At 42.8% G+C, this 72,089-nt stretch overlaps 2 protein-coding genes across 2 annotated transcripts; one reads left to right on the top strand and one right to left on the bottom strand.

Moving 5' to 3' along the window:
- Nucleotides 1–34,544: 34,544 nt before the first annotated feature.
- Nucleotides 34,545–40,301, top strand: LOC123070801 (28 kDa heat- and acid-stable phosphoprotein). The gene is made up of 8 exons (XM_044494140.1): nucleotides 34,545–34,812; nucleotides 35,555–35,592; nucleotides 35,879–35,959; nucleotides 36,045–36,128; nucleotides 36,395–36,429; nucleotides 36,978–37,063; nucleotides 37,365–37,430; nucleotides 40,004–40,301. The coding sequence occupies exons 1-8, from the start codon at nucleotides 34,746–34,748 to the stop codon at nucleotides 40,036–40,038; spliced, it is 492 nt and encodes a 163-aa protein (XP_044350075.1). The 5' UTR covers nucleotides 34,545–34,745; the 3' UTR covers nucleotides 40,039–40,301.
- A 1,145-nt stretch (nucleotides 40,302–41,446) lies between these two features.
- Nucleotides 41,447–61,851, bottom strand: LOC123070800 (50S ribosomal subunit assembly factor BipA). The gene is made up of 19 exons (XM_044494139.1): nucleotides 61,433–61,851; nucleotides 60,884–60,958; nucleotides 60,642–60,792; nucleotides 59,958–60,026; nucleotides 59,703–59,875; nucleotides 52,082–52,219; nucleotides 51,830–51,955; nucleotides 51,624–51,722; nucleotides 49,731–49,854; nucleotides 49,529–49,592; nucleotides 49,261–49,315; nucleotides 49,050–49,174; nucleotides 48,663–48,736; nucleotides 48,060–48,109; nucleotides 47,755–47,841; nucleotides 47,626–47,676; nucleotides 47,471–47,554; nucleotides 47,113–47,163; nucleotides 41,447–41,959 (listed from the first exon to the last, which is right to left on the bottom strand). Exons 1-19 carry the CDS (start codon nucleotides 61,772–61,774, stop codon nucleotides 41,876–41,878), a joined length of 2,022 nt encoding a protein of 673 aa, XP_044350074.1. The 5' UTR covers nucleotides 61,775–61,851; the 3' UTR covers nucleotides 41,447–41,875.
- Between the last annotated feature and the right edge of the window lie 10,238 nt (nucleotides 61,852–72,089).

The following is a 72,089-nucleotide window of genomic DNA, read 5'->3' as shown; positions in this document are numbered from 1 at the left end:
ACATTTCTATCAAGATTGTGTTAGCCCATGTCGTTAGCTTTCCAACAAACTTGGTTTCATTGAATTCGGGGTCCGTTTGCAAAAGTTGTGGCTGTTTTGGTAAAGGCTGCAGCGGTACTACCACGACTAGAGCGGTTGTAATTTTTTACTACCGCTCTAGAGCGGTACTACCGTGGCTCCTGAGCGGCAGTACCGCTCGAGAGCAGTACTACCGCGGCTCCTAAGCGGTAGTACCGCTCCAGACCAAAATCTTGTGTTTTGCTCAGCGGAAGTAGGCACAGAAATATTTTTTTAGTACCGCTCGCAAGCAGTAGTACCGCTACCCTTAGCAGTAGTACCGCTACCTTTAGCGGTAGTACCGTGAGGTCAAGCGGTACTACCGCTCCGACGGTTCTTCTAGCCTTTTTGCCTCCTCGTTGTTGTGTTTCTAAGGGGTACTACCGCCCTAGCGGTAGTACCGCTCTGTGCGGGCTGTGAGCATAACTGTTGGATTCGGGAGCTCCTATAAAAGGGGGTCTTCTTCCCCATTCAACCTTATCCTTTGAGCTCATGTTCTTCCCCCATTGTTGACCTTCTTCGAGCTTGCTAACTCTCAATCCCTCCAATGATTCTTGCTAGTTCTTGAGGGAAAAGAGAGAGGAGATCTAGATCCACGTTTCCACCAATCACTTTCTCCTCTAAGTGAGGGGAACCCCTTGGATCTAGATCTTGGAGTTCTTCGTGTTCTTCTTTCGTTCTTCCTCTCATTTTCCTCCCTAGCATTAGTTGCTTTGGTGGGATTTGGGAGAGAAGGACTTGGGCACTCCGTGTGCCCTTGCCATTGCATTTGGTGCATCGGTTTGAGTTCTCCATGTGATACGTGGAAGTTACAAGTTGAGAAACTTATTACTCTTGGGTGCTTGGTGCCCTTGAGCTTGTTCCTCTTGGGTGCTTGGGCGCCCTAGACGGTTGGTGGTGTTCGGAGCTCAATCATTGTGGTGTAAAGCTCCGGGCAAGCGTCGGGGTCTCCAATTAGGTTGTGGAGATCGCCCCGAGCAATTTGACGGGTACCGGTGACCGCCCCCAAGGGTTGCCAAAGTGTACGGGTTCGGTGACCGCCCCCAAGGGTTGCCATTTGTACGGGTTCGGTGACCGCCCTCAAGGGTCCCTTAGTGGAATCACGGCATCTTGCATTGTGCGAGGGCGTGAGGAGATTACGGTGGCCCTAGTGGCTTCTTGGGGAGCATTGTGCCTCCACACCGCTCCAAACGGAGATTAGCATCCGCAAGGGTGTGAACTTCGGGATACATCGTCGTCTCCGCGTGCCTCGGTTATCTCTTACCCGAGCCCTTTACTTATGCACTTTACTTTGTGATAGCCATATTGTTTCTTGTCATATATCTTGCTATCACATAGTTGCTTATCTTGCTTAGCATAAGTTGTTGGTGCACATAGGTGAGCCTAGTTGTTGTAGGTTTTGTGCTTGACAAATTAACCGCTAGGTTTATTCCGCATTTGTTCAAGCCTAAACCGTAATTATTTTAAAGCGCCTATTCACCCCCCCTCTAGGCGACATCCACGATCTTTCAATTGGTATCAGAGCCTCGTCTCTCTTTGTTAGGCTTAACCGCCTAGAGAGTAAAGATGTCGACTAGGGGATTAGGATTCTCTGACACTCTTAGTTTCGATGGCACAAATTTTGATGTTTGGGTAATTCGCATGCTTAATCTCTTTAGGGTCATGGACCCAAATTTAGAGCGAATTGTAGATATGGGTTTTTCTCCTCCAAAGGATCCCCAAAGATTATCTTTAGAGGATGAGAAAAACTCTTATCTCAATGCTCAAGCTTCTAATGTGCTTTTCGATGCTTTGAGCAATGTAGTTATATTTCAACTCATGCCGTTCCGAGATGCTCATGAGTTGTGGACGAAGCTTCAAGATAAATATGGTGTGTCCAAGATTTGTGGGGATGATTGTTCTCCCTCCACCTCCGGTCGTATAGTCTTCTCAACTTCTTCTACTTCACCTACATGTGGTTTGCCACAAGGTAATGATATGGTGAGTAGTGTTGGTCATTGCAATGATGATAGTATGCTTATTGTGGATGATCCTTCATCACTATATTATTGCAATGCTCCTTCTTTGGGCTTTAACACTTCGAGCACTCCAAATGTTTCACATGCTTGTGTTGATAGTCCTTGCATATCATGTAGAAATTGCTTGACTAAATCTCATGATGATATGCTTGCTATGTCTTGTTGCCATGATAAAAATGCATCTATTTCCTCGAATTGTTGTGCTAACAATGTAGAGGAAACCCAACACTCCATGGAACAAGATGTGGTGTTTAATGGTGCCTCAAGGGATCCTACACCATCATCTATTGCTTTTTGCCTTATGGCTAAGGCGTCAAAGGTATCTCCTACTTTGTACCCCAATATGTCTCTTGATGATGATGTTGATGCTAATGATGATGAGGATAATGATGAAGAGAATGATAATGTTGCCTCCTTAAAAACTAAGGGGGAAATGATTTTTAAAGCTCTTCATAAAAATAAAATTGCTCGTTCCAACTTCATGGAAATAATGTCCATTGCCATTGATGGCAAGAAATACATTGAGGAGTTGGAATCTCATCTAGAGGAGCATGAGGTCACCATTGAGAAAATGGAAGCTCATGGGCGTGATTACGCAAATGAGATCGCGGAGCTATCTCAAGCTCTTGAACATGAACAAACCACCTCCGAATCTCTTGAGGAGACTTTTGCTCTAGAATTATCTAGAGTGAGGGAATCTCATGATAGAACTCTTGAGGTGGCCAATGATTTCAAAACTAAAAATGCTAAGCTTGAAGTTGCTCATGCTAGACTCCTTGAGGACTTTGAGCACCTCGAAAATGGCTCAAGGGTCATCAAGGGTGAGCTCATCAAACTCACCGAGTCTCATGCTCAACTTGAAGCTTCTTATTTAAAAGAGCTTGCTAAGTTGCCCCCTCCTATTGTTGTTAATGATGATGCTTGTGCTACTAACTCTATTACTTGTGAAGCATCCATTTTGAAGGAGAATGTTGAGCTACGGGCTCAACTTGAGTTGCTATCTAGCAATTATGGGAAATTGGAAGAAAGCCATGAAAAGCTCTCAAGCTCTCATGACGATCTTCTAGTATCCCATAATGTGCTAAAGATAGCTCATGAGGCCATGATTGCTAAGGTAACATCTAGTGAGCCTCATGTGGATACTAGCACCACTTCTAGTCAAAATACTATATTGCCATGTGCTAGTCCTTGTAATTCATCTACTCACAATGTTGGTACATCTTGTGATGAATTGCTTTCCTTGCCTTGTTGCTCTAACAATGAAGCTTATACTTCCTCTAGTACTTGTGTTGAGACTAACCATGTAGAGGAAATCAAAGAGCTCAAGGCCCAAGTCACTTCTTTGAAGAAAGACTTGGAAAAGAGTCATGAAGGGAAATCCACACTCAACAATATCTTGAGTGTGCAAAAATCCCCCAATGACAAAGGTGGACTTGGATTCAACTCCAATAAGAAGAAGAAGAAGTCCAAGAGCAACAAGAAGAAGGGCCAAAAACAAGTCAAGAATTCGGCCAAGATTATTTGCTTCAAGTGCAAAATTGAAGGGCATCATGTTAGATATTGCCCATTGAAGAAGAATGCCATTGGTGACAAGCAACAAGGGAAGAGGCCACAAGTTCAATCTCATGCTCAACCTCAAGTTGAAGAAAGGCCACTTCCCAAGAAGACTCAAGTTAATGCCTCTCTTGTTGAGAAATCAAGTGAGAAGAAAATGAAGAGTAGACGTTGCTACTTATGTCGTGAGAAAGGTCACGTCGCTTCTTCATGCACTAGTGGTAACTTATCCAACCCAATTATTATTGATGATATCTATTCTCTTGGGAAGGATAAGGTTGGCAATGTGTTTGCCAAGTTTGTTGGTACTCAAAGTGGTGTCAAGAAAAGAACCATTTGGGTTGCCAAGCCTATTGTGACTAACCTCTTAGGACCCAACTTGGTTGGGGACCAACAAGCTCAAACTTGATCAATAGGTGTTGTTGGAGGGCATTGGAGACTTGGCTACATTATGAAGAATTAAGGGGACTTCATCATTCTTATTGTCTCAAGCCAAGTCAATTGGATTATCAAGTTTCTATCTTATATCCAATGTGCCTCCTTGCGGTAACTTGTACTTAAATTGTTTACCTTGAAAGTTACTTGCCTCCTTGCATGTTTTGGTTTTGTTCCTTGCATGTGTTTGTATATGTTGTGCTTCCAACTTGCTTATCTTGAGCAATCAAGTATGTGTGTGTTGGTTTGCACATCATGTACGTGTGTGTCGTGCTTTGAGCCTTTTTGCTTCTTGTTTGTATCCTAGTTGGCTCGTGTGAGAGATTAATGGAACATCCCATTTTGGGGGAGTGATGTGCTTTGTGCACCTCACAATCCTATAAATGTGTGTACATGAGGAATACCATCTAGTATTGATATTACAAGATTATCTAGTCGCTAGGTGGTATATCTCTCATGAGAAATTCAAATTCTAAAAATTCCATTGATTATCTCATGTTGGATCCTCTTATTGCCTCTTGTTAAGTTCTTATTGGTATCACATTATGGGTGAGTAATATGCTATGTGCATATTACAAGCCTAGAAAATGTGTACATTTGAGATAGTGTCTCCTAGAATTGATATTGTAAATTATATTGTTCCTAGGTGACATGTTAGCTCTACAAGTGGCAATTTGCTTGTGTTTGTTGTGAAGATGATGTTGGATATCCTTGTTATCTACCACCGGGAATTATTTCCAAATACTTCTTGTCTTTGACAATTGGTAGTCACTTATGTGTGGTAGAATTTGTTGATCATCTTTACTTTGGCTTTTGTTTTTATTTGCCTTTTCTCTTGCCAAGGTTTGTGTCAACTCCCGTTGTCTTCCCTACCACTTGTGGATCTTGTTTATTTCTTGTTCTTGTCTAGTGTTTTCTAGATATAGTGAAAGTGGTGATCCCACCTTGTGCATTTTGTATTCAAATGCAAATCCTATATAATGCACAACTCGTGGGGGAGCTATCCTATTTTCTTTAGAACACTCTTCTTGTGATCCTTATCAAGTGTGTTTTGGTGGAAGGCAAGCCATTTCTTTTTGGTACTTTGTGCCATCATGAAACTTTGTTGAGAGCTTGGTTTGTTTGGAACCATCCTCTCTTTGGGAGTTTGACATCTTTAGTTTAGTGTGTATCAATGGATATCTCATTCCTTGATGTATCTTTAATGATATCTTCCAAGTGATGATTTCTCCATTTGGTATCCTTTTCTCTTGGCATTTCGTTTTCTTTTGGTTTCGGGTTTTGAAAGTCTTGAGCATGCATGTTTACTTCATGTATGTTATTTGGCATGCTTTCTTTCTTTAACTCAATATATAGGGGAAACTCCACCTAGTCTCAATTTGGATGAGATGTGCATGAAATTCATTTTCATATCTATATGCACATATTTATGTGGAGTTTGTCCTATATATTGGTGTTTCTAACTATTTGGTCCCGATGAGTTTGGGTACCATTTTGTTTGTGTTATTGTTCTAGGAACAATTGGAGATGCATTGGATACTCGGCTCATTCAAAAGGAAGGTGTGTCACCATGTGCTTATTGGAGTCAAGCTAGGATGATCAATGAATTACTCTACCTTAAATTGGTTTCTACTACATCCTTCCAATGCTATCTCGGTAACAAGTATCATCATCTACTACATGCACACATTTATTGCATCAACCGTGTGTAGGTTGTATCATGGCATGTTATTCATTCTATCTTGTGATACTTGTTTCCTTTCTCAAAGCATCTCAACGACGATCTCATGTTGCTAGTTGCGATGTCTTTGATGGTTGTGTGGTAGGAATTCATCTATATCCAATAAGACCATATCTAGCCATGTGCTATGCTTCCAAGCAAATATCTTATTGGTATATCTATGACTTCCTTTTGTATATCTTGTTCATTCGTGTTGTAACTATTTCGGGTGTACATCCTTCTTTGTAGACATGTATCATCATGATTTCGTCTACCTAGAACCTTATACACTTGACAGAAATTACATCTCTAGATGATATCCTTTCTTTCACGTCCACCTTGTCTTTCTTTTGTTATTTCTTTGGTGGCTCCGTGAAAGCTTTTGCCTTGAGTGTGTGTCCTATATCGCTGCATCTTGTTGCACTCTTGTGTGGTGAAGATTATTTTCCTCTTGTTTATCTTTACGAGGCTTTTGCCATCTTAATTGGTATCCCTCGTCTTGATGAGGCTTTCATTTTCTATCTTCACCACGGGTTGTCACAAGCATATGTTCTTTATATGCTTATTAGTAAGCTTGTGAACCCATTTGCTAGTTGTGTGTGGGAATGATAGGCCTTGCACCATGTGCCTCATTCTTTCAAGACTTTATTGATGCTTAATGCTCATCCGTACATTAGTCTTCTCAAGTGCATTGCCTTGACTCACACACATCATTTTGGTTGAGCCCATTCTTAAGTTGCCTCTTTTACTTGTTGCTCAACCATGTGTTTGTTGCAAGTACTAGGCTTTGTTTCCTATATGCTCATTTGCACTTGTTGTAAGTTTCTATTGATTTTGGGGGAGCTATGATCATATTTTTTGCACTTTGTATCCAAATACAAATATTCTTATGTGTGCACAAATCACGGGGAGCTTCTCTAGTTTCTTTAGAACACTCCTTTGCCCATATCATAATATCCTTTATTCATGTAGCTCGTAGGATCTTTGGTCTAGTTGTTTCAATTGATATCCTTTGATTGCTTGCTTCAATTGGTATCTTTTGATTTCTTGATTGCTTGTGTCTCTCTTTGTTATGTCCTTGTGGCATATCATTCTTTAGCAATCTTTGTGCCTCGATATAGTTTGTGTTCCTCCAAGTATTTACCGTTGGATATGTGTATTGCATTCCACTTTCTTGTGAAGAAATACACAGTTTATGGAGGACTACAATTTATAGCTTTTCGCCCGGCAATCGATGCCAATGGGGGAGAAGTTTCGGAGAGTTTTGTGGAGAAGTTTAGAGAGTTATCTCTTCTTGCTTTTGTTTTGTTCCTTAGCATTTACATCTCATATGCATGCACTATTGGTTGTTGCATTACATAGTGAAGCATAATTCCTTATATAAACTCTCTTCAAAGTGATTGTCATCAATTACCAAAATGGGGGGGATTGAAAGAACATGCGGTACCCCCATGTTTGGTTTTGGTAATTGATAATGATCTCTATGGACTAATGGTTGTCTTGAGTTATATTTGAAGGATTTGTCCATAGGCTTTTCTTGAAGTCCATGTGTTGGTTTAAAGGAGTTTATGAGTTGACCAAGGTGCTATTAAGGAATTATCCAAAGATTGGTCATGTGAGTGTTGAGCTTATTGCAAGCATGTCTTGAATAAGAAGATTGTGTGATCATTCATGTTTACCTTCAAGACATCATCCAAATGAAGAGAGTTGGAAAGATTCAAGGTTGATCAAGACTAAGTCAAGAGTGAATCAAGTTGATCAACTCACAAAGCGTAGAAGATGTACCGAGAGGGATCAAGTGATCCCATGGTATGGTAAGCATTGTCCATTGCACTTTGTGTACTAACCCATGGTCTATGTGAGAGTTCTATGTGGGGTTAGGTACGTGTCCATGGGCTTGCGTCAAGAGGCAGATATCATACAACCCATGGAAAGGATGACATCAAGTGGTGATCGTCATCAAGATTGCCGTGTGCAAGTTCAAGTGGAGCATCACGAAGAGATCAAGTGCTTGAATCTTGCCATCCATTGTGGTGTCAATGGACTTGTGAAGATGTGCCTAAGAGTGGCTCACCCATAGTGGACTATGGGGGAGCAATCATCTAGTCTTCATCGAGCCAACGCAATCAAGAAAGGTGGTCCAACTTGAGGGAGTCAAGATCGTCTTCATCTAGCTCAAGTGGACCATGTGCAAGGCAAAGGTTTGCCCTTGATAGGTTTTCTATTTTACCGGTCTCGTGGTGGGAGTTGGGAGACCGAGTTATAGGATCGTTTGCCGTACTATCAAGGGGGGCTCTCAAGTTGGTAGCTTGATCGTATCGTTAGTAGAGAGCTCAAACCATTGCATCCTTACATCATGTTTCTTGGTTCTTGTTGGTTATCTTTGTGAGTCTTAGAGCTTATGGTCATCTTGATGACAAGCTTGAGTTCATCGAAAATGGAGTTCGCATGCGTCTTCTATGATGTTTTCGGTGTTGGAGGTTTTACCGGTCTTAGCCGATGAAGGGTTCTCACCATTTTCTTGTGGGACTTTTCTCATTTGCTTATTCTTGACATTTCTATCAAGATTGTGTTAGCCCATGTCGTTAGCTTTCAACAAACTTGGTTTCGTTGAATTCGGAGTCCGTTTGCAAAAGTTGTGTCTGTTTTGGTAAAGGCTGCAGCGGTACTACCGCGACTAGAGCGGATGTAATTTTTTACTATCGCTCCAGAGCGGTACTACCGCGGCTCCTGAGCGGCAGTACCGCTCTAGAGCAGTACTACCGCGGCTCCTAAGCAGTAGTACTGCTCCGGACCAAAATCTCGTGTTTTGCTCAGCAGAAGTAGACACAGAAATATTTTTTTAGTACCACTCGCAAGCAGTAGTACCGCTACCCTTAGCAGTAGTACCGCTACCCCTAGCGGTAGTACCATGAGGTCAAGCGGTACTACCGCTCTGACGGTTCTTCTGGCCTTTTTGCCTCCTCGGTGTTGTGTTTCGAAGGGGTACTACCGCCCTAGCAGTAGTACCGCTCCTTGGAGCGGTAGTGCCGCTCTGTGCGGGCTGTGAGCATAACGGTTGGATTCGGGAGCTCCTATAAAAGGGGGTCTTCTTCCCCATTCGACCTTATCCTTTGAACTCTTGTTCTTCCCCCATTGTTGACCTTCTTCGAGCTTGCTAACTCTCAATCCCTCCAATGATTCTTGCTAGTTCTTGAGGGAAAAGAGAGAGGAGATCTAGATCCACGTTTCCACCAATCACTTTCTCCTCTAAGTGAGGGGAACCCCTTGGATCTAGATCTTGGAGTTCTTCGTGTTCTTCTTTCGTTCTTCCTCTCATTTTCCTCCCTAGCATTAGTTGCTTTGGTGGGATTTGGGAGAGAAGGACTTGGGCACTCCGTGTGCCCTTGCCATTGCATTTGGTGCATCGGTTTGAGTTCTCCACGTGATACGTGGAAGTTACAAGTTGAGAAGCTTATTACTCTTGGGTGCTTGGTGCCCTTGAGCTTGTTCCTCTTGGGTGCTTGGGCGACTTAGACGGTTGGTGGTGTTTGGAGCTCAATCATTGTGGTGTAAAGCTCCGGGCAAGCGTCGGGGTCTCCAATTAGGTTGTGGAGATCGCCCCGAGCAATTTGACGGGTACCGGTGACCGCCCCCAAGGGTTGCCAAAGTGTACGGGTTCGGTGACCGCCCCCAAGGGTTGCCATTTGTACGGGTTTGGTGACCGCCCTCAAGGGTCCCTTAGTGGAATCACGGCATCTTGCATTGTGCGAGGGCGTGAGGAGATCACGGTGGCCCTAGTGGCTTCTTGGGGAGCATTGTGCCTCCACACCGCTCTAAACGGAGATTAGCATCCACAAGGTGTGAACTTTGGGATACATCGCCGTCTCCGCGTGCCTCGGTTATCTCTTACCCGAGCTCTTTACTTATGCACTTTATTTTGTGATAGCAATATTGTTTCTTGTCATATATCTTGCTTTAACCTAGTAGCTTATCTTGCTTAGCATAAGTTGTTGGTGCACATAGGTGAGCCTAGTTGTTGTAGGTTTTGTGCTTGACAAATTAACCGCTAGGTTTATTCCGCATTTCTTTAAGCCTAAACCGTAATTATTTTAAAGCGCCTATTCACCCCCCCTCTAGGCGACATCCATGATCTTTCAGCAGTGCTAGACGTTGCAGACGGAGAGGGAAAACATCCGAAGGGGTTTCCTCGATGTTTGACATTTTCCGGACAGATGAAAAGAGAGGGGACGGTTCCATGTTCAGCATGCTAGGGGCATGTGACAGATGAACGGATCGCGTATCCGGATTCGTTGGATTTTTCTGAGCAACTTTCATGTAGAAAACATTTTCATCCAAGCTACGGTTTATTTTCTATGAATTTTCAAAGATTAAAGCATATTCTGAAATCATTTAAATTAACAGAAAAGGAATTATGACGTCAGCAGAGTGTCAGCATGACATCAGCAGGTCAACAGACCTGTTGACTGGTCAAACTGACCAATAGGTCCCACCAGTCAGCCTCTCTTACGTAACAGAGTTTATTTCAAACTAATCTGGGGTTATTTAGCTATTGGGCCCCACATGTCAGTGACTAGTTAGGTTAACTAATTAGTTTTATTTATAAAAAGGTTTAATTAGCCTAATTAATCGAAAGGGACCACATGTCATACAGAGGGGTGAATAGCAACTGCGTTGACCAGAGTCAACGTGCTCAACTGGGGCGTTGGGGCCCACTGGCAGCCTCACTGGGGTGAGCCCCGCAGGGCCACGTCCACGCCAGGTCAGCATGGTGACCGGAGCAACACCGGAGACCACAAGAGGCGGCGGCGACGCGCAGGATTTGTCCCCCGTCGTCTGTTTAACGTGCGGGGGGTGCGTTCAGTCGAGGGAGATGAGTCGCATTGAACTGGGGTGGTAGCCGGGCCGGGGCCGACCGGAGACGACGGTGGCGAGCGGCGGAGCGGAAGCCGAAGATCGGGAAGCGATGGAAACGGAGCTAGAGGGCGCAGGAAGACGAGCTAGAGGCTCGGGCGGCACCACGGAGACGCCCTGAGCATGTTGCCGAGCTTGCCCGGCCTTGGCAACGACTACAACGACAGCGACTAGCTGCACGGCGGAGCCGAGCTCGGCCATGGCGGACGTGGTGGCTACCAGAGCGCAAGAGGCCAGGAGAGCGAGGGAAGAGGATGAGGGGCTCACCGCGCGGCGCAAGAAAGGCCCTCGACAGGTTAGGAGCGCAGGGGAAGGCCGAATCGACGACGATGGTGTCCGGCGACCCAGAAAGGACGAAGACGGGGATCCGGTGTTGCAGGGCTTGCCAGCTCGCGTTCGTGGCCGTAGTCGACGTAGCGGAGCGCGGCGGAGCGGCTGGTTATGTCGGAGGAGCACGAGGGAGGCGGTCGCCGTGGTGATGCGAGGTGGGATGGCGGTGATGGTGCTCGGGTGAGGCGGGCGAGCGAGAGAGGGGAGGAGCGCGTGGATCTGGGAGGCGAGAGAGGGGAGTGGAGGTAGGTGAGGGGGAGGACTCGAGGCGTCCGGGGCGTGGAGGCCTTATCCTCCCGTCGGAGCCGGCGAGGGGGTCCGGTGGAGACGCGCGCGTGCGGTCGCTAGGACAGGGAAGACGACAGGGGAGGAGTGGGCCGGCCTAGCTGGGCCAGTTGGCCCGGGTGGGCTGAAGCCCAAGGGGAGGCCAGGGGCTCTAGCCCCTTTGCTCCCTTTTTGTTTTTGTTTTAGCTTTTTCTTTTCTTTTCTTTTTTACAGAAAAAAAATGCTATGCAATATTTGAGCTGCCAAAAGGAGTTCTCTAAAATGTGGGACTTGGCCAAATAAATACATTACAATATTTGGCACCTGCCACAAAAAGTTTGGGAGGAGTTTGAATTGACTTGGATTTTTCAGAAATGGAAAAGCATTCAAAAATGCTGATTTGGAACTGCATTAATTCCCAGGGGAAATTACCTATCTCAAATGATGTTGAAACACTCATGAAATTTGGTTAGCAAAAATTTGCAACCCAGCGAACATTTTTGTTTTACTGTTTGGAGAAATAATTTATTTGACTTTATTTTAAAAATTGAATTTGAATTGGTTTTGAATCAAAGTGAGATTAGCAACAGTAACAGTGATGACTTGGCATCATTAGTAGGGGATTACTGTAGCTTGATTATCCGGGCGTTACAAATCTCCTCCACTACAAGAAATCTCGTCCCGAGATTTAAGAGGTGGAGTAAGGGAGAAAGACTCAGGAAGGACGGAGCTCAACACAAGATAGGTACCTAGGGGCTATTTCGGTGAACGTGGCATAGAGGCATCTCTCGAGTTGAAATTCAAGAAAGTCATCGAGAGCAAGGTAAGAAGGTGCAATAAGAAGCTTCAACTGGGTAGGCAATCATTCATTGTCTGGAACAGAGGGTGAAAGGGGTTCAGTGCAATGGGAATAAGTATTGCGTCTGATACCTGAACAGATCGCAATGAAGGTGGCTCCTGAATACATACGAAGGCAAGTGAAAAAGGATACTTCAGAACCAAGGATGTATAGGAGTCAGGTTTCGATCCTATGGAATTGTGGGTGATGGGCCCACCATGTGGTTCAGAAGTAGGAAGGACGTTGACATATTGCACGGTCATGGTAGCAAGGCATGTCAAAGGATAGCCTGTCAGTTATGTTGGCAACAATGTTGGTACCAAGGGCGAGGGACGAAGAGAACCATTTTCCTGCTCATTGAAACAAGGCGGACCAATAGGCAAAGTTCTCGTCCATTAGTGGATACCGGGATGTCATCAACAATAGTAACAAGGTCTTACTGACAGAGTTGTACATTGAGGTGATTACTGCTTAGATCACAAAGATCACAAGAAAGGTTAAACAATACGATGGAAAGGAAAATGTGTATACACAAGTATTAGGTGTATATCTTTCCCAAGGACAAGCAGAGGATGATATCCTTGACAGGATAGTAGGTAGATTACCATTTAGGTAAAGGGGAGAGGAAGATCACGACGTTACCCATACAATAGTGTTTGGATAAGTGATGAAGAAACATTTAGCATTGCACCTCCAATGTTCTTAATGATGTTTGGAGTACCATAGTCATGCTTCAGGATAGTATTGACATGGTTATCAGGTAAAGGCCGAACCTTGGGAACACAAAGGATTCATCAGGAATTTCTAGAACATCTCATGCAATTTTATCAGAAAAAGATGAGGATGTGGCCGATGGATTCACCAGCAATCCATCGACATGTCAATAGGATGTATTTCAAAGATTACATGAACAAGTTTGTGTTGGGGGGAAGGCAAGAATGTTGTCGATGATAACACAAATCATTGAGGGGAAGGATGGTATTTCTCATCATGAATTCGATTGATATCCTAGAAGAGCTTGGAAAGTTGATGACGATCACGACACATTTGTCAAGAGATTTCATGAAGATGTAATCGATCGGCAATGGCATCAAGTCAAAGGAATGATGAAGTGAAAGGTTATTGCAATCACGAGTATGACACAACTCGAAATCAAGCTTGTTGTTCAAGGGGAAATGACATGGCAAGGAAGATAGACATAAGTTTATCTCATCGTCGAAAGTTGTGCTCCGGGAAGAAGGACCATGTACCACAGTCAAAATTTATCACGATAATGATATAGCCGATCAGGCTAGGAATGACTTGAAGGATTATTGAACTTGTAAGCAACGAAAATTACTTAGAGATGTTGAATCGGAGTGCGGGATCGATTCTCTTATCGGTGTTCTCAAGTAACTAATAACTCAGAACCGGGGGGGGGATCTGAAATCGGTGAGAAGTAATACTAGATGAATATTCATGGGAAGCAACTCAGTTATTTGATATACTCGAGATATCGTAGGGTAATACTTGATGGAAGATCAAAATAGAGGTTGCGAAGATGCATTTATCTACAGAAGACAAGTGCTTTAACTTGTCCAAGAAATGGAATCAAAGGGGAACAATTATGGTCAGAACCACGGTTGCAAAGGATCAAATCCTAGATATAAGATGATCTTATACCAAGGGGATAATTAATTTTAAGAGAAGCATCCATGATAAGATCTAGATCGTGTCCATGGGCATGAACACAAAGTTCAAGGTCGACTCCCACTTCTTCAATGCATATCATTTCATTTACTTCTCACTGTCGATGAAGTTGTAGTGTTGAAAAGTTATTTGGCAAAAACCAGAAGAGTAAGACTCGCTAAAACTCTCGGGTTCAAACGGATTAGGGGAGGCATAGGTTCGACCCATAGGGGCATCTTAGGAACATATATCACCAACTTCAAAACTAGTTAACACCAGCTCGAAAGTAGAGCATCATTGACAATAAGCAGAGGAAACAATTTTACCGAAGGCAATATGTGTCAGGGGAAGAGCGCACGATAATTTGAATATGAAGGACATTGCCGGATAATAATCCAAGAAAGGATTCAACCGTCCTCAATGGATCTGATGTGAGTGTCAGTACTCAATCAGAAGAAGGAAAGAGTGCAAAGGCATCAGATTATATAAACAGCTGAATAATTTGGCGTTCAATTTGAAGGGAACTAGGTGGACAATCAATGCCAACATGATTGGCTGAGATCCAACTCATGTCCAGAATGACGTATGAGCAGGAAGGTCAAATTTGAGGGTTCGACTGATGATTGTGAGCAATTCGCAACATAATGAATCAATAGTCTCAGGATGACAATGACAAAGGATGTTAATGAATATTGCCGGGCATATGGATTTAACCATAATGCATGTAGACAAGACTTTCGGAAGCAGTTGGCTGCAGAGGATCTTTGGGAGATCGAATTGCATTCTAAGAATTTTGTGAGACATATGATCAACTGGGGATGAACGAATCCCCGATAAGTGTGAGGAATTATTCGTAGGGTTATTCAGGTGGAAAAGAGCTGCAAGGTACCAGGAACAAAGGATTCTCGTAATATCCCAAAGTATTTCAGGGTATCTTGTAATAACAAGAACAATTGAAAAAGAAGGTATGGACGACAAGTGTGTGCAGCTATCCATAGGGATTTATCGGTGATATGGAATTGCAACGGCGAAGGGCACAAGGGTTTTGGGGAAACATCAGAGAGTATCTTCGAAATCTTCTGGTGCAGCAAGCGATCATCTGGACTGAAGGGGCTCTCCGGGAGAAAGTATTTCCGAGAACCTAAAGTTAGATTTTAGCAAACTCATTTAACCCGAATAGAAGAGAGATCAGAATCCCAGAGTATAGACAAGGAATAAAAGATCCTAATACCACCCAATGGCGACGTGGGCCCGGAAGACGCACAGCCAATGTTAGTAAAAGGTTTTGTAGTGACTAGACTCGACTTCGGCCAAGGAGTTGGAAAGGGGGCTACCCACAGGCGGTCGGCTCTGATACCAACTTGTGACGCCCTCGATTCAATCGTACACTAATCATACACGCAAATGTGTATGATCAAGATCAAGGACTCATGAGAAGATATCACAACACAACTCTAGACACAAATTAAAATAATACAAGCTTTATATTACAAGCCAGGGGCCTCGAGGGCTTGAATACATAAGCTCGAAAACACAAGAGTCAGCGGAAGCAACAATATCTGAGTACAGACATAAGTTAGACAAGTTTGCCTTAAGAAGGCTAGCACAAAAGCAACATCGATCGAAAAGGCAAGGCCTCCTGCCTGGGAGCCTCCTAACTACTCCTGGTCGTCGAGGTCTTCATGTGGTAGTAGGCACCCTCGTGGTAGTAGTAGTCGTCGTCGAAGGTGGTGTCTGGCTCTTGGACTCCACCATCTGGTTGTAACAACCAGAAAGAAGAAAGAAGGGGGGAAAGGGGTAGCAAAGCAACCGTGGGTACTCATCCAAAGTACTCGCAAGCAAGGGTCTACACTACATATCCAACATTATCAAAGAAAGGTTGTATATGTGGACTGGGCTGCAGAAATGCCAGAATAGAGAGAGGGCCTAGTCCTATCGAAGACTAGCATCTTCTGGAAACCACCATCTTGCAGCAAACAGGAGGGAGTAGAGTAGCATAAGGTAAAGTAGTAGTAGTGTTACCAACCTCGGCCAGAGATCCTTTCTCGACTCCCTGTGAGAAAGCAATCCGAGAGCCATACTATCCAATTATCATCACAACTCAATTCTCATCACCATCCCATTCTCATCACAAGTATCCAGTTCTAGTTGTATCGATCGGGATACAACTCCGAGCGTCCGTTACCGTAGGACAGACTATCGATAGATGTTTTCTTCCCTACAGGGGTGCACCAACTTACCCACCACGCTCGATTAACTCCGGCTGGACACACTTTCCTTGGTCATGTCCGGCCTCGGCCAAACAATACGCCGCAACCCGACCTAGGCTTAATAGAGAGGTCAGCACGCCGGACTAAACCTATGCCCCCAGGGGTCATGGGCCATCTCCCCGGGAACTCCTGCACGTTGTGTGGGCGGTCGGTGAGCAGACCTAGCTACCTTCTTAAAAAAAGGTAGGAGCTTACCAGTCCAACCCGGCGCGCGCCGCTCAATCGCTGACGTCTAATAAGCTTCGGCTGATGCATACGACGTAGAACGCCCATACTATGCCCATGTGATGGTTAGTGCTATCAGGCCAGAGGCCCCTCGGATCAAATATCCAAATCGTAGTGGATTAGGAACGCACGGTAACAAGCAGAGACTCACGAAAGATGTGACCCCGTTGCCCCGTCTCGAGGACTTGCGGCAAGGGCTAAGAATGCCCGACCACGCCTCGTAATTATCTCTCGGGCACCTTCCAGGTCAACCCGACTCCACATCACTCGCAATTATGCTCGCGCGGGTACCCCTCAGGGTCGACCCATCTTTAGTAACATGGTTCAGTGTAAAGTCATAGTAATCATAGTAACTGTTTGTCTAAACATCAAGGGGAAAACCCGAGGAATCACCCCCGGTGAATTCTACTTGATGTAATCATCAAGGTGAACTTAAGAGGAATCACCCCCAAGGTTCACACTTGAGGGCTTGCACGACAGAGTCGTATCGGAAGTGGTTAAGGCGGAATCACCCTCGATGACCATGACCGAATAGCTACACTACAGGGTTAAAATCAGAAGTGTTGTAGAGGTCTCACTCTCGGCACTCGATAGTAACCCAATAGTGTCGAGCAACTAAGGGGAAAGTGATGTGCGGTGCCGAGGCCTGGTCTTCGATCATGTTGATCGGGTCTTCAATGATGAAGCAGGGGCAACAAGGACAAGGTGGGGGTCACTGATGGATCACTAACCAACCTATACTAAGCAGTCTAGGATAAGTAGGTAAGGTAACAATAAGCAGGTTACAAAGGCAGGCTATGCATCAGAATATGAGCAAATAATAACAGTAGCAAAATCCAATGCAAGCATGAGAGAATGGAATGGGCGATATCGGGATGATCAAAGGGGGGCTTGCCTGGTTGCTCTGGCAAGGAGGGGTCGTCGACGACGTACTCGATCACAGGGGCAGCAGCGGTCTCGGGGTCTACCGGAGAGAAGAGGGGGGAGAAACAGTAAATATAAAGCAAACAATAAAGCATAACATGGTAATACGCGGTGTTAGAGGTGAACTAACGCAGTGCTAGACGTTGCAAACGGAGAGGGAAAACATCCGGAGGGGTTTCCTCGACGTTTGATGTTTTCCGGACAGATGAAAAGAGAGGGGACGGTTCCATGTTCAGCATGCTAGGGGCATGTGACAAATGAACGGATCGGTATCCGGATTCGTTGGATTTTTCTGAGCAACTTTCATGTAGAAAACATTTTCATCCGAGCTACGGTTTATTTTCTATGAATTTTCAAAGATTAAAGCATATTCTGAAATCATTTAAATTAACAGAAAAGGAATTATGATGTCAGCAGAGTGTCAGCATGACATCAGCAGGTCAACAGACCCGCTGACTGGTCAAACTAACCAATAGGTCCCACCAGTCAGCCTCTCTTACGTAACAGAGTTTATTTCAAACTAATCTGGGGTTATTTAGCTATTGGGCCCCACATGTCAGTGACTGGTTAGGTTAACTAATTAGTTTTATTTATAAAAACATTTAATTAGCCTAATTAATTGAAAGGGACCACATGTCATATAGAGGGGTGAATAGCAACTGTGTTGACCAGAGTCAACGTGCTCAACTGGGGCGTTGGGGCCCACCGGCAGCCTCACTGGGGTGAGCCCCGCAGGGCCACGTCCACGCCAGGTCAGCATGACGGCCGGAGCAACGCCGACGACCATAAGAGGCAGCGGCGACGCGCGGGATTCGTCCCCCGTCGTCTGTTTAACGCGCGGGGGCTGCGTTCGGTCAAGGGAGATGAGCCGCATCAAACTGGGGTGGTAGCCGGGCCGGGGCCGGCCAGAGACGACGGTGGCGAGCGGCGGAGCGGACGCTGAAGATCGGGCAGCGATGGAAACGGAGCTAGAGGGCGCAGGGAGACGAGCTAGAGGCTCGGGCGGCACCAGGGAGACGCCCTGAGCACGTTGCCGTGCTTGCCCGGCCTTGGCAACGACTACAACGACAGCGACTAGCTGCACGGCGGAGCCGAGCTCGGCCATGGCGGACGCGGTGGCTATCGGAGCGCAAGAGGCGAGGGGAGAGGATGAGGGGCTCACCGCGCGGCGCAAGAAAGGCCCTCGATAGGTTAGGAGCGCAGGGGAAGGCCGAATCGACGACGACGGCGTCCGGCGACCCGGGGAGGACGAAGACGGGGATCCGGTGTTGCGGGGCTTGCCCCAGCTCGCATTCGTGGCCGTAGTCGACGTAGCAGAGCGGCTGGTTATGTCGGAGGAGCACGAGGGAGGCGGTCACCGCGGTGATGCCAGGTGGGACGGCGGTGATGGCGCTCGGGTGAGGCGGGCGAGCGAGAGAGGGGAGGAGCGCGTGGATCTAGGAGGCGAGAGAGGGGAGTGGAGGTAGGTGAGGGGGAGGACTCGAGGCGTCTGGGGCATGGAGGCCTTATCCTCCTGTCGGAGCCGGCAAGGGGGTCCGGTGGAGACGCGCGCGCGCGGTCGCTCGCACAGTGGGGAGAGGGAAGACGACAGGGGAGGAGTGGGCCGGCCTAGCTGGGCCAGTTGGCCCGGGTGGGCTGAAGCCCAAGGGGAGGCCAGGGGCTCTAGCCCCTTTTCTCCCTTTTTGTTTTTGTTTTAGCTTTTTCTTTTCTTTTTTTACAGAAAAATGCTATGCAATATTTGAGCTGCCAATAGGAGTTCTCTAAAATGTGGGACTTGGCCAAATAAATACATTACAATATTTGGCACCTGCCACAAAAAGTTTGGGAGGAGTTTGAATTGACTTGGATTTTTCACAAATGGAAAGCATTTAAAAATGCTGATTTGGAACTGCATTAATTCCTAGGGGAAATTACCTATCTCAGATGATGTTGAAACACTCATGAAATTTAGTTAGCAAAAATTTGCAACCCAGCAAACATTTTTGTTTCACTGTTTGGAGAAATAATTTATTTGACTTTATTTTAAAAATTGAATTTGAATTGGTTTTGAATCAAATGAGATTAGCAACAGTAACAGTGATGACTTGGCATCATTAGTAGGGGATTACCGTAGCTTGATTATCCGGGCGTTACAGTGGGCCATTATGGGACCAAGCTGGAGTGCGGACGTGTGACCGAACATGCGATCTTCGGAGTCGTGGTGTGCCCTCCAAGTCAAGATTTGTGTGATCTTTCCTTCATTGTAACCGATGGCTTGTAACCCTAACCCTACTGGTGTCTATATAAACTAGAGGGTTTAGGGGCCTTAGGGGGAGCTAAATTCATCACCTCATCACCTTAGGGTTTAGCTCGTCTGATCTCGAGGTAGATCTACTCTGTAACCATACCATACATCAAATACAATCAAGCATGGCGTAGGGTATTACCCCTTCGAGAGGGCCCGGACCTGGATAAATGCCGTGTTCAACGTCCCTTGTTCCCCATTGATTCTAGATCCACAGCTCAGGACCCCCTACCCGAGATCCGCCGATTTTGACACCGACAATAGGCATGCCAACAACAGGTTTCTTCTTATCTTTATCACCGAGCTTAGCAATTCTAGCGGCTTCACCACAAAAGTAAATAACATGCCCATCTATATTATCTACCAAGAGATCTTTAACCATAGCAACATTAGGTTCAACTTTAATTTGTTCAGAGGGTCTAGGTGCTCTAATATTACTTTTGTTAATCACAGCTGAAACCTTAGCATGTTCCTTTATCCTTACAGGAGGTGGGTTCTCAATATAAGCAGTAGGAACAATTGGTTCAACATTGTAGATTGATGCAACCGTTGACAGAAAATCGACGGCACGAAGAAATTCCCCAATCTTTCACAGTACACTGATCTCAGATGCAATCCTTCCGCGTCTAACTTTCCAAGCAATCAGGCAACAAAATAACTCTGAACAAACCAGAAACTAGGTTTACCAGATGCAAACCTAATCAAACAACACACACACCCCCTGCGGGAAGAACGTGAATGGTTCTGAAAGAACCAGCAGCAAACTAGAGGTCTCGCCTCCAATCTCCTCGCCTAAATACACAAAGAATTCAGCTTTTCAACTTGTATCAACTAGTCACGGGAAGATACCCCGACTTGACTCTGTCCATACGATGGGAAAATCTCCTGATTCTGAAAACTCCCCCTGTTACATGAGGCACAACCTCTTTTATTATGGTGCACGCAGGCACACGACGCGGTAAGCCTGGCAGATTTCCTAAGTTGGTTACCAAACGGACTTTCACTAGAGAAATACTAGGACTCTCTCTCCTACCTTGACTAATCTCTAATTAATAAACTTTAAAAAAACGACCACGTTGATCACAAAAGTCCAAACGAACTAGTACTCTTAAATTGCATAACTAGCACACGCACCTACAGTACCCCATCACGTTAACATGGTGGTGTTCTGAACGTGGGCTCAACTTCATCTGTAGGTGAAATTTGGATTGCAATTTCTCCAATAAGAATATGTGTCACCTTCTTGCTGTCATGATAAAACTTGCTCAGCTCGTGTACAGCCCGGTTGGCACTATGAAGAAAATATTCCTTTCTTTTCTGGCGCAGTGCAGGTACTACATATTTCTCCTTTCTTCCTCCGTCAGCCATATTAACGACATCATTAGCGACGGTATATGAAGTCACACCATCCTCCCTTCCTTGAAAGAAAACCGTCCTCGGTTTCGTCCTATACCTTGCAGATTTTTTTCTTGAACACTTTGACAGTACACTTTATATTCTTTGCATCCTTGGGAAGAATAGCATAGAACTCACCCTTATGCATAAAAGTGTACCTATTTGTTCGCCCATGATGAAGAGCGTTAACATCATGTTGCCACGGACGCCCCAAAATAAAATGACAAACATGCAGTGACATAACGTCGCATTCCACTTTATCCACATAGCCATCAACAGAAAAAGGGACCTTCACCCTGTGAGTTGATACGTCTCCAACGTATCTATAATTTTTTATTGTTCCATGCTATTATATTACCCCTTTTGGATGTTTATGGGCTTTATTTTACACATTTATATCATTTTTGGGACTAACCTACTAACCGGAGGCCCAACCCATATTGCTGTTTTTTTGCCTATTTCGGTATTTTGAAGAAAAGGAATATCAAACGGAGTCCAAACGGAATGAAACCTTCGGGAGCGTGATTTTTGGAACGAACGTGATCCGGAGAGCTTGGAGTGCAAGTCAAGAAGCTGCCGAGGAAGCCACGAGATAGGAGGCCGCCCCCCCCCCCTGTAGGGCGCGCCCCCTATCTCGTGGGCCCCTCGGGCGGCCACCGACGTACTTCTTCCTCCTATATATACCTATGTACCCCGAAAACATCCAGGAGCACCATGAAAGACAATTTCCACCGCCGTAACCTTCTGTATCCGCGAGATCCCATCTTGGAGCCTTCGCCGGCACTCTGCCGGAGGGGGAATCGACCACGGAGGGCTTCTACATCAACATCCTTGCCCCTCCGATGAGTTGTGAGTAGTTTACCACAGACCTACGGGTCCATAGTTATTAGCTAGATGGCTTCTTCTCTCTTTTTGGGTCTCAATACAATGTTCTCCCCCTCTCTTGTGGAGATCTATTCGATGTAATCTCTTTTGGTGGTGTGTTTGTCGAGATCTGATGAATTGTGGGTTTAAGATCAGATTTATCTATGGATAATAATTGAATCTTCTCTGAATTCTTTTATGTATGATTGAGTTATCTTTGCAAGTCTTTTCGAATTATCAGTTTGGTTTGGCCTACTAGATTGATCTTTCTTGCCATGGGAGAAGTGCTTAGCTTTGGGTTCAATCTTGCGGTGTTCTTACCCAGTGACAGAAAGGGATGCAAGACACGTATTGTATTGTTGCCATCGAGGATAACAAGATGGGGTTTATATCATATTGCATGAGTTTATCCCTCTATATCATGTCATCTTGCTTAATGCGTTACTCTGTTCTTATGAACTTAATACTCTAGATGCAGGCAGGAGTCGTTCATGTGTGGAGTAATAGTAGTAGATGCAGGCAGGAGTCGGTCTACTTGTTATAGACGTGATGCCTATATACATGATCATGCCTAGATAATCTCATAACTATGCACTTTTCTATCAATTGCTCGACAGTAATTTGTTCACCCATCGTAATACTTATGCTATCTTGAGAGAAGCCTCTAGTGAAACCTATGGCCCCCGGGTCTATCTCTTATCATATTTGCTTTCAATCTACTTTTATTTGCATCTTTACTTTTTGCATCTATATTATAAAATACCAAAAATATATTTATCTTATCTTACTATCTCTATCAGATCTCACTTTCGCAAGTGGCCGTGAAGGGACTGACAACCCCTTTATTACGTTGGTTGCGAGTTCTCAGTTTGTTTGTGTAGGTGCGTGGGACTTTTGAGTATCCTCCTACTGGATTGATACCTTGGTTCTCAAAACTGAGGGAAATACTTGCGCTACACTTGCTGCATCACCCTCTCCTCTTCGGGGAAAACCAATGCTAGCTCAAGACGTAGCAAGAAGGATTTCGGGCGCTGTTGCCGGGGAGGTCTTCACTCAAGTCAAGACATACCAAGTACCCATCACAAACCCATATCCCTCGCATTTACATTATTTGCCATTTGCCTCTCGTTTTTCTCTCCCCCACTTCACCTTTGCCGTTTTATCCGCCCTCTCTTTCCCAATCTCCTCCTTTCTTTTTCACTTGCCTTTTTCCGTTGCCCGTGTGTTTGCTTGTTTACCTCGTCATTATGGCTAGTCTTCCTATCCTCATTATTAATCCCGAACATGAAATTCTTAATTTTAAGCAAAGGGAGGGAGAAAATTTAAAAGATGCTTGGCATAGAATTTGCAATGCTCAAAATAAATCTTCTAGGAAGCTTTCTACCTCCGTTCTTCTTCGTATTTTTTATGTAGGCATTACACCTTGGAATAGATGTGTTCTTGATACTGTTGCCGGAGGTGATTTCTTGAGTAGCCATACGTTTGATGCTTATAATGCTATGTTAGTTTTGTTTGGCCCACCACCTCTTTTGGTTAATGGAACTGTTTTAACTTTAGAACACGTTATGCAATGGCTTGATATTATTGAAAATAAAATTGTCACTGTTGAGTTGATTGAAAATTTGATAAAAATATTCATAATCTTATAACCCGATATGAATCTAGGGTTGGAGTTACTTTGAAAAATCTTAAAGAGAAAGAACCTATAGTTAATGAAAAAATAGATCTTGATTCTGCTAGAATTGGTAAACTTGAGGATATAATTACCAACTTAGGTTCGGCGTTTTCTCCCATGAAAAACACTCCAAAACCCCCTACAAAAACCACCAAGTTTATCTATGTTCCTAAAAATAAAGGTGAAACTTCTAGTAAGGGAGACGCAGACCTCAAATCTATTTGTGTTCTCCCCAATGGTCTCTCTATCATTAAGGAACCTTTTGCTACCAATGAATTTCTTGAATTTTTCGCTAAAGGTTTAGCCATTACTAAAAAGGGAGAGATCCCTAGAGATCACAATCTCTCTACTTATGAATTTAGTGCCAAAGATGGCACTACTTAGATCTATCTTCGCTTTTATGCCTAGCTAGGGGCGTTAAACGATAGCGCTAGTTGAGAGGCAACCTAATTTTCTTTATGTTCTTTGTTTTTGTTCCTGTTTAGTGTTAAATTTTGTCTCTACTTTCTGTTTAGATGTGTTTTCATGTTTTATTTAGTGTTTGTGCCAAGTAGAACCTATAGGATAAACTATGATGATAGTTGATTTGATTCTGCTGAAAAACAGAAACTTTGCGCTCACGAGAAACAATTCAATAAATCACAGAAACGAGCTTTTGCATTGATTCCTTCTGCTGCTGATCAATAAACAAATTTTCCAGTACTTCCTATTTTGGTAGGATTTTTAGAGTTCCAGAAGTTTGTGTTAGTTACAGATTGCTACAGACTGTTCTGTTTTTGACAGATTCTGTTTTTCGTGTGTTGTTTGCTTATTTTGATGCATCTATGGCTAGTAAAATAGTTTATAAACCATAGAGAAGTTGGAATACAGTAGGTTTGACACCAAAATAAATAAAGAATGAGTTCATTTCAGTACCTTATGTGGTGATTTTGTTTTCTTTCACTAATGGAGCTTATAAGATTTCCTGTTGAGTTTTGTGTTGTGAAGTTTTCAAGTTTTGGGTAAAGCTTTTATGGACTATGGAATAAAGGGTGGCAAGAGCCTAAGCTTGGGGATGCCCAAGGCACCCTAAGATATTCAAGAATAGCCAAAAGCCTAAGCTTGGGGATGCCCCGGGAAGGCATCCCCTCTTTCGTCTTCGTTCATTGGTAACTTTACTTGGAGCTATATTTTTATTCGCCACATGATATGTGTTTTGCTTGGAGCGTCGTGTATTATATTAGTCTTTGCTTTTTAGTTTGCCACAATCATCCTTGCTGTACACACCTTTTGGGAGAAACCTATTTGATTAGAATTTGCTAGAATACTCTATGTGCTTCACTTATATCTTTTGAGCTTGATAGTTTTTGCTCTAGTGCTTCACTTATATCTTTTAGAGCACGGTGGTATATTAATTTTGAAGAAATTGCTAGTCTCTCATGCTTTACTTATATTATTTTGAGAGTCTTTTAGAACAGCATGGTTTTTGCTATTATCATAAAGTTGGTCCTAGAATGATGAGCATCCAAGTTGGGTATAATAAAAACTATCATAGAAAGTGAATTGGATGCTATGATCAATTTGATGCTTGATAATTGTTTTGAGATATGGAGGTAATGATATTAAAGTCATGCTAGTTGGGTGATTATGAATTTAAAGAATGCTTGTGTTGAAGTTAGCAAGCCCCATAGCATGCACATATGGTTAAAGTTATGTAACAAATTTGAAACATGAAGTGTACCTGGCTTGTGCATCCTTATGAGTGGCGGTCGGGGACGAGCAATGATCTTTTCCTACCAATCTATCCCCCTAGGAGCATGCGTATAGTACTTGATTTTTTTATGACTTCTAAATTTTTGCAATAAGTATATGAGTTCTTTTGACTAATGTTGAGTTCATGGATTATACACACTTTTACCTTGCCACCATTGCTAGCCTCTTCGGTACCGTGCATTGCCCTTTCTCACCTTGAGAGTTGGTGCAAACTTCGTCGGTGCATCCAAACCCCGTGATACGATACGCTCTATCACACATAAACCTCCTTATATCTTCCTCAAAACAGCCACCATACCTACCTATTATGGCATTTCCATAGCCATTCTGAGATATATTGCCATGCAACTTTCCACCGTTCCGTTTATCATCATCATGACATACATTACTTTTGTCATATTGCCATTGCATGATCATGTAGTTGACATCGTATTTGTGGCAAAGCCACCATGCATTATTTTTCATACATGTCACTCTTGATTCATTGGACCATCCCGGTACACCGCCGGAGGCATTCATATAGAGTCATATCTTGTTCTAGTTTCGAGTTGTAATTCATAAGTTGTAATCAATAGAAGTGTGATGATCATCATTTTTAGAGCATTACCCAAAGAAAAAAAAGAAAGGCCAAAAGAAAAAAGAAAGGCCCAAGAAAAAAAATAAAAAAAAGGAAAAGAAAAATAAAAAAATAAAAAAATAAAAAGGGCAATGCTACTATCTCTTTTTCCACACTTGTGCTTCAAAGTAGCACCTTATTCTTCATGTAGTGAGTCTCATATTTTGTGCTTCAAAGTAGCACCATGTTTTTCATATAGTGAGTCTCATAAATTGTCTTTTTCATACTAGTGGGAATTTTTCATTATAGAACTTGGCTTGTATATTCCTACGATGGGCTTCCTCAAGTGCCCTAGGTCTTCGTAAGCAAGCAAGTTGGATGCACACACACTAGTTTTCTTTTGTTGAGCATTTATTTATAGCTCTAGTGCATTCGTTGCATGACAATCCCTACTCCTCATGTTGACATCAATTGATGGGCATCTCCATAGCCCATTGATTATCCTCGTCAATGTGAGACTTTCTCCTTTTTTGTCTTCTCCACACAATCCCCATCATCATATTCTATTCCACCCATAGTGCTATATCCATGGCTCATGCTCATGTATTGCGTGAAGGTTGAAAAAGTTTGAGATTATTTAAGTATGAAACAATTGCTTGGCTTGTCATCGGGGGTATAGAAGTTGGGAACATTTTTGTTTGACGAAAATGAAGCATAGCCTAACTATATGATTTTGTGGGGATGAACTTTCTTTTGACATGTTATTTTGAGAAGACATGATTACTTTGATTAGTATGCTTGAAGTGTTACTATTTCTTTATCAATATGAACTTTTATTTTGAATCATTTGGATCTGAACATTCATGCCACAATAAAGAAAATTACATTATGAATTATGCTAGGTAGCATTCCACATCAAAAATTCTCTTTTTATCATTTACCTACTCGAGGACGAGCAGGAATTAAGCTTGGGGATGCTTGATACGTCTCCAACGTATCTATAATTTTTTATTGTTCCATGCTATTATATTACCCCTTTTGGATGTTTATGGGCTTTATTTTACACATTTATATCATTTTTGGGACTAACCTACTAACCGGAGGCCCAGCCCATATTGCTGTTTTTTTGCCTATTTCAGTATTTCGAAGAAAAGGAATATCAAACGGAGTCCAAACGGAAGAAACCTTCGGAAGCATGATTTTTGGAACGAACGTGATCCGGAGAGCTTGGAGTGCAAGTCAAGAAGCTGTTGAGGAAGCCACGAGATAGGAGGCCGCCCCCCCCCCCTGGTAGGGCGCGCCCCCCTGTCTTGTGGGCCCCTCAGGCGACCACCAACGTACTTCTTTCTCCTATATATACCTACGTACCCCAAAAACATCCAGGAGCACCACGAAACACAATTTCCACCGCCGTAACCTTCTGTATCCGCGAGATCCCATCTTAGAGCCTTCGCCGGTACTCTGCCAGAGGGGGAATCGACCATGGAGGGCTTCTACATCAACATCCTTGCCCCTCCGATGAGTTGTGAGTAGTTTACCACAGACCTACGGGTCCATAGTTATTAGCTAGATGACTTCTTCTCTCATTTTGGATCTCAATACAATGTTCTCCCCCTCTCTTGTGGAGATCTATTCGATGTAATCTCTTTTTGCGGTGTGTTTGTCGAGATTCGATGAATTGTGGGTTTACGATCAGATTTATCTATGGATAATAATTGAATCTTCTCTGAATTCTTTTATGTATGATTGAGTTATCTTTGCAAGTCTTTTCGAATTATCAGTTTGGTTTGGCCTACTAGATTGATCTTTCTTGCCATGGAGAAGTGCTTAGCTTTGGGTTCAATCTTGTGGTGTTCTTACCCAGTGACAGAAAGGGTTGCAAGACATGTATTGTATTGTTGCCATCAAGGATAACAAGATGGGGTTTATATCGTATTACATGAGTTTATCCCTCTACATCATGTCATCTTGCTTAATGTGTTACTCTGTTCTTATGAACTTAATACTCTAGATGCAGGCAGGAGTCGGTCGATGTGTGGAGTAATAGTAGTAGATGCAGGCAGGAGTTGGTCTACTTGTTATGGACGTGATGCCTATATACATGATCATGCCTAGATAATCTCATAACTATGCGCTTTTCTATCAATTGCTCGACAGTAATTTGTTCACCCACCGTAATACTTATGCTATCTTGAGAGAAGTCTCTAGTGAAACCTATGGCCCCCGGGTCTATCTCTTATCATATTTGCTTTCAATCTACTTTTATTTGCATCTATATTATAAAATACCAAAAAATATATTTATCTTGTCTTACTATCTCTATCAGATCTCACTTTCGCAAGTGGCCGTGAAGGGATTGACAACCCCTTTATTGCGTTGGTTGCGAGTTCTCAGTTTGTTTGTGTAGGTGCGTGGGACTTTTGAGGAGCCTCCTACTGGATTGATACCTTGGTTCTCAAAACTGAGGGAAATACTTACGCTACACTTGCTGCATCACCCTCTCCTCTTCGGGGAAAACCAACACTAGCTCAAGACGTAGAATGAGTAACCTTCACTTTGCCCACATCATTGATCCACTTCATATAGTATGGTTTTGGGTGCTCCCAAGTTGGCAAAGAAAGAGAATCCACAACATCCTTGCTAATCATGTTGTTAGCACTGCCGCCATCAATTATCAGTTTGCACACTTCTCCCTTGATGGTACATGCAGTTTGAAAAATACTCCGCCGCTGTCCTTGTTCAACAATGGTCTTGTCATCTCGTTGGACCTTATGTGCTAGCAAACTCTCCATATCAGGATCATCTTGAGGATAACATAGTATAGTATCACCATGACCTCTTTCAATTCCATCCTCTAACTTAGGCGTCTCATCTTCAGATTCTGAAATATATTCCGCATCAACAAGTAGAACCCTTCGTTGATTGGAACATTCATGCTTCATGTGTCCACGTCCTCCACACTTGTGGCAAATAATATTACGATGATGAGATGAAGACGCATAAGATGAAACATGAGAAACCTCCTTCGGCGCAGCCGCCACTTTGCTCTGTTCAATGCTTCCTGACTTATAAGGAGTCGATTTAGCACTAAACCCACCCTCAATAGGATTAGAACTACGTCGCCCACTGTTGTAAGTCGGACGATTCTCTGAAACTTGCTTCTCCAATACCCAACGTTCAGCACGCTCCGCTTGATGAAGTAACTCATGAATATCATTATATTGCATTAAATCAACACGGTCACGAATCTTTTCTTCCAACCCCTCAAAGAAACATACCATGGTCGCCTCCGCAGACTCACGCACAACTGTACGAATCATCAAAACTTGCATCTCCTTATAGTACTCATCAACTGATTTCGTACCTTTCACTAGACGACACAGTCTACTATGAAGCTGGTGAGTGTAGTAAGAAGGCACAAAACGTTCCCTCATGATTCGCATCATGTCAGCCCATGTCATTGGTCGCTCGTGAGTACGGTTCTTATTATCCCACCATACAAGAGCATACTCTATAAACTCCATTGATGCAACACGAACCTTCTTCTCTTCGGAGTAGTTGTGACCGTCAAAAATCTGATTTACTCGCATCTCCCACTCCAAATATTTCTTCGGGTCAGCACAACGTCCAGAGAATTCAGGTATGGTTATCTTGATTCGACCCAAACCATCATCCTCGTGGGCACCATTGCCGCCATAGTCACGGCCCCGCACAACATGGCGGTGAGCCCCAGCATCATGCCATGGTCGGTGAGGTAAGCCTCCACGGGCATCAGAATCCTCAGAAAAATCACCACCATCATCGTTGTCACGGTCACGACGTCGTCGTGGTGAGCGGGACTGTCGGGGTGCCACATCTCTCGTTTGAAGGCGCTGAACTGTTTTAGTGAGCCGATTAAGACTCTCGGTCACCACCTGTAGACTATTAGTGCATTATCGGTCGCTGGCAGTCAGATGCTCGTTCAACCTATCCTCGACGCCTACAATATTTGCAGACAATTCCTCAACCCTTCTCCCAAGCTTCTTGTTGGCTCCCTTGATCGACATCAGATGGATACGCAAATCATCACTTATCTCCAGATCCTCCGGAAGTTCATCGCCTTCCTCATGATCAGATTTCTCATGCTGCGAGTTAACCATCTTTCAAACAATTGAATCAAATAGCAGGAAAAAAAATTGTACCGTGATCAACCTTGCTCTAAATACCACTTGATGCAACCGTTGACAGAAAATCGACGTCACGACTAAATTCCCCAATCTTTCACGGTACACTTATCTCAGATGCAATCCTTCCGTGTCTAACTTCCCAAGCATTCAGGCAACAAAATAACTCTGAACAAACCAGAAACTAGGTTTACCAGATGCAGTCCTAATCAAACAACACGCACACCCCCTGCGGGAAGAACGTGAATGGTTCTGAAAGAACCAGCAGCAAACTAGAGGTCTCGCCTCCAATCTCCTCGCCTAAATACACAAAGAATTCAGATTTTCAACTTGTATCAACTAGTCACGGGAAGATACCCCGACTTGACTTTGTCCATATGATGGGAAAATCTCCTGATTCTGAAAACTCCCCCCGTTACATGAGGTGCAACCTCTTTTATTATGGTGCACGCAGGCACACGACGCGGTAAACCTGGCAGATTTTCTAAGTTGGTTACCAAACGGACTTTCACTAGAGAAATACTAGGACTCTCTCTCCTACGTTGACTAATCTCTAATTAATAAACTTTAAAAAAAGGCCACGTTAATCACTAAAGTCCAAACGAACTGGTACTCTTGAATTGCATAACTAGCACACGCACCTACAGTACCCTGTCACGTTAACATGGTGGTGTTCTGAACGTGGGCTCAACTTCATCTGTAGGTGAAATTTGGATTGCAATTTCTCCAATAAGAATATGTGTCACCTTCTTGCTGTCATGATAAAACTTGCTCAGCTCGTGTATAGCCCGGTTGGCACTATGAAGAAAATATTCCTTTCTTTTCTAGCGTAGTGCAGGTACTACATATTTCTCCTTTCTTCCTCCATCAGCCATATTAACGACATCATTAGCGACGGTATATGAAGTCACATCATAGATGATTGTTTCATCTTTAATTACAGTGGGTTCCTCAATCTTGTCTTTTAATAGGGGGGGTGATATTTAAACCACTTATCCTTAGGGAGATCACCATGAGTAGCAAATGATTCGCAAAAGGAAGCTACTGTCTCAGAGTGAAGTCCATATTTAAACCACTTATCCTTAGGGAGATCAACATGAGTAGCAAATGATTCGCAAAAGGAAGCTACTGTCTCAGAGTGAAGTCCATATTTAGTGCTAAACTTATGAAAAACATCGGTTACATAAAGGATTTAACACAATCAAACTTAAGCATTATACATGACTCTTTACCTTCGTCGATTTCCCAATCTTCAGAGTTGCGTTTAATTCTTTCTAGAAGACCCCACTTTACTTCAATAGTTTTCTTCATAAAGGAACCAATTGAAGAAGAATCAAGCATGGTTCGATCATCATGAGAAAGGCGAGCATGAAAATTTTGTAAGATGATTTCTTTTGGGAGCTCATGATTGGGGCATGTACATCATATAATTAAGCCTCCTCAAGCCGGAGCAATGCTTTCTCCTTCACGAGTCCAAAAAATTATATATATAATTCCGATCACGATGAACCATATGCATATAGGATAAAGCTTTTGATGAAATTCAATCTCAATCGGTTCCAATCCCAAGCTCCAATATCATCACATAGCCTATACCATGTCAATGCCTTTCCCTTTAAAGATAAAGGGAAAACCTTCTTCTTAACTTCATCTCCGGGTAAACCTACAAGCTTAAATAATCTGCAAACTTCATCCACATAGATTAGGTGCATATCAGGATGCAGTGTTCCATCTCCTACATAAGATTAGCTAGCAGTTTCTCTATCATACCCGAAGAAATCTCATAATAAATATTTTCAGTAGGTGCAGTAGGTTGAGGAGCAACTCTTTGTGCTTCCGGTCGAGGTGAAAATACCCAGAACAAACCCCTTAAAGGATTGTTTTCCATAGTAACAAGTAACAATAAATTTCAGCATGTAATATAAATATTTCCTAATCAAATTCCACTCACCAAAGGCGCTTCACTCCTCGATAATGGTGCCAGAAAAGAGTCGACCCACAAGTATAGGGGATCAATCATAGTCCTTTCGGTAAGTGTCGAACCCAACAAGGAGCAAAAGGAAATGACAAGCGGTTTTTAGCAAGGTATTTTCTGCAGGCACTAAAATTGTCGGTAATATATAGTTTGATAGCAAGGTGATGTCTACTACACAACTTTATTCTTGTAGACTCGTGTTGGGCCTCCAAGCGCAGAGTTTTATAGGACAGTAGCAATTTTCCCTCAAGTGGATGACCTAAGGTTTATCAATCCGTGGGAGGCATAGGATGAAGATGGTCTCTCTCAAACAACCCTGCAACCAAATAATAAAAATTCTATTGTGTCCCCAACACACCAAATAGAATGGTAAATTATATAGGTGCACTAGTTCGGCGAAGAGATGGTGATACAAGTGTAGTAATGATAGTAGATATTGTTTTTTGTAATAAGAACAATGAAAAACAGCAAGGTAGCAATTGATAAAACAGAGCACAAACGGTATTGCAATGCTTGAAAATGAGGCCTAGGGTCCGTACTTTTGCTAGTGCAAACTCTCAACAATGCTAATCTAATTGGATCATATAACCATGCCTCAACGTGCGGTGAAGAATCACTCCAAAGGTCTTATCTAGCGGAGAACATAAGAAGAAATTGTTTGTAGGGTACGAAACCACCTCAAAGCTATTCTTTTCGATCAATCTATCCTAGAGTTTGTACTAAAATAACAACGAGCTATTCTTTCCGATCGATCTAACCAAGAGTTTGTACTAAAATAACACCATATGATACACATCAAACAAACTCTAATGTTACCTAGATACTCCAATGTCACCGCGACTTTCCACGAGTTGATTATACGATATGCATCAAAACAATTCAGATTCAAAATACTCAATCCAACACAAAGAACCTCAAAGAGTGCCCCAAGATTCCTACCGGAGAAATAAAGACGAGAACATGCATCAACCCCTCTGCATAGATTACCCCAATGTCACCTCGGGAATCCATGAGTTGAGTGCCAAAAAATATATCAAGTGAATCAATATGATACCCCATTGTCACCACGGGTATTCATAGCAAGACATAAATCAAGTGCTCTCAAATCCATAAAAGTATTCAATCCGATAAAATGAAATCTCAAAGGGAAAACTCAATTCAAACGAAATCTCACCCAATTTCTCGTTGGTCTCCTCCTCTTCTTCCTCTGTATCTTCGAATATTACATCATATGTTTCTTCTTCAGATAAGGAATCACTGCTCTCCATGCGCCATGGCCTCTCTCTCTCTCTCTCCCTCCCTCTCTCTTCATCCCAAGTGATGGATTGTGGCCTTCAAGCTCACAGTTCTCCTCTTCCCGAGAAGAAGTTTACTAATCATCCCATGAACGCACCATGGCTTCTCTGCACACAAACTTGACAAAGGGTTAGAGAGCTTTGTTTTGTTATGTGTGAGAAGGAAGGCCTTGGAGCGGTATATAAGAGGGTTAGGCCGTAGGATTTCATGAGATAAGGATGGTTGAAAAAGATTAAGAAACAAACCAAACGAAATCGATCAAATCTGCACCAAATCGTTGTGTTAGCACGAAAGACGACAAACAATATGAGAACACGTGGTCTTACTGGCACTCGTACTTCGCGCTTTGCATGCGTTCGAGACTCCCAGAGCGAATGCCGACCAATATCGCTTGTACCCTGGGTCGTACTCCCCTTCGGCACGTGAAAAACAAAAATGTTTTTCTACAGAGGCTTTGAACCCAACGAATGCCAGCCTACGGTCAGAGCTAGATCCATCAGATCCCTTGGTAGGGTATCTTAGCCGGGTGATTGGGTTGGATGGTAACAGGAAGTAAGGTTTTAACCAGGTTCAGGCTCTCACGGTGGAGATTATACCTACTCCTGCTCGTGTATATTGCGATTGAGGTGTGTACAAAGTATAGGTGAATACCAAGGGATTGTAATGTGTCTATCGACGAGCCCGACCCCCAACTTATATAGCATAGCGGGGGTTCTATGGTTACAGTTCCTAGTTGGCTACGTCGGTGGAGGTAGAGTCCTCCACGACCTCGATATCTCTGGCTTATACATCAACTCTTCTGGAGTATTCGTATAATCCTCCATGGGTCGCTTAACGTGGCCCAAGATGTAACCGACCTATGGGGCCTCAGCTCGGCCCACCAGACCAGGAATCGACATGGTAAGAGGCCCTAGACCGAGACACCGCCACCCTTGAAAGTCATTGCTCGCCCTGAACTATTGCACGTACGTCATTTCATGGTGCCATCCCTATTACGATGCGAGATTCAGTGAGGCGTGTTGCATTGCTGTTTCATCCGTAGACAATTTGATATGTAGTGTCGAACAAGGATCAGAAAAAATGTCATAGCGAGGCTCTTTCTGGTCACCCAAATAGCCGCAAAGACCAAAACAAGAGAAAGACTGTTTTTCGAAATTTATCTTTTGGGAAATTACTGTACTTGCAAACTAAATTGGTTACCCTCACGTCAATATAAATTGTCACGGAAAACGTTCAATCCGGCATGCCTAAAAATCCGCCATCTGACTTTTAACATTTCCGACTTTTTAAGTCTTTATTTCATTTCACAAACCTTTTTTTTTCCTCCCGTGGAGCGGTCGCACCCGAGTCACACCCCAAAAGTCCCAACCCCCGAATTCCCCAATTGGCCATTTCTGCACTGAATCTCATTCCCATCCCAGCCCACCACTGTAAAAGGGCGGTCGTGACAGTAGGGTTTCCCGATTCCCATCCAGCGTACAGACTAGGCGACCCCCGCTTCCCGTCCCCTCTCTCCTCCACACGCCTCTCTCCCTCTCCCCTCGTCCGCCGCCGCCGCCGCCGCCACCATGGGCAGGGGCAAGTTCAAGGGCAAGCCAACCGGCCGCCGCAACTTCTCCACCCCGGAGGAGATCGGTAACGAACTGAGCCCTCGCTTCTCCTCGATTCCGTTCGGTCCCGTCGTAGTCAAATTCAGTGCCAGCTCGTCGGCTTTGTCTGCCGCCGTTGTTGAGGCGACTGCTTGATCTGATGTTGCGGCGAGGAGGCTTTTCTTCTTCTTTCGCTTGGTTGCGGTGTTCCGGTAGGATAAGGGTAGCTCGTGGTGACGTCAACATGCTTGGTTTTGCTAGGAGGCACGGCTTAACATAAAACGATTTGATTACATGATGCTATGGGTTGTCGACGATGGGGTGTTCTTTGATCTATCCCGTGCGTCTTTAGTGTTAACGTTTTTGTTTGGTCTGGATGCTCATAGACTACACATTTTGCGTATTTTCCCCTAAGGTTTTGATGCTTTCTCCATCACATGGCTGGAGAACTTCATTTGCTTCTTCCCTTGATTTGTTAATGGAGTTTCCATTCACTTTCACTCTTATCAGAGCTTCACAGAAAAGTTTATTTGTGAAGTTTAAAAGCAGTGAGAAATCAATAGCACCATGTATTTATCTAGTCTCAGACGAGTAAGCGTTTTCGAGGCATTATGCAGGACACATGCTACATTTGAATTTGTTTGCATACCTGTACAAAACATTTTTTGGGTGCCTTCTTATATACTTGTTTGCATCTCAGTGACTATTGAGTCATTTGTATTTGGCAATTTTACTTTTGCTATTCTTTCGTGTGTAGCTTTGACTTACATTTGATATTTTAAATGCAGCTTCTGGAACTTCTGGGCGTCCACGCTCGTTTAAGAAGGTTTGCACCTTCCGAAATTGAATTAATTTCATCAACATAATATTAGGCTACCTATGCCTTTGTTGTGCTTGTATTATAAACTTCTGATTATAACATATAGCTACTGAGGTGCTATATTTGCTAATCTGATTGTGTAGTTTTTTTTTCAATTGTTACAGCCGATTTCATAATCATTTGGGAAAAATATCAAGAGTTTCTAAGTGCATATAGATGAAGTGTTTACTTTAATGCAAATGTGATCATGATATACTCCTTTCTGATCATCGATTTATATTTTTTAATATAGAATGTAGCTGAAGCAGAAGAGGAAGAGGAAGAAGTAGAAGAATCTGAGGAGGAAGAATCCGAAGACGACGGTGAAGAGAAGGTTGTATGCACTTATCCATTTGGAAGTACATGTTCATGTGCATGATTCATTGTTTACCAATCTGATTCAGTTTATAATATTCCAGAAACATAAAGGAACTGAAGGTGTTATTCAAATCGAAAATCCAAACCTGGTGAAAGCAAAGAATATAAAAGCCAAAGAAGCTGATGTAAGTGTGTTACAACCAAAAGCATTTATGACTTTACTGTTGGTAGCTAAATATCATAAAATACCATGCCACACTGGTGATAGTATTAAGTTTCCTCGTCTTTTCCTACATTGCCTTTTCTATGTTGTCATACAAATGGCGTTGCCCAGCTATTTTCAATCAGGAAAAGTGAAGTGGAGCTCTTTACGAGCTTTAAAATCTTCTTTACACGTTGATACAAAATATTGCCATACATATCTCCAACTAACCAAGCTTGCACGTTTCAGCTTGGAAAGACAACTGAACTCTCGAGGCGTGAGAGGTACTTGTCTTATATCAGCTTGTGCTATTTTCCTATTTGTGAAATGCGATGGTTATTTCATGTTTTCTGTCTTACACTCTGTTTTTGTATCATATCTCGCTGCAAATGCTCGTGCACTGCTTCTGTGTCTACCTTGAGAAATGGAGAAACATTAACTGTAACCTCTGGGCAAATGGTGCAAAAAAAAAAACCAATATGATGAATCAGTAGATAAACAAAACCTATGTGGTGGTACATATTAGTGGTCAGCATATTACCTTCTATACATCATTCCCACTGGTTTGCAAGTTCTCATGAGTCTATAGGTAGCACATCTCAGATTTGTTCTAGTCTCTAGTCACTATGTTGGCACTCACCTTTCTGTAGAGATGGTCTTCATGGTAAACAGTTCCGTGTAAAACTGTAAGAGAGAGAGTATGTGTGTGAGTGGAAAGAACACAACACCTATTATGTCGAAGTTCGTACCATTGTGATCTGCCCCATTTCATTGTTATAAAAAAACCGTTTCATCAACTCTGCTGACACACTGCTATCATGTTTATTTTTAGAGAGGAGATTGAGAAACAAAAATCTCATGAGCGCTATATGAAGCTTCAGGAGCAAGGGAAAACAGAACAGGCGAAGAAAGATTTGGGTGAGATTTTTCCCATGTTGTGCTTACCTATCTTCTCTTGGCGTCTCTTGGCCATGGTTATATATGTACACTTCACATGCACTGCTACAAGATTGGACTCATATAGAAACATACACCACAATAAGGAGAGTAGTGTTTTGTGAATGAACTGAGTGAATAGAGTATTGATATCAGCAGCAGTGAACTCACAGCTACTGCCCAATCATATATAATCATCAACTTTTTAAAGCCCTGCATACATTCAATATTGAAGCATTCGTGGAAGTTGCAGATTGCCATAACTATTGTTTTGCGAATGCAGAACGTCTTGCTTTAATAAGGCAGCAAAGAGCAGATGCTGCAAAGAAACGCGAAGAGGAGAAAGCTGGTATGCCCCTTGATATTTGTCTACTGTTCATGTTAAGCTCAGCATCATTGCCCTACATATCGTATTCACATAATCTTTGACCTCTACCTGTTTCATCAGTTTCCCATGCTGGAGTATTTGTTCCTTCGATATTTTTTGCTAAAAGGCATTTTAATACCTTTGAATAGCTCCAACTTCTTTATCTATAACGGGGTCTGCAGTTTGGGATTTGTGACGGAATAGGAGTTGTGAATGGTACTTAGTTCTGTATGGTTCAGAGGTAGGGAGGGAGCTGCACTTTTGAAAACTAGCATTGCATGCCATGATGGACAGAAAGCACACAGGGAGGAAGCTGAAGCGTCTGGTCACCATGTAATTTTTGCATTTAGTACCCTGACATTTTTTGCAGTCTCCATGACCAGACGATTCCACCCCTCTTCCCTTGTCTTCCTCAAGGTAGCAGCAGTCCTATATGGCTCAATCGAGTGTGAAAATTAGACAATTAGAACCCAACAAATAACCCCCGAATCAAGATGATACTAAGAAGAAATCTGCACGCTAGAGCTGTCATAGACCACCGAAGAGGGAGTCGCCTATGAACAACCGTCAATCACCTACCTTTCCAACAGTGATTCGCCTAGAACCTACTGTCATTACTACTATCAACGCACACATGAGTATCGGAGAGGGAGAGGCTAGCGCCATGATGCTCTGTTCGCATGCTGCCGTCGTCGCACCTAAGTCGCCGCTGCTATTGTGCACGAGATGTAGAGAGGGATTTGGGCCCTAGGATTGCATAAAGTGGAATTTCGGAAGCTAGGGATTTGGCGATTGGGGGGTTTTGGAGGTGGTGACGAAATTGGGAGCCTTTTGACAGGAATTGCATACATTTTGCTTTTTTTTCTCTGCAAATTAGCCAGGCCTGGAAGAGGCGTTGGCTTCCTCACACATGTGGTGTATGTGCACTTGGCAGCATGCCATTGTGGACGAGATTCTCTAACATTCCTCACTTCGGACTAAACTGATCCTGAAAGCCAAGTTTAGGGGTCACTTTTCTGCACTTTTTATCTTCACATGGACTAAACTGTACAGTGGCATTACCTCGTATTAGAATGCTTAATAATCTGGCTAGGTCATGAGCCACACACTTGTCTACCCAGTCCTTTTTTTTAGGAGAAATCACGTGTTCATTACCCGAGTTGTAAACACAGCATACATGCAGCACTCACTTGAAAGGGCCAGAAACACAGCAGAAAGGCCCCAAGAAAAATAAGTAAAGCCCGGGGGGCCAAAATGCAAAAACACCAACACTCCACGCTGATTCGTACCGCCGTCGGAGTGTCGTCAAGGAAGCGGACGAGTCGCCATCCAACCTCACTTGAAAGGGCCAGAAACACAGCAGAAAGGCCCCAAGAAAAATAAGTAAAGCCCGGGGGGCCAAAATGCAAAAACACCAACACTCCACGCTGATCCGTACCGCCGTCGGAGTGTCGTCAAGGAAGCGGATGAGTCGCCATCCAACCTTGAACCGGAGAGACGCCATTGCAGTCGAAGCCGCTTTGTGAGCCAAAGAAGCGGTCGGCCGGGGATCCTCCCCACGCTTGCCGGTCCTCGACTCCGTCGTCTCCGTCCGACCACGACGAAGGAGACCACCGAAGCCCCATGCCGCAGACCACAAACCCGACACCGAGCCTCGTCTTACCGCACGGGCCAACACCGCGTGTCGGCCAGATCTCCAGTACACATCTGTCCCATCTTCGCTGACGGCGCCGGAGTAGGCAACACCTGAGCAAACGATCCCCGTCACCGCGCACGTGGCGGCGAGGTAGAACCTAAACTCACCGCCCAAACAGAGCGGCAGGAATCTACCCCAAAGGCTGATGAGACACCGTCGTCACCAGAGCGTTGCCTTGACCAAATCCTAAACCTAACCTATCTACACACTGGGAACGAAGCGCCGGGGTTCCCCTCCCCCCCGCCGCCAGAGGGAAGAGGAACTGCCGGGCTCTCCGGCTTTCGACGGTGGAAACGAAGCCTTCTCCCTCTTCACCTCTCGTGGGAGCAAGGGGAAAGGGGAAAGGCGGCTTGTTCCGGGTTGTGTGCTTCTGAGCTGACTTTCCGGTGTTGTCTACCCAGTTCTCAGGCTCAGGCCAGACATCAATTTTTCCTAGGCAGTGTAACACCAACCAAACTCTGAACGACTACCTGCCAAATAGTACTATGTGACCTTCGCATAACATCTATTGAAAAGTAGTTAGAAACGGTAATAGACTAATAAATATAGGCGAGTAGAATATTTTGGAGAGTCGTTTGGAGCACGGGGAGAAAAAGAAAGGGAATCTTTTGGGAGGCTCTCCATTTGTACCACGTCCTCCGTCCAGAATTAGTTGCCGTTCAAACGGAAGTCTAGATACATCCGTTTGAGTGGCAACTAATTCCGGACGGAGCGAGTACTTTGCACTAACATCATTTTGTCTCTTATGCGCAACAAAGTGTTCGTATTTTCATTTCCCTAAAATTTTGTAAACAGTATCACATTCTTTAGTTCGAGAATATTATGAGTTGCGCACTGAATCATATCCTGTTGTTTGCAGCTAAAGAACAGAGGAAGACCGAAGCGCGCAAATAACTGCCAAGGTGGTGGAGGCATGAGCTAAGCTGAGCTGTGTTGGCTGGATATTTATTTCTATGCATCTTAGTATATTTAAACCCTGGTCTCTATTCCATCATCTACATTTCCATAAAAACCGTGCATTGACAAGTGTAAAGTAGTCCTGTCGGCGTGGCTTGCTGTAAACTTGAGCTTGGCAGGGTACACATTTAGTGAGATCAGCTTATGTGAGATTTGCTTTCACTCAAAAATTGGTATGGAAAATAACTGTTGAAATTTGATGTGTTTGGAGGCCCGAGCTGATACGTGGCTGTATGAGCAGAAGCATATGTGATGTGATGTGATGGCAGGTGTGGTCAGCGCATTCATTAGGAGCATGTACAATGGTGCTATCTTAGGGGTGCCACATAGGATAAATGCTGAGATATAGGAGAGAGAAATCAAAAGAATAGACTTGTCTTCTCTTATCTAAGAGATGGCTTAGCACAATTTGTCTCACCATGTTTTAAGAAAATAGCTAGTTATTAAAGATAAAACAAAAATATAGCACATTGTAGACATATTCTTTTGTCATCTTAAAATTACATGCATGACTTGAGATAAGACACTACATGCCTTAGCATCTCAATTAACATCGCCAGTGCCGCAGCCAACGGGCAACCTCGTGCCACTGCTTCAAGTAAGGATGCTGCACGGACACTACATGCCTTAACATCTCATTTTTCCATGCATAAATTTTTTTCTTCTCATTTTTGACCCAAATACAACAAATAGGAGACCATTTTGATTTATGTATTTATATGTTTTGATACGCCACATATGAAAATATATATTGACGACAATAATTCATAACCACATACTACACGTGTATTTGTTTTCAGAAAATTTGGAGGTATACGAAATAATATTTTTGAAAAGAATAGTGTTTACTGGAGTATATATATTTGTGAATCTGTCCTCCAAATCTTAGTTTCAGCACGGAGTATGGCATTTTGAAGCTCCTATTTTCTTTAAAAAAATGTATTTTCAAGAATTCTGAAAAAAATTAACATGTGTAAAATTTACATGCAATACGTACGAGGTAACCAAAAATAACAAAATCATTAAACTTCACATGTGTTTTTTTTCTATAGCTCACATGGATTTCATCGTAAACTTTACAAACATGTACTTGAATACATCTATATGCACATGTGGATTGTTTTCAAATTTTTTGAAACTTGAAAATTTTGATTTTCGATTTATAGAACTCCAAACGAATTAGGTGCACATTTGAAATAACTTTCCAATGATACAGTTTTTATGACATATAATCCATATTTTGTTGACCAAAATTACAAGTGAAAGTTTGACATAAAAAAGGAATGAAGGGAGTAGCAAAAATGAAACATCATAATTCATTGTAATGACAAACATAGTAACAACATTGTCAGAGTGAATGCTATAGTTAGCGTGAGATTTTATTTGCTTTAATTTCTCACAAGACGTTTCCAAATGTGTCAACAAAAGCAGCCAATTCAACCAGACTACCTTCTCAAACTGCCAAAAGAGCACTATACCCTTGCAGGGTAATATTTGTGTGTTCCCAAAATTCACTATAAAGAAAAGCTATAGATAGCTACAATGCTATACCTTCACGAGGTAATTCTAACTCAAACCCACTCTGTTTTGTTACAACAGCAGCTCAACCTTGGGCTTATTCATCGCTAGCGTCCTACGAAACAATCCTCCCACTGCTGTGTGTAGAAACTGGATGGACCTTGTATGCAAAAACCAGACATGAATTTTGGAGGATAGCACAATACTAGCGGTGGCTTCAGCAGTACTAGGTAGATGTCACTGGAAGTTTGGAACTTCACTGCATGATTTTGTTTTTCATCATCTTGCGTTTGTTGGCGTCCAGATATTTCTTCCTAAGCCGTATGACCTTGGGAGTAACCTGATCAGGTTCAAATGCCAACAACTCAATATAAAGCAGCATAATATAAAAATTTGCTTTCAGGATGAAACTGGAATAATAGTGCACAAATGGAAAACCAGCTAGACAATAACTCATTTTCTTTAAGAAACAGATTGGTATATTGTTATCCCAACTAAAACCATATTTTCTGTTTGGATTAATCAGCACCCCAACACATTAGCAGAATTATTTTGGATTTCAATGCCCCCACACTGACTCGCCAATATTGTATAATATACAAACTATATTTTCTTACATTTTTTAGGTACACAAAGTATAGTTCCCTGATTCAATAGAAAGTTACTTTTAAAACATGCTCCCAGACTACTTTGTAAGTAGGTACAGATTTTTAGGTCGTCAATTTGACTAACAAAACATATGTAATATGCCAACAACAACAAAGCCTCTAGTCACAAACAAGTTGTGCTAGGCTAGAGATGAAACCCACAAGGCCTCGCGACCAACTCATGGTTATGGCACATGGATAGCAAGCTTCCACGCACCCCTATCCATGGCTAGTTATTTGGTGATGCTTCAGTCCTTCAGATCTCTCTTTACGGACTCCTCCCAAGTAGGGGTGGCCATAAAAACTGACAAACCGAACACCAAACCGATACCAAAACCGAAAAAACTGAATTTTTGGTTTTTGATGCTGCTATATTCAAATTTGGTTTCTATGTTTAATAACCGAAGTAAAATCGGTCGGTTCGATAGTTAACCGATAACCGAAGGAAAAAACCTAAGTGCACGCAATTCTAGTACAGGCCTCCCGCGCGGCCGCACATCTCACCAAATGCCAAGCCGAACTCCACGTAATTCCAATGCGAGGCACCCCCACGTCCGCACGTCTCGCTAGATTTTTCTTTTGAGACAGCACCTCTCGCATGCAACTGCTCAGGGCAGCGCGCGTGCATGCAGCCACATAGCGTAAGAAGGCCCAGCTGGTGTGATTTGGCCCGTTTACTTAATTGCATGGCCCAAATAGTATTTGCTTTGGCTGATAGAGTGTGCAGCGGGTGGAGTGTTATTTATTTAGTCCCACATCGGTTAGCTACACTTCAGGGACAAGGTGACCAGCTCCTGGATGAAGCGCTCGCTGTAGCTTCTCAGCAACGCTGCAATCAGTCGGTTTAAACTGAAAACCGAACCGAATTGGTCGGTTAACCGAATTTTCGGTTAGTTGTTTTTGACTGTTATTTTTGGTTTTTGATTTTGTTATCCGAAATTAAGAATTAACCGAACGGTATAAACCGAACTTTCGGTTTGTACCGAATGCCCACCCCTGCTCCCAAGTCAAGCATGGTCTACCACTAACTCTCTTGACATTATCAGCACGCTTTAGCCGCCCGCTATGCACGGGAGCTTCTGGAGGCATGCGCTGAATATGCCCAAACCATCTCAGACGATGTTGGACAAGCTTCTCATCAATCGGTGCTAGCCCAACTCTATCTTGTATATCATCATTCCAGACTTGGTCCTTCCTCGTGTGGCCACACATCCATCTCAACATGCGCATCTCAGCCACATTTAACTGTTGAACATGTCGTCTTTTAGTTGACCAACACTCAGCACCATACAACATTGCAGGTCGAAGCGTCGTCCTATAGAACTTGCCTTTTAGCTTTTGTGGCACTCTCTTGTCACAGAGAATGCAAGAAGCTTGGCACCACTTCATTCATCCCGCTTTGATTCGATGGTTCACATCTTCATCAATATCCCATCCTTCTACAACATTGGCCCTAAATATCAGAAGGTGTCCTTCTGAGGCACCACCTGCCCATCAAGGCTAACCTCCTCCAACTCCTCCTGACTAGTAGTACTGAAACCGCACCTCGTGTACTCGGTTTTAGTTCTACTAAGTCTAAAACCTTTCGATTCCAAGGTTTATCTCGATAGCTCTAACTTCCTATTGACCCCCGTCCGACTATCATCGACTAGCACCACATCACCCGCAAAGAACGTACACCATGGGATATCTCCTTGTATATCCCTTGGGAGTTGGGACCTCATATGTTACATACAGAACATATGTAATATGCCACAAAAAGTATATACATTTAAAACTTCATTGGACGGCGAATCCACAACAACGGAGCCTTTAAGAGTTTTAGTCCCAAACAAGTTCGGGTAGGCTAGAGTTGAAAACCCATAAGATCTCGAAACCTAGTCATGGTTCTGGCACGTGGATAGCTAACTTCCACATATCACTGTCCATGGCTAGTTCTTTGGTGATATTCCTGTCCTTCAAGTCTCTCTTTACGGACCTCTCTTGACATGTCAAGTTTGTTCTACCTCGACATCTCTTAACATTATTAGAACGCTTTATCCTTCCGCCTATGCTCATGCCTAGTAGTACTAAAACTGCACCTCATGTACTCGGTTTTAGTTCAACTAAGCCTAAAACTTTTGATTCTTTCTATTAACCCCGTCTGACTATCGCCAACTAACAGCACATCACCCGCAAAGACCATGTGATATCCCCTTGTATATCCCTTATGACATCACTCATCACCAAAGCAAAATGTTAAGGGCTCAAGCTGACCCTTGGTGCAATCCTATTTTAATTGGAAAGTCATCAGTGTCGCAGCATTATCGTACATTTCCTTGATGAGGGTAATGTACTTTGTTGGGGCTTTGTGTTTCTCCGAGGCCCATCACATGACAGTCTGCGGTATCTTATCGCAGGCCTTTTCCAAGTCAATGAACACCATACGAAGGTCCTTCCTGTCCATAAGTTGTCGTACCAAGAAAATAGCTTCCATGGTTGACCTCCAAGACATGAAACCAAACTGATTTTTGGTCACACTTCATTGTATGGCTCACCTGCTTAATTCCATGGTAATCAATACAACTTTGAACATCCCTCTTATTCTTGAAGACTGGTACAGTATAATCTGCCTTCATTCTTCAGGCATCTTCTTTGACCAAAAAATGAGGCTGAAAATCAGGGTTCATCTTTTTTAAAGCCTCCCTAACCTCAAGACTCTACTCATGTATTCACCAAACAAAACGTTTGTTGGTATCATCAAAGGAGTCGTCCAACTCAATGGCAGAGCTCTAATTCTAACAATTGGACAGATTGTTGAAGTATTGTTGCCATCTACTCCCCCCCCCCCTCCGGGTTTTAAATACAAGGCCACTATAAGAAAATACAATTTGCATCTATGCAATGTCAATATCTCTTCCCGGGACGAATTGATAAGATTTTTGCCTCGTACGATGGTGCTTATTAATGCAAAAGTTGCATGCAGCCATAGAGGAGGCGCCACATACAACATGTTTAATTAGTCCAAAACACGAGAGGTTTTCACACAATTAATCATGCTATTTATTAATTGGCTTTTTTTTGGTACCTGAAAAATGGGATAGTGGCCTTGTATACAAACACAAAGGGATTTGACTTGGTTGACATCGCTCGTCTTCCTCTCACGGATCCTGGCCATCTTATAGATGCCCCTTTCCCCTTCCCTCGTGTTTAAAAGTTGGTAGAGGTCCTCATACGCCCAACCCCTTGCTTCATTCACGCCGATAGAGGTCCTTCTGGAATCATCGTTCCACCACTAGGTATCTTTAGCTTTGCTTTTACTTCCCCTGGTCACCCCAAATTCTCTGAAGCCACCTTCTGAACACAACTCACCATCTTCATCCACATATTGTTTGCATCACCTCCTTCCTCCCAAGAGCCCTCCTTAATAGCCCTCTCCTTGAAAGCCCGAGTTGCCTCCCCCAGAGCTTCCACCACCTTGTTCTAGCGATTTGACGCGCTTATCCTGCTAGACGTGTATCCGAAAGTGGAAGTCAGCCACCACAAGCTTATGTTGAGGGACAACACTCTCCAGGTATCACCTTACAATCTAGGCAAGCACGTCTGTCTTCTCTTCTCAGGAGGACGAAATCAATCTGGCTAGAGTATCGACTAATACTAAAAATCGTTGGATGGGATTCTCTCTTTTTATAGAGGGTGTTAGCTACGATCATGTCATAGGCTAAAGCAAAGCTTAAGACATCCTCTCTTTTTTATTCCTATTGCCATAACCAAAAATCCCATGAAACCCTTCAAAACCTGTGTTAGACAACGTGGCCATTGAGGTCTCCTCCTATGAAGAGCGTTTTGCCAATAGGTACACTCCTAACCATGTCCTTCAGGCCTTCCCACGTGCTCTCATTTTGGCCTACTTGTGGGGCATACTCGCTGATAATACTGAGAACTAAGTTCCCAATGACGAGCTTGATCAGGATGATCAGGTCCCCTTGCCTCTTGACGTCTACCACACTATACTTGTGGCTCTTGTTGATCAAGATGCCTACTGCATTTAGTTGTCCCTGTGTACCACAACTTGAAGCCGATATCCTCCACCTCCTTCGCCTTATATCTCTTTCATTGGGTTTCTTGGATACATAGGATATCAACACCATTTGGTTTCTTGGACACAAAGGATATCAACGCCTGCCCTACCGCTGCAATGCTGCATCAACTAACTCCCGTAACTTATTCGTCAAGGACCCTACGTTCCAACTACCTAAGCGAATTCTAGTTGGCTCAGCTAGCTTCCTTACCCTTCGCACTCGTCGAGTCAACTGCGAAGATCCCTGCTCACTTTTCACTACACCCAAGCGTTGATGTAGAGCATCACTAAGGATGTGACGAGCCGATCCTTCCTTACTTATCACCATATCCAGGTCAAGATAGAGCTATGTTGAGACCATGAATCTAAAGATAAATTTTTTACGGCATATAACCCATGTTTCGCTAGTCAAATTGAAGATTTATAAACCCAAGCCCGACTTATAAACCTGGATAGAGGCAGTAATACCAAACTGCATGGCAAATGATTATGGCTTACTCTTATCCGGAAGAAATAACACTGCATACCGATCTTTATTTGGTTTTAGACTCTAGAGTTCATCTTTAAAGTATCGACATTTTATTTTGACAGAAGTTCTCATGTAATCATTAAAAATCAAATATAACCAACTAAGTATCTATTTTTCTAACTTCAATGAAACAGGAATTGGAACAATGCTTCAGAGTCTAGAAGAATCAATTGTTTATCACCATTTACCACACTCAATCCTCAGAGTGAAAATTTTGCTCTAATTAAATGTTTGAAGAACTTAAGAAAAAAACTTGCCTCAATAAGCTCATCTACAGCAACATATCCAATTGCCTCTTCCAAAGTCATCTGCATGGTTCAACAGCTTCCATTAAGATTATGCAATAGTTAAGAGTCACTGTGTTTGGTTAGATGAGCCCAAAAGAAGGAATGCTACATTTCTTCATCAAAATAATGCGCATATCTAAAGTTATCCATCCTCGGCAAAAACCAAGAAAAGTGTGGCCATGATGTTCTAGGTCCAAAAAGGGCCCTTGATGGTTGTCAATTAGGTCTTGTAGTATGTTGTGTCAATATCCCACACACACACGCGCGCACGCGCACACACAAAGTGCAGATATCTCATGATGTCTTGGTACATGAGCAAAGGACATACCAAGCGAGGTGGAGACAGGCGGATATTTTCATCCTTTCCAGGAGCTCGGATGTTTGTAAGTTCTTTAGTTCTCACAGGATTGATCTGCCCAAAAACATTAGTTTCATGTATTAACGGACAGGAACTGATTCATGCTAAGTAAATAATCAAGTTACCTCAAGATCACTATCACGTGAATGCTCGCCAACTATCATGCCTTCGTATGTCTTTCAACAAGGAAGAAAGAGAATTAAGGTAATCTCCTGCACCTAGAAGGTACTATAACAAAATGAAGTGATAGCTACCTCCATCCCAGGAGAGACAAAAAGAGTACCACGAGCTTCTAAACTCATGAGTGCATGTGAAGTGATAAATCCTCTGCCAACAGATACCTATATATGAACATGGAGAAAAATTAACTTCCACTTGTAGAGTTCAGAAGCACATAGGTATTGTTCAAAAGTACTGATTCTATTTACTTAAGTTATGCTTGCTTCTTTGCTCAAATCAGTATTAATACCTTATTGCAATGTAAAATATAATTTACAAGATAAGCAAATAAGAGTAACATAAGAATATAAGATTATGAAGGTGCTGAAATTTGATTTACCAGAACTCCTTTTCTAACAGTGCCTAGTGGACCTCTGTATTTAGCATATGCTGCATTCATAGGGAAACCATCGGTCAGATAACAATGAAGTCTTAGTTACATGTATTTAGCATATGCTGCATTCATTGGGAAATCATAGGTCAAGAATTCCTGAAATCTAGTTAGGCATGCAACGCAAATAAACTGCTGCATTTTGATGCAGTAATGCACTAATTTTCTTGTGTCATAGCATAAATTTTATTTTGATGGTCTGTGGCAACCGTGTGCACATGCATAGCCTGAAAACTGGAGGATCGTTGACATCTAGCTAAAGTAAACAGCACAAGGCGGTAATAATACTTTCAGAACGGGCTGTGATCCTTTGACTAATGCAGTTGAAAGAAAATCGAAGACTAACAGCACTAACAGCAAAGTCTGCACAGATCACTACATAATTTGCCTCTACACTGGGAAGACGAGAATTCTGGTTTTGACAATTGTCTATGCACTTCAAGTCTATGAATTCATGACATGACTATGTGGCCTACTATTCACCTAAAAACAACATGTGTGAGTTACAGACTGCAACCATTATGTAGCACCGAATTATAAATAGCATCATACCCTGGAAAGCACGGTGCATAAATCCAGTTCCACGTGTAAAGCTGTTGAAAACTCCTTTAACACCCACCAAACCCCTGCATCCATAATAGCTCATTTGATATTATCTGAACCAAAACCATAAATGCATATTACATCGAGTAAGGAATCGGTAGATTCCAAAATTAGGTTCATTTGATTTTACAGTAAATTCTACCGGGGGCATATCCATGAGGTAAACAGGCAATATACAAATACGAAAACAAACATAATTGGCTAAAATTATAGAAGTAAAAGGTGAAATATAACTATATTAAGGTACAAATGGCTAACCAGTCAGCAAGTATTGCATGCTTTTCAAGGTGACAAGTGATGCAACTAGTAATCAGGAGAACAGAGACCACTACTGACCTAGATGGACAGGTCATGAAGACCCGAGTTCTTCCAGTTGTCCCAGGAACAGGGCCCATGTCCAACAATTCCCCCTTCCTGTTGTTAAGGGTTTCCAACACAAATCCGATATGCTCCTCGTCCACCTACAATATCCAATACATAAATTGAAAATATAAGATTAGAACATGTGAAGATAAAGAAGCTCAAACATAGCTTTCCTGATTGCTACCTCGACAGTTACTTCTTCAATAGGCTCTAGTCTTTCCCCACGCTCTGTTTTATACCTAATTTCCATAAAGAAACTGGTCAAGCTCATAGTGGACAAAGTGCAGTCAAATTGCTCAAAGAGTTACACGTATTAGAAAGGAAGGAGTGAATATGATCAATAAAAGAAACAAATATGAACGTCTAGCTAAAGAATAGAGATGGTTAGCTTGCCACAAAAGAGTTTGCATGCAAATGAGACATAATAATGTTTGTGATTGATTGGAACTCACATCACTCTTGGGGGTGAAACTGAAAGCTCAAATCCTTCACGCCGCATGTTCTCAATTAAGATTCCTGTAAGTTAGACAGATCATCCTATGATGTTGATGACTAAATTTCTCATTGTATCACAAAAAATTGGCATGAGGCACTTCTAAATGAGTTGAATAAAATTTCAGTTAGAACAGGAGGGATTTCGTCAAAGTTTCAGACCTAACTGAAGCTCTCCCCTTCCTTGAACTTCATAAGATTCTGACAATGGTCCAGGAAGAACATTAATTGCCAAGTTTGTTTCGGCCTCTGCCATCAAACGGTTCCCAATTTTCGCTCCAGTTACCTGCAAAATTTTAAAATCAAGCAAAGTCGGACAAGTTCAGATATTGCAAATTATACACTAAAATATCAACCAGCAAATTGACAGATTATGCTCCAACGAGTTCATTTTAGTTGGCACCGGCAACATGTGAAGTTAATCTATAGAAGCGCTATAAGATCTTATGTCGTTTCTATAGATTAACTTCACATGTTGCCGGTGCCAACTAATCCTCACAAAATTCATAAATACGTTGGTGTAAGTTTGTTATGATGATGTAAAATGGCGTAATCAGAATTCATAAATACCATTTTACATCATCATAACAAACTTACGCCATGATAGAATTCCACATATGATGATGTAAAATGGCGTAATCAGAATTCATAAATACGTTGGTGTAAGTTTGTTATGTTAAACATTAGAAAATGCCAAAGGAACTTCACAATTAATCTATCATGGTGCATACTGCAAAAAAAACTTACATTGCATAGGATAGTAGGAGGCTAGCACCATACCTTGGATTTAGCCCCCCACATATTTAATGATAATAGATTGAACACTAGAGATCTACTAAACAGGAAGAATTTCTACATAGAGACAAGTGTGAGTTATGTGATGATGAACCTAATGAACATCTAATGCACCTATTTTTTAGCTGTGATTTCAGCCAAAACTTCTGGATGAACATTGGCTACCAATGGGACACTGATTATAACCTGATGGAAATGCTCTTGGAGGGTAGGAAACAAGATACTTATGGATGTTTTAAAGAGTGCCTAATTGCTGGTTGCTGGAGTTTATGGAAGCACAGAAATAGCATCATTTTCGATCACAAGGTCAAGAATATGGCATACTGTATAGCCATGTTCAAGAAGCACTTCAGCATGATCATAAAGAAGGCAAAACCTGGTTTGAAGGAGGGCATGCAAAGCTTGCTAGACCATTTGTAGATTTTCTATTCTACTTTCTTACATGATCCATCCTGTACATCCATTTGTAACTGTCCCATTTTATAAATGAAAATGAGAATTACAGTGGGGGCCTTCCCCACTGTTTGTTGCTCAAAAAAACATATTTAATGATAGTAGGAGACTAGCTCCTTACTCTCACCTACCAATTTAGAAGCACATTCATTCAGAAGACTAACTGACAATAGATTTGGGAAATTTTGATGATTCGAGAACAAATTCATCATCCATCATATACTGGAGGTCAGCCTTTTCCATCTACTCATGATTTGTAATTGAGCAATGGGTTGTCAACGACATCAAGTTATGTAACTAATTATAAAGTTACACCTGGCCAAATGCTATGCTTCTATTTTCCCCAAAAAGTCAAAGGTCAAACAGAGAATATTTTTAGTGTAAATACACCAAACAAATCAAATCCAACCTGAAATATCAAGATATATTTTCAAAACCTGCATATGAAATCTACCTACTGACCAAAATAGTTGTGTAATGTGTAGAGTACACTATCATGGTTCCACGACAATTAACAGCTATTAAGGGATTTCTAAACTCTATATGAAATTGCAAGCCAACAATTAACCATACATGATCAGGCACGATAAATTTCACAGCATCATTTATCATGTCTTGACATTTATAATTGTTGTGCATGTAGCATACAAAATAAGAACTGGTTGCCAAGCACTCCTGTTCTGACATGTGTAGACACCTTTTTTGTTCCACTCAGTCAAATAGGAGTCGCTCAGGTTTGCTCAGATGGAAAGAGGATCAAGATGAATCATTTACACCGAAAGTGGTGAACTGTTATTTGGTACTTACATGAGTGCCATCACGGCCAGCCAGTGGTGAATCATTCACACCGAAAGTCATAGAAATTGTGGGAGGGTCCAACTCAACTGCAGGCAGAGCAGTCAAAACCTACACACAATTACATTCACATATGAAAATAAAGAATTGCTGACAATTGAAAAGGAGAATACATTCTGTACAGCAACAAGTAGCCAATCAAAACATGTTACCCCTACCTCCGGATTTGCCACGGTGTGTCCAATTGCTGGACCAGACAATCCAGCCATTGAGATTATATCACCAGCTCCTGCAGCCTCTATTACTGCCATGCTTGTGCCTTTCTTTTTCATGAGCTTGACAACCTAAATTTATTTTGTAACATACAAAGGTCGTTAAAGCTTTTAATAAACCCAATTGGCAAACACATATTGAACAGTAAAGAATAGGTTCAGCATCAAAGAAAAAAGGTGCAAGAAGTTCGGTCACACCTTTCCATCCTCAATCTTCTGAACCCCTTCATCCGTGATGCGCAGACCATGAACTTTGTCGCCAACACGGATAACTCCAGAGGTTACACGCCCAGTGAGTATTCTTCCTAGGTAAAAATCACGCTCCATCATGGAAACCTGTACAGGACCGTTACAAACTTATTTGAGTTTACATTTCAAAACATAGATGAATGCAGATGGAGCATCCTATTTAAACTCCTCTGTTTCGAAATAAGGGGGATTCACGCTCAAGGAGCATTATAGAAAAGTAATTACTGTAAGGATATAAAGGAATTGTCTGTAGAACATAAAATGCGATATGTTGAAACAAGAAAAATCCATACAATGATTTATATTGTGGAAATTCCTTACCAATGGCTAAGAAAAAAAATGCAACTCACTTGGAATAAAATACTTGACTACTTCTTTCAGACCAATACATATGCAATTTCATTCAATTCTGACAGATAACTCAAAGAATTAAAAATATACTGTAGTAGTTTAATTGTTAGCCATTTACAGATGTCTCAGAGTATGCAAGCAACGAGGATAGCTGCAAGTTAGGACAGTGCTTGGTAGCTGGTATACACATCGGCAGTGTGGTGCTCTTCCAGACAGATGTTAGCCTGGCTGGAACTTACAGCATATTCCCATAGTGTTATGTGTAAGGAAATGGACTTTTAGTTATTCCAATGGACCAAACATATACATGTACTAGGCAACAGTATAGTAACTAATACCTACAGACCAACTAATATGCTCGGCTACCATACATCTAACATAATCAAATGTGATTTTATCATGGTTAATGTGACAAACTCTTGTATCAAAGAAAGATGAAACCGCATACATAACAGCTCGAGCCATGTTGTTATGATCATGGGACGAAAAATGTTCTTGCCAACTATCCATGAAAATATGAACTGGGCCAAAGAAATCACAAGAAATGTAGACATCCAAAATATGACTCGGTGAAAGACTGAAAGTTGATATCATACTGCAAAAGGTAGTGAAACAAATTGATACCATTCCTCAATAACGAGGACTAAATTCAGACACCATCTTAGGAGATGTACTAAGAGGGGGAAAAACTATCAACATGGAAGCATGGACAATAAGCTAAAAGCCCCATTTCAACCACTACTCAACATTCCATTATTAATGTTGAACCATCCAAGATTTTTTTGCTCGCTGAACAAAGCAAGGACCAAACAGAAAAGGAATAAAGAAGTACATATCAAGCACCTTTCATATTGATGCCTTCAGCACATTCATTCTTAAAAGCAAGAAACAATAGGGGATAATCCTCTTGCAAATTTTACTAAAAAGGTAGGTGAATGCGCGCAACAACATTATCATGGTTGCTGCAGCATGCATGGATGCCTCATGATTGTACCTAAGCCATATCTAGGTTAGCTTACGAGGCTAACCTGTATCACCCCATACATAGCTGACTTGAGAATAAAATCAGCATGTTTCAAGATTGTATCAGATGTGCTAGCAAAGCACAATTAGCTTATCCATCATGGCTGGCCTTGCTTAACCAGGTGTATTGGATTGAACTGAGTGGAGACTGTATCCAGTTTGGATATTTTTCAAGGTGTTATATAATTTGTCTTGGAGCTATTTTACTCCGGTCTAATTAAGATGCATAACCACTTTCCAAAATGGTACAGCTAAGACACATACTGAACATCTTGCCGTCTACAGGAGCTCAAATAAATAAATTCCATGAAAAGAATGCTGTACGGGTCATTAGTGGTGGACCAAGAACTATGGCGGCATCAAGTCATGTGAAGCCAGAAGAAATAAAGTACTCCCTGATATGGAGAACTCATTTAAAGCCAGAAGAAACACATCTAGATACATTCGTTTGAGCGACAAGTAATATGGATCTGAGGGAGTACAGACATCGGAGACACGTTGTTTTGCTTTGTAAGTAGAAGGGCAAACCAATTGATAGTAGTTCTTCGAAGCTAACACTATACGTCGTAAAGCAATTAAGGTAGGAATCATGTTGTAGTTGCTAATTTGAAGCAGCACAAAGGTTGTGGAGGAGCAACTCCACCTTGCTGCTATAATGTGTACAGCACAAGTGTTGAAGGAACAACTTCAACGTGCTGCGCTAGATATCGCTCTAGCAGCAAGAGTTCAATCCAGAACTCCTAGGGGGCAAGATCTACTCCAAGATCTTAGATAAGAACAACAAGTTCTATTATGGGTAGGGGTACATAGTCTGGGTCCAAAGTAGAGGTGAGGACCTCTATTTATAGGGCTTTGGGAAGCCTTCACATACTTCTACTTATAGCTGGAATACTCTAGAAACATTATTTAAGGTTCACCATTCTACTCATAGCTACTCACAACTAGAAGACTCTAGAAAACAGTAGGTAGGATAAAGAAAAGAAAAGAAATACTAGACCACAACAGAAGTATCTAGAAGTAGCCAAACAGATTTGACATATGATTATAATTTTCATGTTCCTCATCTACTGTTCCTCATCATTCTCCCCTGGTTGTTTGGAACTCGCCCTCGAGTTATCTTCATAGAGCGCTTCTTCTGGATGGTAGAGAGTCAAGTCCGCAACATTGGAAGTGTTGGAGATACCCATATCGCTTGGAAGATCTATCACATAAGCATTATCATTTATCTTCCTCATGATAGAGAAGGGCCCATACCTTTGCTGCCTAAGTTTCCCTTTAACACCTAAAGGCAGCCTCTCTTTTCGAAGGTAGACCATCACCTTATCACCGGCTTGGAATGATTTTAGCCTCCTTTTGCAATCAGCAAGTTATTTATATTTCTGATTTTGTGCTTCCAAAGCACCGCGAATCTCTTCAAATAACTCGGTGTAATTATCAGCAAAGGACAATGCTGATTTTGAGTTTCTACTTGATGGTAGCTTCACCAGGTCCACCACATGTGATGGAACTTTAGTGTAGACAATGGAAAAAGGGCTCCTTCCTGTGGATCTATGCTTGGAGTTATTGTAGGAGAATTCTGCAAGAGATAAAGCCAAATCCCACTGTCCCTTTCTTTCTCCACAAATGCAACGGATCAGATTACCCAAAAACTTGTTCACCACTTCCGTTTGTCCATCTGTTTGTGGATGAGCAGTGCTAGAAAATTTCAATTCAGTGTTGAATTGCTTCCACAAAGTGAGCCAAAATGCAGCAAGAAACTTGCTATCACGGTCTGAGACGATGGACCTTGGTACTCCATGAAGTCTGACCACTTCTCGAAAGAATAGGTTTGCCACATGATGAGCATCCGTTGTTTTGCGGCATGGGATGAAATGAGCCATCTTAGAGAATCTATCCACGACCACAAATACAGCATCACTTCCTCGTCTTGTTCTTGGCAAGCCCAAGACGAAGTCCATAGAAATGTCCTCCCATGGAGCGACAGGAACAGGCAAAGGCATGTATAACCTGTGTTCTGGACTTGGCCTTTGCAGGTCTGACATACGGGGCACCGTTGAACGAACTTTCCAGCATCTCTCTTTAGTTGTGGCCAAAAGTAGCGAGCTTCCAGGTTAGCGATAGTCTTGTCCCGTCCAACATGGCCACTAAGATCACTTGAATGGAGCTCTCTAACCAGCTTGTCACGTAGAGAACTTCTTGGAATGCACAAACGATAATTTTTGAAGAGATATCCATCTTGCATCAAATAGTCATCACCTAATGGTTGGCCCCTTGCGTGCTTTACCCAAACATGGCCAAAGTCTTCGTCACCCTCATACAACTCCTTTATTTGATCCATGCCCGGAAGTTCAGCTTCAAAAGAAGTCAAGAGGCATGCACGACGACTCAAAGCATCGGCCACTCTGTTAGTTATTCCAGATTTATGCATGATGAGATAGTTAAATCTCTCCAGATATGCTGCCCATCTTGCTAGCATGCGGTCAACATGCCTTCGATTTCTAAAATGCTTCAAGGATTGATGGTCGCTATAAACAATGAACTCTTTAGGCAGCAAATAGACTTCCCAAGTTTTCAACGCTCTGAAAACGGCGTATAATTCTTGCTGATAGGTACTCCATTTCTGTCTAGCTTCACTTAACTTCTCACTAAAGAAAGCAATGGGGTTCCTTTCTTGAGATAGGACAGCTCCAATGCCTACTCCACTTGCATCACACTCCAACTCAAAAGTCTTGTTGAAATCAGGTAGTACCAAGACAGGAGCTTGTGATAGCTTTTGTTTAATCTCATTGAAGCTAGCTTCAGTTGCTTCTGCCCATTGGAACTTTCCTTTCTTCAAACACTCGGTAATTGGTGCCATGATAGTGCTGAAATTCTTAACAAATCGCCTATAGAAAGTTGCAAGGCCATGAAAGCTTCTTACCTCAGAAATGGTCTTAGGAGTTGGCCATTCTCGGATTGCTTCAACCTTAGAATCATCAACACGAATGCCGTCACATGTTATGACGAATCCTAGGAAAAGAAGTTGTGTTTGCAGGAAAACACATTTCTTCAAGTTGACGTAGAGCTCATTTTTCCTTAGTACTTCTAGCACCTTCCGAATGTGATCAAAGTGTCCATCCTCATCCTTGCTATAGATCAAGATGTCATCGAAATAGACCACAACAAAGTGGGATAAGAAGGGTCTAAGGACTTGATTCATTAAGTGCATAAAGGTACTTGGTGCATTTGAGAGTCCAAATGGCATGACTAGCCATTCAAACAACCCTTCCTTTGTCTTGAAGGCGATCTTCCATTCATCCCCGGGTCTTGTACGGATTTGATGATATCCACTTCTTAAATCTAGCTTTGTGAACACTCTTGCTCCACTAAGTTGATCCAACATACCATCCAGACGGGGAATAGGGAATCTATACCTTACGGTGATCTTGTTAACGGCTCTACTGTCTGTACACATGCGCCAAGATCCATCTTTCTTTGGCGCGAGTAGGGCCGGTACAGCACATGGGCTAATACTTTCTCGAATGTGCCCCTTTTGCAACAATTCCTCCACTTTCTCCTTCAATATATCATGCTCCTTTGGGCTCATTCGATAGTGTGGAAGATTAGGAAGACTTGCTCCCGGAATTAAGTCAATTCTATGTTGAATTCCTCTCATCGGTGGCAAGCCATGTGGCTCCCCAAGTATGTTCTGAAATTCTGCCAATAAACCACGTACCTTTGCTGGAATTTCAACAGTCAGGTGCTCTTCTCCCTTTACAACAAGTGCAGCACACAAATCTGCCTCCTTCAAGTCTTCCATAAACTCATGAGAGGTATGGGAGATAGTTAACATAGTTTTCCCCTCCTTAGAGGTATTACCTTCGGTTTTGTTTGGTAAGATAATGATCCTTCTCTTGTTCCAAATGAAAGAGTAAGAATTTTCCTTGCCCTTGTGTGTAGTATCCACATCAAATTGCCAAGGCCTCCCAAGAAGAACATGGCTGGCATCCATGTCAACCACATCACACAACACATTTGAGCGATAATGCTTACCCAAAGAAAGTGGCAGGTTGCATTGTTTGGTGATCCTCATATTCACTCCTTTCTTGATCCATCCAATAGTGTAGGGATTTGGATGATCATGGGTTTCAAGCTTTAAATGGTCCACCAACTTCTGGGAGATAAGATTCTCGCAGCTGCAACTATCAATCACTAGTTTGCATACCTTGCCATTCACCGTGCATTTGCTCTCAAATATTTTCTTCCGTTGTGTGTCATCGAGTTGTGGTGTGGAACATAGGACACGCTGGATCACACATACCACCTCTTCACCTTCTTCTTGACAAACCTCTTGTCCGTCTACATCTTCAGATTCGTATTCTTCCTCATCGCTTTCACCATCATGGATAGTCGTGTTAACAAATTTCCTTAGTGGGCAACCGCTGGATATGTGTCCCTCTTTACCACATTGATAGCACTTTGGGCCTTCATTTGCCTTACCCTTGCCTCTAGTTTGCTTCGGAATGGGCTGTTTTGTCTTTGGTGAAGTGGTCTTTTCTTCCACTCTATTAGGTTGGCTCCTAGATGAGCCTTCGGTATGAGGATATGGAGGATATGGAGCCTTAGTTGTCTTTCTCATCCTCACAAACCTCTCGGCCTTTAAGGCTAGAGCTTGTGCTTGATCAACGGACCAGATTTGTTGCATCATCAATCGATCTTGAATAGCATCATTGAGACCATTGATGTACCTTGCAACTTGTTGCTCTTCAGTTTCAGCAAGGTTGCACCTCACTTGTAGCCTTAGAAACTCCTCCGTGTAATCTGAAACAGTCCTATTTCCTTGAGCACAATTTTGAAATTGGATAAATAGGATCTGGTCATAATCAGCGGGCAAAAATCTCCCTTTCAAGAGGCCTTTCATTTGTCGCCAAGTTCTAACACGAGGTTCTCCTCTCAGCCTGCGCTCCTCTTGAACGCGATGCCACCATGCACCGGCTCCTCCTTTCAGCTTGTATGCGACCAAAGGAACTCTACGATCTTCCGGAACCTCCATGACCTCAAAGAAAGTCTCCACTTCATATAACCAATCCAGGCACCCTTCAATGTCAACATTTCCATTAAAACTTGGGATCTCAGCTTTCACCTTGTATGTATCTCTTGCATATGTAGGGTTGGGTGCTCTCCGATATGCGTAGAGATTTGGTTCTTCAAGGGCATCATCATATTCTTCACCTTCAGAAGCCTCAACATAAATTGGCCTTCTTGAAGCACGTTGAACAACATGTTGTCGTGGCGGTCTTGCTCCAAGATTACCTCTCCTTCCTTGATGAACATCTTCCTCTTCTTTAGATGAATCTCCTTCATTGGTAGCAGGGGGGACACCCTTTCTTATCATCTCAACCAGCTGGTTAAATCTCCTATTTAGATCTTCACGCAGCTCTTTGATTTGTTGTTCAGCAGCATCCACCCTCTTCTCCAATTGCTCCATTGCTTGCTGCAACTTGCTCTCGAAGAGGACAGCAAGAACGATTATGGGTCAACGAGGCTCTGATACCACCTGAAGCAGCACAAAGGTTGTGGAGGAGCAACTCCACCTTGCTGCTATAATGTGTACAACACAAGTGTTGAAGGAACAACTTCAACGTGTTGCGCTAGATATCGCTCTAGTGGCGAATGTAGGCTGATAGGGCAGCAAGAGTTCAATCCAGAACTCCTAGGGGGCAAGATCTACTCCAAGATCTTAGATAAGAACAACAAGTTCTATTATGGGTAGGGGTACATAGTCTGGGTCCAAAGTAGAGGTGAGGACCTCTATTTATAGGGCTTTGGGAAGCCTTCACATACTTCTACTTATAGCTAGAATACTCTAGAAACATTATTTAAGGTTCACCATTCTACTCATAGCTACTCACAACTAGAAGACTCTAGAAAACAGTAGGTAGGATAAAGAAAAAAAAAGAAATACTAGACCACAACAGAAGTATCTAGAAGTAGCCAAACAGATTTGACATATGATTATAATTTTCATGTTCCTCATCTACTGTTCCTCATCATAATTCAAGTGGAACACTCTTATAGAAAGTAAATACAGTCCACTTAATGACCACTCATTGTATCGTACACTTTACAAAGCATAGATTCAGGAATAACAAAGAAATATAAAATGCTTTCTCATCTTAAACAAATATCATGTTCTGATGTCGTTCGGTATACTAACCAACATTTGAAACGGAGCCTCAAGGTCAGCTTTTGGGGAACGAACATGTTGTACAATTGAATCAAGCAAAGGAGACATGTTTTTTTCACTATCAGGCGGACACTTAGTGAATTTCAAGGAAGCCCACCCTTCTTTAGCTGATGCATAAAGAACTGGGAAATCTAGCTGTTCTTCTGTAATATGCAAAGAAAACAATGTCACTAAAAAAGAAAAGAAAGTTCTAAGGCAAACCAATTTGAATTGCTAGAAATGCACCTGTGGCACCCAGATTTGCAAAAAGATCGAAGACCAAGCTCTCAACTTCGTTGCAGGTTTCTTCAGAAACTGTTGGCGTAGAAGAGTTACAACAAATACAAAGTACAAGGAACATATATGTGCCAAAAAATTAATGTACATGTATACCATCTGCAATTAGCTTCTTTTTTTTTTACCTTGCGGAGAAAACTTACTTTGCTAGCAGGATAAACAGGACTATAAGGACACGCTAGATTCCTTAGTTGTAAGAAAATTTACCAGATCCGACTGTGCCCTTTGTAATACAAAATTTGCTAGATTTCCAATTATGTGGAGTTAACATAAGAAAAGTGATGGTTTGGTAGCCTCATTGTACAGTTAATTAATGACTACTGTATATATTTCTATAGTTTTCTTCCCTTGCCTTCACTAAATTACCGCCACTCTAAGTTGACTTTGCATGCACCTAGCCTCCATTTATGTTTTATCTGTATTATGGCAACTCAACCTATGGACATGCAACTTCATACGGTAACATCCTTGTTTAATGGAACAAACAAGTACAGACTTGGTTGCTCAACAACCAAATGATTCTGCTCTCCGTAAAAAATTGGGTTGTTTTCGTTATTTTGTTCAAACTCAAACACTGCACCCATGAGACGTGGATTACTGTTTAATGGGTGAAATTTCTGGTAATGAGCATACCTGAAGGCCTATCAACCTTGTTGAGGAGGAGGATTGGGCGTAAACCATACTTCAAAGCCTTTGAAAGCACAAATTTAGTTTGTGCTAAAGGTCCCTCCCCAGCATCAACAACCAAGACCGCCCCTTCCACCATTCCAACAACTCGCTCAACCTATAAAAAGGCAATGACCATCTCAAACACCATATCAAAATCGTCATTTCAGTCTTATAAATAAGTATATAATTATACCAAAAGTGCTTACTTCGCCACCAAAATCAGCGTGGCCAGGGGTATCGACCATGTTGAGCTCATTCTCCTTCCAAGAGACAGAAGTGACCTGAACATTTAACCCAAAGGAAACAAGAAATGTCACATACATTGCCACATTATCTAGATCGGAAAACGTTTGTCAACATCTTCCCTGGTATGGCGATGCTTCATTAGGACATTAAAATGGGCCAGATTAGTGCTCTGCTACTTGCGGCCCTCATTGCAACACGCCTAAAGAGTATGTAGAATTGCCAGAGAGTTAATGAGTGGGTAACTGAGCACAGGCTCTGAGCTCTAGCCAGCCAGTTGTTGAACCAGACGTGGCATCCATCCTTCCACTGATTCGGATTCATAGAGAAATGCGCACAAAGTGTCGTGACAGGGCCAACAAAATAGCAAACTGAGTATGGCCTTTGGACCAGATCTCAGTCCTGTGTCTGTGTTCTGACGCGCGCAGTTTGCTCGACAAAATGCCGAGCAGAAATTCCTCGCGCGCAGCCTCAGTAGCCACGCACTAGCCATGCGACCGTGAGAGGGTTACCTTGGAGGAGATGGTGATGCCGCGCTCGCGCTCGAGGCTGATGTTGTCCATGGCGCGCTCGTGGGGGATGTCGGCGCCGCACTGCCGCAGGAGCCGGTCCATCAGCGTCGTCTTCCCGTGGTCGACGTGGGCAATCACCGCCACGTTGCGGATGCGGGCCGGGTCGGTGACGCCTCCCAGCGCGGAGGCGGGCGGGCTGGCCGCGGACGCGGCCGCGGAGGAGTAGAGGCGGTGGAGGAGCGAGGAGGCGAAGGGCGGCGGGGCCGAGGCCGGCGAGGGGACGGCGGGGCGCGCCCGGCTCGCCGACGAGCGGAGGCCGCGGAGCAGGAGCGCTGCGGCCATGTCGTTCGTGGCGGCGGCGGGGGAGGGTGGTGCGTGTGCGAGATTTTGCGCGGTCAGGTCGGGTCGAAGCACGCGGCCGGTCGAGGGTTTTGGTCGGGTCTGACGGGCTGACGGGCCCGTGTGCGTGCGGTTCGTTGCACTGGCAAGCCACGACGCCAACGAAACTTTTTTTTTTTAACACGGTGCAATCGAAGTCGCTCACATACACAAACATACTAGAAGAACGTCCGTGCGTTGTAACGGTGCCACATTAACTTTAAGAGTTCAATATTATAACATTGGCGACTTTTTTTACCATCAAATCCTCGCACACACACTCTCTCCCCCCTCCCTCTTCCTCACTCTCTCTTCCTCTCTCTCTAACACACACATAGCCTATTCTCCCCGCCAATAAGACTTACTCAATTGGCAATAATGTGTGGACTTGTGGTGAGCTTGACTAAACTAATGGATAATGTGATATATTTCCCAATCATTTAACAATGAAATTTCAGAAATGAGAAGATTATGTAACACCTCAAGTCGTTAGCTACAATGACCTCCCCCTAATGATGCCATGTCATCAGACTTGCTAAGCCAAACTGCCACTTGATAAAAATCAAAGCTCAATTCAAATTTAAAATAAAGTCAAATAAATTATTTTGTCAATATTCTATAATTCCATTGATCTTTGACATGTTGAGCCCAACATTATTTGACCCAAAAATTAAATCTTGTCAAATTAATAAGAGGTCCAACAGTAGTTAAAATAACCAATTCAATATAAACCTAATTTTATGTATTTCCTTTTGGCCCCAAACTTTTTGTGCCACCTAAAAATATTGTGCTCGAATTGTGTGCATAGTTCCATAATTAACAAAATCCATTTAGTTGATATAAGAATAAATAGAAAACAGTGTTAAAAAGGAGAAACGGATTAGAATACATTAAAAACTAAAAGGACGATGAAAAGGGGGATTCCCCCTATCCCGGGCCTTGCCACCGAACCGGCCCAGTGGTCCAGTCCCCGCACGGTCGTCTTCTCCTATTCCCTGAGTCTGTCGCTACAGAGCCGGGCTCCTGCCCGACCACCTCGCCGGCATCGAAGGGGAATGGATAAGGGTGACGCCCTGCCTCCCCTGCCCCCATGGCCTCACTCCTCCTCGACGCCCCCTCCAGATCCACTTCTCCTCCTCGCTCGCTCGATCCCGGTGATCTGGACGAAGTCAGATGCCACGACCACCATGACCGACCCCGTCCACACGGCCACTGCCCTCCCTGCTGGCTAGGAGCTTGTCGAGGAGCTCTGAATGCCTCGGCTACTTCGTCTGCGCCAACGAGATCAAGTTCAGCACCCCCAGATTGACGTCGTTGCCGTCTTCCTCAACCTTCGGCCACCGCGACATTGCCGTTCGATCCGCGCCGCCCCGAGCTCCCCTGTCTTCTCCTAGGGTGCCATTGACACTGCTGTGATCTCCTCTTGCCTTTCCCCAGTTTCCCCTCTCGTTTGCTCCAGTTAGGTATTTCGCCGTGGCCGAGAACCGCCGTCCGCCATGGCCATTGTAGGGGTAGCCACTGAGCTCCTTGGATTGACCCCATGGCACATGCCCGCTCCTATGCGCGCCCATGCCCGAGACTTCAGCTCTTCTTCCGCGCCCGCGGGGCCACTCCCTCTCTGGCTCTCCATGCCCACGCACGTGTCACACCGCGTCTGTCGCGCCCGCCGTTGCCATCACGCTCGCCACAGCCACCGCACCACTATGCCCCGCGCGACGCACACCCTGGCCACGCGTCACACTCTCGATGGCTGCGCTCGCCCCGTCTGTTGCCGCCTATCCCTTCGCTCGCCCCATTGTCGCGCCCTTGCCTCGCGCCGCCTCCTGTTGCGGCCATCTTCTGTTGGTTGCCCCCTCAGCCATGTCGGCCGCGTCTCTTCCCTCCACCGTCGGCCGCTCGCCTCGCCTGCCGCGTGCTTCTTCCTGGTGCTATGCGCTGCTCTACCACTAATACGATGTTGCGCCATGCCCTCGACACTGCCGTGGACAAACGTGGCAGAGGGATTGTCAATGGAGTACGAGGAGGAGGTGGCGGAGAAGGTGTGGAGAGGCAAGAGGTCTAGGGTGGCGTCAGCTGGCTGTGGTGGAGGTGATTATGCGAGAAGGAGCCGCAGCGGAAGGAGAGGTCACAATTGAAAAGAATCGCAAAAAAATCATAACCCGGAGATCTCATTCCAAAAAAATGGTAATATCGATGGAGGGGTGATTTCCTTCAATAGGTGGAAAACATAGGAAATATTGGATGTTATCAAGGAAAGGTAAAAAATTAGGAAAGTTAGGATTTTGAACTGATTTCTATGCAAATCGGGTTTTATTGTTTGATAACATGATATCAGTACCTGCCCGTTTGTGACGTGTCTGGTTAGGAAAGTTTGCAAATGTTAAGAAACTATTTATTGGGAGGAAAGTTTGTGACGTGTTTGTTATTTGTTTCCTAAAACAAATTTCACTAATGAGAGAAATCGATTGATTTAGATAAGTTAGGAAAGTTAGATTCAAATTTATTATTTGTTTCTTAAAAATTTGTTATTTGTTTCCTAAGACAAATTGAACCAATAAAAGGAATCGATTGATATGAATAATTTAAGGAAGTTAGATCCGTGATTTGTTATACATTAGGAAAGTCCTGGTTGTAATAAAGAGTGGCGAGAAAAATAAATCGATGGACCAGGATGGGAGGGGGGTGGGAGGAGAGACGGAAAAAACAGCGAAAATAAACCATAGAGACTATTCACCAACTGCTCCATTAGGAGTAGAGATACTCACCTCTATGAACACACGCTCACCCACTTCTATGATCACCTTCGAGAGACTGGGCCAGCATATCATGTTGGAGACGTCTCGTAGTCAATGAGAACCTTACTCTCATTGAACGAACATCGCCGGAAGTCTGAAATAAATTCAAAAATAATATAAACACCAATGTCAAGTATAGGACTTGAACTCTAACGGGATACCAATGTCAATATCTTTTTTTTGTACGCGGCTAGGGGGCACCTAGCCGCCCTAGGATCGCTAACCAGCGCCCATCCAAAAAGGAAACCACTTGGTCCCCCTCCCCCCGAACCGAAAAAGGAACCCACCCGCCCGCCCGCACGAAACCGCTCGAGACTGTCGCTATCGAACATGTAAGCGCCAGAAACCGCTCGCGAGGACAGCTGGCCGCGGGATCACGTGCACCCGCGACCGAACTCACCCTCCTCACGAAACCGCACGAGACCAACTGCCCCCCAGGCCATCTTCTTCTTCCCCACGAAAGAAGGATCTGCCCAAGAGGCAATATCCTTCGTCGCCAGGAGACAAGAACATGGCGAGTTCCCAGGGACAAATAAAATAGAAGAGAAGAGGGCTTAGAAATCAGAAGGAACAACCAGAAAAAAGCAGATCAAGAGAGGAGGAACAAAGGAGAACGTACCTGGAGGGAAAAAAGAGAGGAATCCAGAGGTCAGTAGACTTGCCCATCTTCTTCCTGATTCCTCATGTAGACTTGCCCTTGTACTGATTTCCTTGCACGCATCTTTGATTCATGTATTGATCGTCAAAAATCAAATGAATCGTGTATAGTGTGTTTGCAGGGAAACTGTGCAACCAGTAGGTTACTTCCGTGCAACTAAGCCAGATAAAGTAGCCAACTGAAGATTGTTGTGTGCCAACTCAGTAGATTATGCAACTCTAAAACCTGTTTTGTGCAACTAACCTAGTTGTAGCATCCAACTATATGCACAAGCTATGCAACCGGAAAAAAAGGCATGAATAAACTTGGCTGGAACTTGGCAAATCTGGAAGAAAACAACCAATATATGATGACGCTCGATATACGATATGTTCGGATACAATCTGCAAATATAGGTCTTAAGAAAAAGTTCACACATTGCCTTTACAAATCTAAAACACACTGTCATCAAATTGTTGTTCTAACTATGCAAATCTAACTAAATAGCTATAGACAAGTATAGTTGCAATCTGATTTTGGTTCTATCTTTGAAGTTGTTGTAGCAGACCTTACTTCATATGTTCACTTGTATTGATCTGCAGAAAATCATGTCATCCCCTTCTTATCAGACCTGCACATTGTAGATACATAAACAAAAAAGAGATGGTCAATAAAATGTAGCTACTGCCTGAATTTTTTTATATTGTGCAACTACTATGATGTTTGTTGCAACTTTGATACTACTTGTATGCAACTCCTATGCTACATTTTTATCCAGGTCGTATGATAAATTTTGTCAAAGTTGTGTTTGTGTGACTAGAATGCTCACAATTTATCCAACTGGTATGGAAAGTTTGTGCAATTCTATGACACTTTTATGCAAATGTTGTGCTGCCTTTGTGCAACTACTGTCAAAAGGTTGTATCTGGAGAAAAAAAAACACCTAACTATACTTGCTACTTATTTCTAGAATGTGCAAATTCTGAAAATGTGCAACTCCTATGCTACATTTTTGTCCTGGTTGTATGATAAAATTTGTCAAAATTGTGTTTGTGTGACTGGAATGCTCACAATTTGTCAACTGGTATGGAAAATTTGTGCAATTCTATGACACTTTTGTGAAAATATTGTGCTGCCTTTGTGCAACTACTATCAAAAAACTGTATCTAGAGAAAAAAAACACCTAACTATACTTGCTACTTATTCAGAATGTGCAAGCTTGAAAAGTTGGAGAAACATAACAATTGCAAATTCCTTGTTCCTCTATGTAAAAACCTGACTACTTGCAGTTTTCGAAACAATAAAAATAAAAATGAGTCTAACGGTGTTAATTTCGTGACTCATTTTGCTAGCAACTATGACCCAATACAACTGGTTGATGACTTTTTTGTTGAAACAAAATGCAGGTTGGAGCAGCTTTCAAGGATGATAGACCTTAATGCGTTGCCTCCAGATCTCAATGAGTTGCCTAATGATGATGTTGAGTTTGTACAACCATGGATTTTCACACGGCCAAATCAAGATCATGGTTTGATGGATGATGTTGATGTCAACATGCAATCAGAAAGCCATACATTAGAGGAAACAAACACCACAGTTGCAGGACATACTAAAACAGAACTAAGGGCAGGGGCAGTTGGTGGTGATCGAAATGCTTTGGAGGAAGATGAGGGTGGTTCTCAGCCAATGGAGCCGTTTGTTGGGATGAGATTTGATACTCTCCAGGGTGTTAGGATCATTATAATGATTATGCCCTAAGGATGGGTTTCTCTGTTAAGATTTGATACTTTGTCCGTGATCATAATCATCCTTTGGTCGCCAAGCCTTCGCTGTCCAACTACTTGCGATCTCACATGGGTATACCGCCAGAGGAAAAGAGTTTCCTAGAGATACTCTACAACTGCAACCTCACTTTAGGTGTGTTCTCATTCACCTCCCAAAAACTTTAAACTTCAAACTATGTTGTTTAATTATGCTCTGTCAAGTGTGCAACTAGTAGCAGGGGGTTGTGCAAGTACATACACTGTGTTGTGCAACCATGCTTCAATATTTGTGAAAAAAATACTACCACAAACAAAACACAAAGTTGGAACTACTTGCTGATTGAATTAGATATAGTTTTACAAAATAGTCATAGTTTTGATGGCAACTCCATAATATTCATTCTGCAAACTAGTGTTCCTTATCGATGCAATTGAACCTTCTTTTCTGCAACTAGTGTTCATATCTCTGCAATTGATGATAGACAAAAATAACTAAATTGTTTTGCATCAGGGAATAAAAAGGGGGTAAACGATGAAAAATAAGTTCTATGGCAACCACATGTCAACATTTGTGCAACTGTTGTTCTTTAGTTTGCAACTGTTATTTGTCAAGTGTGCAACTATCTAACTTAACTTTGTTTCTGCAGGCCGTCGTGACTATCATGTCAGAGTTTTATGGCTCGGAGCTAAATGCACTATATGGACCTAAAGCAATAACAAACCTATGTGCTGGCTTCTCCAAGGACTCAACAAAAGAGGGGGACATTATTGAGACAATTGAACATTTTAAATACTTGCAAAAAGATGATCCAAATTTTTTCTATAAGATAAAATATGATCTTGAAGGCAGGGCAGAAAACATTTTTTGGGTGGATGGCTTGGCACGGAAAGCGTATACGGAGGCATATCATGATTGTGTCTCCTTTGACACAACCTACATGACCAATATGTACAACATGCCTTTTGCTCCGTTCATTGGGATCAACCGTCATGGGCAATCTTTCATGTTGGGCTGCGCGTTTGTGAGACAAGAAATGGAGACCAACTTTGATTGGGTTTTGGAGCTTTCCTAGAGGCTATGAATGGAAGGGCATCGGATAACATCATTACTGATCAGGATGTGGCAATGAAGGAATCCATAAATAACATATTTCCCACAAGTGTGCACCGATGTTGTCGGTGGCACATCATGAAAAAAGCTCAAGAGAAAGTTGGATGGTTGCTAGGCCGGAACCCGGGATTGTCTGAAGATTTCAACCTTGGCGTTGATTTCAGCTTCACACCAGATGAGTTTGAACAGAATTGGGCTGCTTTGATGATGAAATATGAGGCAATTACACACACACATTTTGAGAAAGTTTACGAATATAGGAACACTTGGGTGCCATGTTACTTCAAGCATAGATTTTTTTCCTTCTTGCAGTCTACACAACGAAGTGAGGGGTTCAATGCAGTTTTAAAGCGGTATGTCAACCCTCACAAGTCAATTCTGAACTTTGTGAAGCAATATGTGAAAATACAAACGCACATCCTCGTCAAGGAAGGGTGCAATGACTACAGGACAGAGCATCTGGATCTTGACATGTGGTCACAATTCCCAATAGATAAGCAGGCATACAAGACATACACTAGAGATCTTTACTGCAAGTTTTGTGATGAGTTTTCGATGATTGGACGCTACAATGCATTCGAAACTAGTGTGGAAACATTTGAGCTGAGACCAAATACAAAATGGGTTGTGAAGTATGGTTCCAAGAACTACTTAGTGGTGGCAAAAATACCCCGAGGGACACTATTCGTGTGAGTGTTGCAAAATGGAGAGGGATGGCATCCTTTGTTGCCACATACTAAAAGTGTTCACGCATATTGGGCTTTATGTCATCCGGAAGCAGTACATGTTGCAGCGTTGGACGCCAATTGTTGTCCCAAGTGTGCCAAGTGCCACTAGCCAGCAGCCTGATGTAATGCCTCCTACCTCTCTAAAGGAAATTAGGCATGCAAACATGACTGCAGATTTCTAGAAACTAGCAAAGTTTGCTTGTGGTTCTGATATAGCAAAAGGCATTGTTGATAAGCACATACGTGCGGCGCGCATAGAGATTGTGCAGCTGAACCAGTCTAGAAGGGAAAAAGGGATGCAAGAGAAGCATGTCCGTCCGCTGGTGATAACAACCAGGATCCTCCCGTGCCGCCTATATCTACAGGGCCTACTCCAGCAACTACCCCTATTGGTCGTGCTCCATCGCCTACTGCCATGGGCCGTGGTGGACCACCTCCTCCCATGGGCCGTGGTGGTTTTGGTGGAGCACCTCCTCCAATGGACCATGGTGCTTGTGGTCCATCACCTACTCCCATGGGCCATGGTAGTCGTGGTCTACCATCTCCTCCCATGGGTCATGCTGCTCATGGTCCAGTGCCTCCTCCCATGGGTCGTCCTGAACCACCTCCTCCGATGGGTCATGCTGGGCCACGTGTGAGTAATGCTTCAGCACCTCTTCCTATGGGTAAATCAACACAAGGCCATTCTAACTGCACTAAGCAGATGTCGCCTACGAGCAACGACAATGAAGATGCAACTCCTAGGGATCCGCCAAAGTCAACTACAAAAGGAGGGCAAGGAGTAGACGCTACCATTCAGCTCTTGAACTGCACCCGAAAAGGAAAAATAGGTGCAACTACTGCAACTCAAATAAGCACAATGTTGCTAGCTGCTCTACAAAGTTGGCGTGACAACTTGGTGACATAGAAGCAATAGATAAACGGGGAAACCATCAAAAGGCTTGCACTATTAGGCATGGATGGATCTATGAAGATCCAACAACAAAAACTGCTTTGGAAACTTCTTCTTTGTCTTATTTAAACTTATAGTTGGCACCCCATTTGTATTCATGTTAAAAAGTGGCAGACTATCACTTGGCTATGTGTGAGACTACATATTTACCTATTTATGCCTCTGTTGGCAAATTTACACAATTACGCCTATTACTTGGTACAGGAATGTTACTATGTGTGTTTTCCTTTAGTGATTGATTTTTTGATGGTTTGCCAAAACCGAAAGGAACTGTGCAAGTTAATTAGAACCAATGTGCAAGTGTCTGCCCTGTGTGTGCAACTGTAACATCTCCAAGTATTATGCCATGTAAAAAGGAAAAGAAAAAGGACTAAAATTGTATCATTCTTAGGGTTAAAATCAGCCACAAAAATACTCAAGAAATAGAATGTGCAACCTAGGCAAAAAAAGACCCAGGTAAAATTGTGCAACTAAACTATTGGGTGTGCAACTGATTGGGTACCATTGTGCAACTATTATGTAGATTGATGGTAGCGGATAAAAACGGAGCAAAAACAAAACTTACTCTTTGTACCATAGAATTTCCCTCCACAGGGCTTTGTTGAGAGCAAAGTCAACCATCTTGTGGGTCATTATCCTTCTCATGCTTAGGCACTCTTTTGGTTCATAGTTTGGCAATTGTCTCTCATTCCAAATGTTAGTATTGAACAACATGAACACACCGCATTCACTGTTGTGCAAAAAAAGAAGGAAAAACACATTGTTATGTCGACGTGAGATGGGGCCATACTCATGCAACTGAAAAACATAGTAAAAGAAAAAAAAATTGCAACTAACAACCTTTTTTTTTCAAAACCATGTTCTTGACCATGCAACTTTCCCCCCTGAACTGTTGTTGTTTCAAAATCCAAGAAGAGAAAGGTGGACAAACATACATTGTAGATTCTCTTAGTATCGTGCAACTAGCTCAAAAAATGTGCAACTCCCCATTAACCAGTGTGCAACTGTATGAAGACTTTGTGCAACTAGATGGTGTGGTTGGTGCCAAAAAAAACAAAATCTGAGGTCCATGCACCGCCCACCCCCTCCCCCCCTAGTTGAATTTTCTCTTGATCAGAAGCCAGGTGTAAAAAATGAAAGAGGGAAATGACGTGCATGCATGACTTACTTCCCAAGTTGCTTGGGTACATCAATGTCGACGACTTGAAAGTGACTGATATTGTGCTTTGGGTAATGCTGCTTCCATAAACACCTCAGTGCCCCCGCTATGTTGAAGCACAGTGAATTAAGTCAGGGTTGTCGAGCTTCCTCCAAGAATCTAGCACCTCGAAATGTTGATCCCTTAAGTTGATGTTAAACACCCAGTAGTGTCTGCCTCCTTCTCGATCATTGGGATCAGCGAACTCGAGCACAGGGAGCATCACCTGCACATATTAACAACACAGAAAAAGAAGGCAAAAAAATAAAATAACTATGAGTTGTGTAGAACTGCCCAGTGAGACCCAAGAGCTATGCAACAAGAAAAGTTAAAAAAACACAAAGTTTGTGTGGCCAAAAAAAACTGACCATATCTTGACGGTCTAGGCGATTAGTCTTCTCAAATTTAGAATGTATCTTGGCAGCGTTGTATATTCCTTGCTGCAAGCGTGTCTGCATTGGAAAAGATGAGTCTTAGGAAACACACTATAAAAATGAAAGGGACAAGGGATGTTGTGTGAAACAAGAAAAACAGTTCTCATTCAACTTACAACAACCCTGAGTGGCATGATGACCTTCTTCGAGTCCTTATGTAAGGTTTCCCTGATTTGGATAAGTGCAACTTTGACAACACCGTTTGATAGCCATTTGGTAGGCTTCATTGAATCGGCCAACTCCTTTAGGCTCACAAAGTACCCATCATAGTTAATGATGTCAGGGCTGTTAAAAAAATACGAGGACAAAGGAAAAGGACAAAAACAAGATTAACTGGTTGTCGTAAACGCATGAAAAGTGAATGAAAGAATGAGTAACTGCTGTTTAGGTGTGCATGCCTGATGTGCCAACTGTATAACTACTATTGTGCAAGTGATGTTGCATGAAACTGCAACTACAAAAATTGACTGTTCCAACTATAAAAAAAACTGAATTACTATTGTTGTGCTACTATTACATATGTCTATGACAAAAAAAAGATGTTTAACTGTATTACTATTTTTGTGCAATTTCAAATAGACATGAAACTCCAACTGTAAAGACTGATTGGGCAACTAAAAAGAGAAGAGGGAATATAGATTTTACCACAATGTTTTAGTTT

This window comes from Triticum aestivum, chromosome 3B (assembly GCF_018294505.1).
Source record: "Triticum aestivum cultivar Chinese Spring chromosome 3B, IWGSC CS RefSeq v2.1, whole genome shotgun sequence".
Taxonomy (NCBI): Eukaryota; Viridiplantae; Streptophyta; class Magnoliopsida; order Poales; family Poaceae; genus Triticum; species Triticum aestivum.
The sequence above is the reverse complement of the archived record's forward strand: the minus strand, read 5'-3'. Positions and strand labels throughout refer to the sequence as shown.

Coding starts and splice junctions, on each gene's coding strand:
- LOC123070801 (XM_044494140.1), top strand. CDS start 34,746: ATGGGCAGGGGCAAGTTCAAGGGCAAGCCAACCGGCCGCCGCAACTTC. Junction 35,960..36,044: donor AAGACGACGGTGAAGAGAAG/GTTGTATGCACT, acceptor ATAATATTCCAG/AAACATAAAGGAACTGAAGG. Junction 36,430..36,977: donor GAACTCTCGAGGCGTGAGAG/GTACTTGTCTTA, acceptor GTTTATTTTTAG/AGAGGAGATTGAGAAACAAA.
- LOC123070800 (XM_044494139.1), bottom strand. CDS start 61,774: ATGGCCGCAGCGCTCCTGCTCCGCGGCCTCCGCTCGTCGGCGAGCCGG. Junction 60,959..61,432: donor GCATCACCATCTCCTCCAAG/GTAACCCTCTCA, acceptor TTAAATGTTCAG/GTCACTTCTGTCTCTTGGAA. Junction 59,876..59,957: donor TGCAAATCTGGGTGCCACAG/GTGCATTTCTAG, acceptor TGCATATTACAG/AAGAACAGCTAGATTTCCCA.